The following is a 72,089-nucleotide window of genomic DNA, read 5'->3' on the forward strand; positions in this document are numbered from 1 at the left end:
CTGGAACACTATATTCGGTTATTACTTGTGTTGTGACAAAGTTATGAGTATTTTAAGTTTAAACGTACTTGTTTGTTCATCGATATTACCTTTTATTTTGTTTTGTTGAGAATCACTCATGCTTGCATAAATAAAAAAAAGACAACAATGTTTTTATTCTATCATCTTTTCTAATAATATTGAAGTTCAAATGCACAATTTATTCACAGACTATAAAGCAAAAATCACAATATATATATATATATATATATATATATATATATATATATATATTATCACAAATATACATAACTAACCTTTTGATGACAAGGCGATCGTGAATGCAAGCAAGGTTTAGTCCAACAAGCCACCTTTGAAATGCAAGATTCCGGTAAGATTATTTAGATAACGCAAAAGCTTTGTTAACTATGTGGGATAAGCATTTTGGAAAACCAGAAAAGCAATCCAAAGGTAGAAGGAAGAGAAATATTTAGTTGCATATAAATTTCTTTATGTAATGTATACATACTATCATATTCACGCAATATTCATAGTTAGTAATTCATGTTGTTCTGATACGTGGAAGTTTTAAAATATAATCTATATATGTCTATGCACATATATATATATATATATATATATAACTAACCTTTTGATGAAGAGGCGATCGTGAATGCAAGCAAAGTTTAGTCCCATATTCATATTGTCTTGTACAAATGGTTCAATGGATAGTGTTCTGCTTAAATTTAGTATTTTCAGAATCATAATTCTACAAATAAGAGAACCAACAAGATAAAATACATTTCAAATGATATTAGTGGAGCAATCTCATTTGTTACAAGCCCACAACTCGATGTTTATGTGGTTAGAATTATTTTATACAGTCAGTTATTATTTTCAAAATCATACTTATTGTGTTGATATACTCTCATTTGTACAATATTAATGCACAATAGGGACCATAATTTTAGGGACAAAATCTTTGGGATAGAATTCATCTTTGGAGTAGCATGCCCCCAACTCAGAGAGACCCAGGTCTCAAAGATTAATCTTTGGAGTAGCAATGCCACCAGAGGAGATTTCGCTGTCATTCTTGTCAGTGCTCTTATCTTATGTTTCACATAAGATATCTAAAACTCAGGTCTATTTTGTAAGATGTATAAATCTTTGGTTTCTCCTTTCTTTTAATTTTTTTTTTCTCTTCTTTTTAATTTCTTTTCAACTTTAAAACAGTGGACAATTATATTTCAAATATAAAAAAAAAGGTGTTATAACTTTGCAATCTAAGAACGTGAATTTGGAATTGACCAAACCCTTTCGGTACCAATGGTTCAATGGCTAGTGTTTTGCCTGAATCTAATATTTTCTTTGATGTTTAATTTGATCTTTTTTTGGCTAGTGTGTTTTTTTTTTTTTTTTTTTTTTGTGTTGTTGGAACTCATAGTTTTTGGCTTGTAATTTTTTGAACTTTTGTTTCTAAGCAGATTTTGAAGGCCTTTTTTTCTTGTCCTGCTTCTATAGGTTACTTGGTTTCTTATTATTTCTCCTCGTTTGATATTTTGGTAGTTTCTAACCTTTGGAAGACCGCAACTTTGTACTTATCAGCAAACCTGATTTAGTTCACCTAGATGAAGCTTTTATGCTTCCAGGAAAAGAAGAAAAAATAAAAAAACAAAAAAAAAATAACATGTTATCAAGTACTAAAATTTTGGCTTTCTATCTAAGCAAAATAAGTTGAAAAAATAGTGGGTAAACAGTGGCAGTGAGATACTCATGGCTGTTGCAATAAAATTATCACTCAGGTTTGTTGTCTTGTGTAAAAAAATTATTCTTTGTGCCTACATCTCTTAGGTTGTGACTTGCTTTTCCAGCCTTGTTTTGTCTGTTTTTTTTGTTCCAGTTATATGTTATTGACAAATTAGTAAGATAATTTCATTTTCTATTCCAATCATATGTTTTTTCTTCATGGTTTGCCCCATTTTGTTTTTCCTCTAGCTTGCTGGGTTTTTTTTTTTTTTTTTTGATGTTTCAAATGCACAAATCATTATTGAAAAATTCAACTATTCAAATTAAATTCATATCAGAACAACATAGCTCTTAGATTTCTTATTTCAAACAACAAAACAAATTCGAAGAAATTTTTGGGAGCTTGCCGACTGAAGTTTTCTAATGCAAACAATGGACTAATCAGGGGATGACATATGCTAAAATAAATGAAATCGCACAGCTGTAGATGATGAGAGCAGAAAAGTTTTATATATTTTTGGTGATATAAGAAAATTTTTGTATTTTACTTTTTTCTATTTTATGCAAACGTAATGGAAGGTTGATCATATACTTTACTCATTGTGACTTTTTGGGCTGACCTGTAATGTTTGTGATATTAAAGGTTGATTATCTTTGTTTGCAATCCTGTCCACCTATTAATTTTGGATGTCTTAGTAAGCTGGTGAATGGTTGTTACGTAGAGGGCAATGCAGTATGAGTGACAATTATATTGGAGGGGATTTGATATTTTATTTTGGATGATTGTTTTTATTCTCACAAGAAAACAAAGTACTACTTTAATTCAGATGCCTTTTCAGAAATGGATCATGAGTAGATCTTTTCTGGTTGCATTTCTCTTAAATGTTAATGCATCCGTCTTTTAGTCATTCTTGGAAATTGGATGCACGCTTACTTTGCTCTTCTTGTATATATAGATGTTATACTTCTTTTCACTATATTGTGGAGATGAGTTTGATTTCTTCTGGGGAGCTAACTTATAACAGAAATCATGTTTGCTTTGTAGTCATTTATATTTTCCTGATTTGGCTGGTATGCTGCTAAAAGTTGACAGGTTATTTTTTGACTCTCTTATGAGTCTTAAATTGCATTTATGTAGGTATTGAAACACATCTATGCCAAAACTATTATGTGGTCTTCATGTTGGGGTTTTGGATTGTTGAGATTAACAAAAAATTGGGATTGTCTACTCATTCACACATAAGAGAACCGGTGGACAATTTTGCCCAATCTGTTATAGACTTTTGCGCAATCTGTTATAGACCTTGAAGATTAGTCAAATACGACATCTAACTTACATATGAAATGTTTGTGTATTTTTGCCTTTTTGTATTATTTCAATTGGGTGTCCTCTTTTTTTTTTTTTCCTACTCTTTTTCTTGGTTTCTAATTTTTTTTCCCCCTAGTATGCTAGTTTTTTTTTTTTGTTTTTTTCTTCCTGGTTTGGTGTTTCAACTGCCCAAATCATTCTTGAAAAATTCAACAATTCAAATCAAATTCACATCAATGTCAAAATCACATGTAAACTGCATCTAAATTTTCACAATTCTGATTTTTGAAGTTCACCATGGTTTGGCTCAAGAATTCAACGACAAATGAATTCAAAAATAATACGAAGGAGGTGATGTAGGTGATGTACGCAATTTTTGTTTTTGTTTTTTTCTTCTTCTTTTCGTCAGTTATCAAGTACTAAAAGTTTGGGTTTCTATCTAAGCAATCTAAGTGGGACGTTTTACTTGGTGGATCGCAATTGATATTGTTTACACTAAGGTTAATTCATTTACATGCATTTGTTTTTTTTTTTTTTTTTTTTGGGGGGGGGGGGTTTCCCTGCTTTGATGCCCTTTTTTCTTGCTCTTTTTTCCTCTTTTGCCTTTTTTTTTCCTGCTCCTTTTTTTTTTTCTCAATAGCAAGGTGGCACGATTATATGCTCAAATGAGAAATTCATCAGAGTTTCACTTGCTGATGTCTCCATGCTTTTTATGCTTTCTTTTCTGTATTGGTTAATAGATGTGTTAGTTTTGATTGTATCAGGATATTTGTGAAATTGTTGCATTGTAGGAGCTACTTATATGAGACTTATTATTTATGTGTTTTAATTTGAGCAATACCAATCCATATATATGTTTGAGAAAAAAATTGAAAATTTGGGTTCTAACTTGAGCTGGGTTTTGAAAAGTATATTAAACACATACACAAACACATACACATTCAATTTCCAACCTCACTGAAAGAAAGATAATAATTCTCAAGTTATGAAATTTTCATAGCTAAAAAGATAGTTTCATTTCTCCAAAGTCCACATCCAGGAAGTTCACTGCCAAAACACATGCTAAACAATGTATAGAAGTCCAAACATCTCAATCTCTTAGTCAAACATATTTGCAAACACATGGTGGACAAATCATCCCATAACAAAACAAACACAGCATCAATAAAATAAGCCCAATTTATAGAAGCCAACACATCTCAATCTCTTAGTCAAACATATTGGCAAACACATGGTGAACAAATCATCCCATAACAAAACAAACATAGGCTCAATAAAATAAGCCCATCAATTTATAATCACACAACCAGACTGAGAGACAGAGAAGATGAGCATACCGGTTAGTTTGTTTGCTACAACTACAGATAGAACCAACAACAAAAGTAGAAGGTGTATATATAATCCTATACAGTAGGCCAGCTGATGCAAAGCACATGTAAGACAATCGGTGATTTGCAGATTGAAAAATTGAAGCCACATAATTCTCGACACCAATTTATTATTCAGCGTGACTCACCTGCTTGATTCTACACATCGGGAAAACAAGCATAACCGTTTGAGCAAGACAACAACACGCACCGTCTCACTTCCTTGGAACTCACAGGTGAAGCATAACAATCATCAACAGAAACTTCCACCACTTCCATGTGCAGGTGTTTTGTTTTTTTGTTGCGTTAGATGCAAAGGAGGCAAATCAGACAATTTCATGTGTTAGATGCAAAGGACCTGCTTGTTTTCACTCTTTTATATATAGGTTATAGATTATCCTCGATTCTGAAAATACTATTTTGCTCACATAATAGATAAAAATGTGTAAATAAATCGTAATTTTATAATTAAATCAATATAACAAATTAAATTTAAAGTGTAACGAACACCCTGTAACTTATGCGATTACCACTTCAAAAAGTTTATGGATTATTGACATCACCTTTTTTCTTAAAACATTTTCGTTCCACCTTTTTTAAAGCTAACAATCCCTTCAATGAAATTGTAACGCCCTCAAAATAATAACATTAAAACCCATCAACTTAGACATGCATTGGTATAAAAGATAAATATTTTTCTATTCATCAGAGTAGTTCTTTACAAAAGTATTACATGTTAACAACAAAAGCAAATGCCCTACGGGCTTACAGCTTTCCAAGTTAACACTTGGTTACAAAAAGAAGAGTGCTAACTCAATACATATTAAGCCCTAGGCTTGAATTTACATGTAATACATCTAAATGAAGCAAATAACAAAACAGTCTGTATGCCTCTAGCCTCCCAAGCTATGTCCTTGGATGTGGCATGCTACCTGTACCTGAAAATGATGTCCCATAAAGGGTGAGCCACAGCCCAGTAGAAATATGCTAAACACAGTATGAGCAATAACTAAGACATTAGCAATTGATAAGTGTTCAATTTCCATAAATCAATTCATAACCCATGTACATATCATGACCACTATGTTCATGTTTCATTTCAGTTTCCATTTCTTATCAATTTTACAATTTACATCAATGGCTCAGAACCTGGCCAACCACTTATATGAGACAGTGAGTCATATTTAACGTTTCCCCTTTTTACAATAGATAAACATACTAGTTGTATCAACATCTCAACAGATAAGCATACAAGCTGTATCCACATTTCAACAGATATGCATATTAGCTATATCAACACTTCCAAAGATAAGCATATGAGCTGTATCAACACTTCCATAGATAAACATATAAGCTATATCAACACATTATCTGACAAGCATATAAGCTGTATCAGTGGAGTCCATCCCCTATCTTCTCCCAAACAACATCCGGTTTAGAGGTCCATCCCCTATCTTCCCCTAAACCGTGGAGTACATCTCCTATCTCCTCTCACACACACAATGTATATACACAAAGGTCATATACACAATCAATCAATACGTAATGTTAATGTATTCTATCAACCGTCATATTCTATGACATATCCAATTGGTTAGTTTTAGTTTGCCTAATCATCATGCATTGTCTACAACAATCAAAACTAACCTCCACCGGTAGCCCAAGCAATTATTTCTAAACAGATAATAATAGCCCCAACAGATAAAATATCAATGTTTTCAAAAGTGAGCGATTAATAGATCTAACTCCACTATTCTACCATATAATGAACCAATTTCATCATTTCCAACTCAATTTCATAAAATCACAATTTTCCCAAAATTAGGGTTTTCCACCCGATCTCTCAATACTGACCCAATGGTCTAAATATCAACAACCAACAACGATATCATTATTTTAAACCCACAATACACATTTTAGACTCAAATAACAAAATCCTCTTTTAACATTTTGAAACCCTAAGTCCCAAAATTTACCCAACTTCAACACTTTATCAAAACAACCAAAAATCTATGTCAAAGACCATAAGAGTGAGTAGGAATCCCTACCTCAAAAATTGGAGCTCAAGGGAAGAAGATGAAGAAACTCAACGTGCTCCAAAACTCAATATTCTAGGATCAAAGTGTAGCCCTGGACGATCAACCCAACTTTTACAAAGGCCGAAGGGAAAGGAAACACTCTAATTAGATCAAACCCTAGAGAGAAGGGAGTTTCTAGAGAGAGGAACTCTCAAAATGTCTTTTTAGAAAGTAAGAGAGAGAGAGAGAATGTAAAAAGTGAATTTAAAACGCCCAGCTCCCAACTGATATACGACATTCCCGCTCGAGCGGAGAACACAACGCTCGAGCGTCAAGAACAAAAAACTAGGTACGCTTGAGCGCAAGAAGGCCCACTCGAGCACCAAGACACAAGAATAAAGTACATCCGCTCGAGCGCGAAAACCAGTCCGCTCGAGCGTGGATTTCCCCCTCCTAGAACTTACACCAAAAAGTACTACTTGCTCGAGCGCCAGAGTACCCGCTCGAGCGCCACCGCTCGAGCGTAAAGAAACCCGCTCGAGCGTGAAAAACATGCTTGCAGAAGTTCTGCAGAGCACTAAAATACTGGGAGCGTGTAATCTCCGCTCGAGCGCAAGAAGACCCGCTCGAGCGGACCTCCTAAAAACTGGGCAACAAAGAATTGAAACCAAAGCCTAACCAACCTGTAACAACTCTGCCCAATACATCCTAAAACTCAATCAAGCGGAATTAAAGGACAACAACAAGATAGATACAATTACCAACTTCACGGAACCGAGTCCGGAATACAACAGAACAGTAAAGGGATAACCGGGATCGCTATAACCTCCCCCCCTTAAAGAATTTTATCCCCAAAATTAAACACAAGCTTTTCAAAAATAGGTTTTCTCCATTCTCAACAATATTACAACATAATATTAAACAATCCGGCCCATTACCGGTCCATCCCATCTCTTTCAAGAGGCATTTCACATTACACACAACAGCCTGCATTATCAATAGGCATTCCTTTGAAAATTACCAGTTTCAACCTGTTTCCCACAATTTCTTAACACATGCAACATTAATATTATGCTTGCATTTTCACAATATACTTAACATACGCAATGTTAAAACAAACTTCCATTAACCAAAACATTCACAATGTTTTACAACTTAAGACATATATAATGCTCTTAAAGTTCAACAATATTACAAAATTACCAATGCATGGTTACACATCAACAAACAAGTCCGGATATTTCTCGCGGACTTCCAACTCACGTTTCCAAGTGGCTTCCTCCACTCCATGATGTTTCCACAAAACCTTTACCAAAGGAATGGTCTTGCTTCGCAAGACTTGATCCCGCCTATCCAAGACCCGAACTGGTCTCTCCTCATACGAGGCATCCTCATCTACTTCCAAGTCGGTCCAATCTAGCACATGGGACGGATCCGGCTCATACTTCCGAAGCATACTCACATGAAACACGTCATGCACTCCGGACAACTGCGGTGGTAAAGCTAAACGATAAGCGACCTCTCCAATCCTCTCAAGGATCTCAAAGGGACCGATAAATCGAGGGGATAACTTTCCACTCTTCCCAAACCTCATCAAACCTCGCCTAGGTGATATTTTCAAGAAGACATGATCACCTACCTCAAATGCCAAAGGCCTCCTCCTACGGTCGGCATAGCTTTTTTGGCAACTCTGGGCTGTAACAAGCCTCCTACGGATAAGCTCAACTTTCTCCGTCGTCTGCCTAACCAACTCCAGACCCAACAAAGGTGCATCACCCACCTCGACCCAACACACTGGAGACCTACACGGTCGGCCATACAAGGCCTTAAACGGTGTCATACCGATGCTAGACTGAAAACTGTTGTTGTAGGCAAACTCCACCAAGGGCAAGTGCCTCTCCCACGTCCCACTAAAGTTAAGGACACAACCTCGAAGCATATCCTCAAGGATCTGAATAGTACGCTCGGACTGCCCGTCAGTCTGAGGATGATAAGTTGTACTAAAGGTCAACTTAGTGCCCAAGGCACTCTGCAAACTTTGCCACAACCTAACAGTAAAACGAGGATCTCTATCTGAGATGATCGTCACTAAGACCCCGTGTAATCTCACTATGTCCCGAATATACAAGTCGGCGAGATGATCTACCGAATCTCTCACGCGCATAGGAATGAAATGCGCCGACTTAGTCAACCGGTCTACAACCACCCAAATGGCATCACTACCCCGCTGAGTCCTCGGAAGACCTGCAACGAAGTCCATAATGACATGCTCCCACTTCCACTCGGCAATAGGCAAGGGTTGCAACAAACCCGCTGGCCTCTGATGCTTGGCCTTCACTTGCTGGCAAGTAAGGCACTTCGATACGAAAATAGCCACATCTCTCTTCATACCGCGCCACCAAAACTGGCGACCCAAATCCCGATACATCTTAGTGCCACCCGGATGCACCGCAAGGCGTGAATGATAGAACTCTCGGAGTACTGCCTCTCGGCAAGACTCCGGCACAAACAAACGGTCTCGATATCTCACACTTTGGTCGGGATACGCCGTCAAACCCTTCTCAACTTTCTCACTGGAGATCTTCTCTCGGAAGGACTTTACCTCAAGGTCACCTCTCTGTGCCTCCAACACTCGAGTCACAAGTGTAGGCTGCGCAACAATAGAAAACAAGGCCGCTGCCTCAACAGATTTGCCTAGAAGTAAATCAAACTCGCCAAGTGTACCCAACATCTCCCATTCCCGGATGGCTATACAAGCTACATCACTAATGGATTTCCTACTAAAGGCATCGGCCACAACGTTGGCCTTTCCCGGGTGGTAATGCAACTCAAAATCATAGTCTTCAATGAACTCCATCCACCTTCTCTGCCTCAAATTCAAGTCTCTCTGTGTAAACAGATACTTCAAACTCTTGTGGTCTGAGAACACCTGGAACCTCTCACCATAAAGGTAGTGCCTCCAAATCTTCAAGGCAAAGATCACTGCTGCTAACTCTAGGTCGTGTGTAGGGTAATTCTTCTCGTGTATTTTCAACTGACGTGAGCCATAAGCTACTACTTTCCCCTCTTGCATCAACACACAATCCAAACCCTCTCGTGAGGCATCACAATAGACCGCATAACCTAACCCTCTCTCCGGAATAATCAAAACTGGAGCGGTGGTCAATCTATCCTTCAACTCTTGGAATGACTTTTCGCAAGTCTCACTCCACACAAACTTGACCCCTTTTCACGTCAATCTAGTCAACGGCAAAGCTAGCCTGGAGAAATCTTTCACAAACCGACTGTAATACCCAGCTAGTCCCAGAAAACTGCGGATCTCAAACACACTCTTAGGCTGTGCCCAATCTTGCACTGCTTCTACCTTGGATGTATCAACAGACACCCTTTTCCCGGATACCACATGGCCTAAGAATTTGACCTCTCCTAGCCAGAACTCACACTTCCCAAACTTGGCATACAGCCTATGGGCTCTAAGCAACTCAAGCACCACTCTCAAGTGTTCCTCGTGCTCCTCCTCAGAAGGCGAATAAATCAGAATGTCGTCCACAAAAACGACTACAAATCGATCCAAGAATTTTCGGAAGATCTGGTTCATCAAGTCCATAAAGACTGCCGGTGCATTGGTGAGCCCAAATGGCATCACCAAAAACTCATAGTGGCCATACCGCGTACGGAATGCCGTCTTCGGAATATCCTCCTCTCTGACCCTCAACTGGTGGTAACCCGATCTCAAGTCTATCGTAGAGAAACAACGGGAACCCTTCAACTAGTTAAACAAATCATCTATACGGGGCATAGGGTACTTATTCTTGACCGTAGCCCGATTCAACTTCCAGTAGTCTTTATACAATCTCAAGGCACCATCTTTCTTTTTAGCAAAGAGGGCCGGTGCTCCCCACGGCGAAACACTAGGGCGAACAAAACCCTTATCTAGCAATTCCTGGTGCTGAATCTTCAACTCACTCAACTTGGCTGGGGCAAAACGATAAGGTGCCATAGAAATCGGCGCTGTGCCGGGCACTAAATCAATAGAGAACTCTATCTCCCAATGAGGTGGCAAACTAACGAGATCCTCAGGAAAAACATCCGAATACTCACAAATCACCCTTGACAATACAATCTGGGTCTCATCACGCTCACCGCTCATAAAGCTAGCAAGTAAACCACTAAGCTTATTCCGCCCTCGCGGATCATACATCGGCGACAACACACTACCAACCCGATCCCCCAAGAAATGGAAACACTCCCCGCTCAAGGTACAAACCGTGACCTCTGGCGGTAGCAATCAATAACAGCCCGGTATGACGATAACCAGTCCATACCCAAAATAACATCAAAACCCTTCATAGGCATGACAACAAAAGGAAAAGGAAGCCTATGATCGGCGACCTCTATATCACGACCTCTAACACCTTGTTTCAAGATCAACTCACCACCAACAGGCGATACTACACAGATAGGAGATGCTAACTGTCCCAACTCCAATTCCAAAATAGATGCAAATGCAGCAGACACAAAAGAATGAGATGCACCCGTATCAATCAATACACTAGCAACCGAGTTGCAAAATAGAAAGGTACCTCTCACTACTGACGGAGTCGGTACTAGGTCCTGCATGGTAACAGCATACACGCGCCCTGTAGGCCCCTGATCCACCTGCTCACCTCTAGGAGCAAAAGACTGCTGCACTGACTGGGATGACGAAGCTCCCGGATTGGCCCTCGAGGCCTGCACAGACTGAGCTGGCTGATAACTTTACGTCTGCCTAGAACCAGACGCTCCTGAAGTAGCACTCAACTGTGGGCAATACCTCTTCAGGTGCCCAGGTTGACCACACTGATAGTAAGACAAAGGCTGGCCCCTGCCCTGACTCTGGCCCTGAGGTCTAGTTGAAGAAGAAGCAGCTTGCTGACCCCCTCCCTTCTGCCGGCAAACCGAAGGCTTGTGACCCAGCTGGCCACACGCAAAGCAAGTCAAGCCTCCCTGACTACCTCTCCCAGAGCCCGCACTCGGCACTGGAAAGGTCGGTCTAGCCAAACCACCCTAAGACTGCTGAGGGTTAGAACCCCTCTGTCTCCTGTCGTCACCCTGACCATCTTGGCTCCTCTTGGAGCCTCTCTGCCCTTTATCCTCTTCCTGCATTATAATCTCCATATGAGCAGCAGCATCAACCAAACGTCTGTACTCTCGGATAAAGGACCCTCCAACTCTCAACTTGAGTCCACGCCTCAACTTCCGCTCAAACTCTAAACAACGGCGTTCCTCGGACGCCACCAGTTCAGGTGCAAACCTGGACAGACTAGTAAAAGTAGCCTCAAATTCGGCCACTGACAAGCCCTGTTGTTTAAGCTGGCAAAACTGCTCCCTTAACTTCTCTCTTGCAGCTGAAGATAAAAATTTCTCCTGGAAAGCATTCACAAACGCCTCCCATGCACCACCAACATTGCCCTTCTCGTATTTCTACCACTGACCCGCATCTCCCTTCAGCTGGAAGGATGCCAAGGTCACCTTTAAAGCCCCGTCCTCGATACCAAGCATCTCAAACGTCTTCTCCATCTGTTCCAACCACTCGTCAGCCTTAAGTGGCTCATTCGGATCCCCTACAAACTCGTCCGGATTGGACCGGAAGAATTCCCTCTTCAAGAAGGAAGGCCCTGCCTCAGCTGCGTGGGCCTGTTCCTGATTCCCAGCTGAGAATACCCAAAGCTCCTGCTATCTCTTGGACCAAGGCACTCATAGCCTGCTGACCCGCTGGCTCGGCCATATTGGCCTGACCAACTCCCTCCTGCTGTGCCGGAATATCATCCGGTAAAGGCATCTCTTGCCTACCATGCCTGCCACGCCTACCACGTCCTCGTCCTGACATCCTAATAAAGGTAACCAAGACCATTAGCACATTTATAAATGTGCCGAAGCTATAACACTCACGTCCTAATGCATGGACAACTGTAATTTACTTCACGTAAGCACATAATCACATAAGCAATTAAGAATTTCATTTTCGGATAATGACAGTCCCAAGGCGTTACTAGAATTCCGGTTAGAAACAGCATTGATCAAGTGTTTTTCCAACGAGACTCCCAGAAACCCAAGGATCCAATCAACATCCTAGAAACTACATTCCATACCCACATAGCCACATAAGCATGTTATCAATTAAGCACATAGCATATGACACTACATCTAAGTCTCTATCAAGCGAGACAAACCCATTGTGAACCTAATCACTTCCCACGTACCCAAAGTATTCGAACCCGGTACGCTCTGATACCAAGTTGTAACGCCCTCAAAATAATAACATTAAAACCCATCAACTTAGACATGCATTGGTATAAAAGATAAATATTCTTCTATTCATCAGAGTAGTTCTTTACAAAAGTATTACATGTTAACAACAAAAGCAAATGCTTTACGGGCTTACAGCTTTCCAAGTTAACACTTGGTTACAAAAAGAAGAGTGCTAACTCAATACATATTGAGCCCTAGGCTTGAATTTAAATGTAATACATCTAAAGGAAGCAAATAACAAAACAGTCTGTATGCCTCTAGCCTCCCAAGCTATGTCCTTGGAGGTGGCATGCTACTTGTACCTGAAAATGATGTCCCATAAAGGGTGAGCCACAGCCCAGTGGAAATATGCTAAACACAGTATGAGCAATAACTAAGACATTAGCAATTGATAAGTGTTCATTTTCCATAAATCAATTCATAACCCATTTCCATATCATGACCACTATGTTCATGTTTCATTTCAGTTTCCATTTCTTTTAAAATGATGTCCCATAAAGGGTGAGCCATAGCCCAGTAGAAATATGCTAAACACAGTATGAGCAATAACTAAGACATTAGCAATTGATAAGTGTTCAATTTCCATAAATCAATTCATAACCCATTTCCATATCATGACCACTGTGTTCATGTTTCATTTCAGTTTCCATTTCTTATCAATTTTACAATTTACATCAACAGCTCAGAACCTGGCCAACCACTTATATGAGACAGTGACTCATATTAAATGCTTTCCCCTTTTTACAATAGATAAACATACTAGTTGTATCAACATCTCAACAGATAAGCATACAAGCTGTATCCACATTTCAACAGATATGCATATTAGCTATATCAACACTTCCAAAGATAAGCATATGAGCTGTATCAACACTTCCATAGATAAGCATATAAGCTATATTAACACATTATCTGACAAGCATATGAGCTGTATCAGTGGAGTCCATCCCCTATCTTCTCCCAAACAACATCCGGTTTAGAGGTCCATCCCCTATCTTCCCCTAAACCGTGGAATACATCCCCTATCTCCTCCCACACACACAACATATATACACAAAGGTCATATACACAATCAATCAATACATAACGTTAATGTATTCTATCAACCGTCATATTCTATGACATATCCAATTGATTAGTTTTAGTTTGCCTAATCATCATGCATTGTCTACAACAATCAAAACTACCCTCCACCGGTAGCCCAAGCAATTATTTCTAAACAGATAATAATAGCCCCAACAGATAAAATATCAATGTTTTCAAAAGTGAGCGATTAATAGATCTAACTCCATTATTCTACCATATAATGAACCAATTTCATCATTTCCAACTCAATTTCATAAAATCACAATTTTCCCAAAATTAGGGTTTTTCACCCAATCTCCCAATATTGACCCAATGGTCTAAATATCAACAACCAACAACGATATCATTATTTTGAACCCACAATACACATTTTAGACTCAAATAACAAAATCCTCTTTTAACATTTTGAAACCCTAAGTCCCAAAATTTACCCAACTTCAACACTTTATCAAAACAACCAAAAATCTATGTCAAAGACCATAAGAGTGAGTAGGAATCCCTACCTCAAAAATTGGAGCTCAAGGGAAGAAGATGAAGAAACTCAACGTGCTCCAAAACTCAATATTCTAGGATCAAAGTGTAGCCCTCGACGATCAACCCAACTTTTACAAAGACCGAAGGGAAAGGAAACACTCTAACTAGATCAAACCCTAGAGAGAAGGGAGTTTCTAGAGAGAGGAACTCTCAAAATGTCTTTTTAGAAAGTAAGAGAGAGAGAGAGAATGTAAAAAGTGAATTTAAAACGCTCAGCTGCCAACTGATATACGACATTCCCGTTCGAGCGGAGAACACAACGCTCGAGCGTCAAGAACAAAAAACTAGGTACGCTTGAGCGCAAGAAGGCCCGCTCGAGCACCAAGACACAAGAATAAAGTACATCCGCTCGAGCGCGAAAACCAGTCCGCTCGAGCGTGGATTTCCTCCTCCCAGAACTTACACAAAAAAGTACTACCCGCTCGAGCGCCAGAGTACCCGCTCGAGCGTAAAGAAACTCGCTCGAGCGTGAAAAACATGCTTACAGAAGTTCTGCAGAGCACCAAAATACTGGGAGCGTGTAATCTTCGCTCGAGCGCAAGAAGACCCGCTCGAGCAGACCACCTAAAAACTGGACAACAAAGAATTGAAACCAAAGCCTAACCAACCTGTAACAACTCTGCCCAATACATCCTAAAACTCAATCAAGCGGAATTAAAGGACGACAACAAGATAGATACAACTACCAATTTCACGAAATCGAGTCCGGAATACAACAGAACAGTAAAGGGATAACCGAGATCGCTATAACGGAGCTCATCTGGGACCATATTCTATTAGTACTATATTTTGAACTTCAAATCCAATCACAAAGAGGGAATTTTTAAACCTTCAAATTGCATCCCTTATTAAAGAAGCAATTTTTAATTCAAGATTTTAACTGTAGATTATAATCCAATTAAGAAATTAAACCACTTTTTATTTTTTTATTTTTTTAGGTCACATCGCTCCTTTATTTTTTTTTTCATTTTTTCATAAAAAATTAAAAAATATAATTATTTGTTTCTTCTCAAGCGACCCTCACTTCATTATAAAAATTACAATTATGTACCGTGTATGGGCAATAAGGATCAGTATAAAATAGTGATTAAGAACATTTCCAATCGTTCATCAAATTTAAATAAAGATTCAATAAAAAATTTGATCTGATATAATGCATTCTAATTTTTTTTCATCAATTCTGCAGGCTGTATAATAAATTTTGATCAAAATCCAGTCATCTACTCGATTGTTCACCTAATTATTCATTAACAATAAATTTCGAAATTTGAGAAATTTAATAAAAAGTTAAGGGTCTATTTGGTAACGTTTACGTTTTCAGTTTATATTTACAAAAATTTTATAAACTTGTTTTTGTTTATTTTAGAAAAACATAAACTACAAACGCGTTTGGTAATCGACAAAATGTTTAAAAAAATTTAAAAATATAAAAAAGAATGAGAAATGACAAGTGGTGGCAAGTGGCGGCGGAAGACGGTGGTGGAATAATGGTGACAGTGGATGGTGGGTAGCAGGTGGTGGTGGGTGGGTGGGTGACGGTAGCGGGTGATGGGTGGTAGCAAGTGGGTGGTGGTGGTGGTGGCGGTGGCAGGTGGTGGGTGGTAGCGAGTGGGTGGCGGTGGTGGCGGCGGGTGGTGGGTGGTGGTGGCAGGTGGGTGGCAGATGGCGGGTGATAGTGGTGGGTGGGTGGGTGACGGTGGCGGGTGGTGGGTGGTGGTGGTGGCGGCGGGTGGTGAGTGGTGGTGGCAGGTGGGTGACGAATGGCCGGTGGTCACGGGTGGGTAGCGGTGGCGGGTAGGTGACGGGTGGTGATGCTGGGTGGGTGGGTGACGGTGGCGGGTGGTAGCGAGTGGGTGGTGGTGGTAGTGGTGGTGGTGATGGGTGGCAAGTGGCTGCTGGTGGTGATGGTGGGTGGCTGGTGGTGATGGGTGGTGGCAGGTGAGTGGTGAGTGGTGGTGGTGGGTAGGTGGCGGTGGGTAGGTGGCGGGCGGTGGATGGTAGTGGCGGGTGGTGGGTGGTGGTGGTGGCAATGGCGGTGGCGGTAAGTGGGTGGTAGCTGGTGGGTGGCTGGTGGTGGTGGCAAGTGGGTGGTGAGTGGTGGTGGTGGCAAGTGGTGGTGGTGGTGGTGGCAAGTGGTGGTGGTGGGGGATAGGAGGTGGCGGCAGAAGATGGTGGTGGAAAATGGTGGCGAGTGGTGGCTAGTGTTGGGTGGTAAAAAAAAAAAATCCTCAAAACTCAAAACAGAAACACATTTTTTGAGTTTACATTTTTTGGCCAAATTTATAAACTGAGACTACTGATTTATAAATCAAAAATTTACCAAACAAATTTTTATTTGAGCTTTTTAAATTTTTGTAAATATAAACAAAAAATTGAAAACATAAGTGTTACCAAACAAATTTTTATTTGAGTTTTTAAAATTTTTGTAAATATAAACAAAAAATTAAAAACGCAAGTGTTACCAAATGGCACCTAAACGTTACCTCAATTTAATAAAAAAATTGTTAATTCTTCCATCATTTAATACTAATAACAGAATTGGAACACTATTTTTATCAAATTTAAATTTGATGAAAGTTATGAATAAACAAAGGACACAACAGTAAGTGAGTTATGAAGAAAAAAGTGAGTTCGAAAATGTAGTTCCCCAACGTCCAAATGCGCCACAAAAAGGAGGAACACTGGATAGCGAGAGGAACAATTCTCTAGCTTCACTTCAGGCAGTGCCAAACAAACATCAATAGAGTGTAAGCAACAATGTCACAAAGTGAAGCCACCGATTTCATTTTTTAAAACACAAAACATAAGCAGCAAAAAGAACCAAAATTTATTAAAAAAAAGTCAAGCTACGAAGTAGAATCATATAGGCAACTCAGTCCCTTAGATGTTCATAATGAATTTGCGATCATGTCCGTAGGTCATTACAGGTCTGTATTGGCTCATCACCGTTGCACAATTAGACTCCTTTTCAAAAAAAAAAAAAATTATACATGATATATAGTTGCCCTAGTGTGCTCCAATGTCAAAAATAAAAATACAGTGGAGACATATAGAAAGAGCAACACGATCGCTTTCGCTTCAAGGGAACGAGTCGAACAAGAACTGATCAATCTCACCGACCAGATTGCAAAGCTTTTTCATTCATATCTAATCTGAGAATTCAAAAAAAAAAAAAAAAATTGAAAATTGAAAGATTCAGAGGAAGACCGAGACTGAAAATTGAAACGAATACAAATCTGTATAAAAATAAATAATTGATGAGGAAATGGAGAAGAATCTCATGAAAGCATAAGAAGAGAAGAGAGGCGAAGCAGAGAAAACACCAAAACCCTAACCTCAATGCCCAAAACACCGAAAAGGATAAAACGAGCGCGAGGCTGACGCTTCGTTGAGAGGTTCTTTTTTATATGGGAAGGAGGGCTGCTGCGATCGGACGGTTTATGTAAAACTTGTGTGGATGAGTGGCTGAGATTATTCGGTGTGACCCTGATCACCCATATAACAATTTTCTCCCCCCACAATCTCGGTAAATGAGATGATCTGCAAGTTTTAAATTGAAGGATGGGTCAATTTTTTTAATTTTCCTTTATCATTTTATTTGTGGAGATTATGAGAAAGAAAATTGTGTAGATGTAATACTGGTGACGTAAATAATATACTCCCTCCGTCCCAAAATATTGGTCTCTTTTGGGGAATCTAAGACTCCGTTTGGTGGAGTTTTCAAAATCTAGTTCCACACTTACTTTTGAATGTGGTGTTTGTTTAGGGTTTTCAAATCATAACTCTACACTCATTTCTCAAAACTCAATTCAAAACATAATTATCACTTTTCAAAACTCATAACCAAACACATAATTCAAAACTCTTTTCAAAACTCCATTCAAATCAATATTTTAAAAATATTTTAATTTTGTTAAGATTTTAAATATTTTAATATTTAAATATGTTACGATTTTTTTAATTTTTTAATTTTTTTAATTTTTTGAATATTTTTAAATATTACGATTTTAATTTTTTAAATTTTAAAATATTTTATAAAAATAAATTCAAACTCTATTTTATAAAAATATTTTTAAATATTTTAATTTTTTTGTTATATATTTGGTTACGATTTGAGTGTAGAGTTGTGAAAGTAGTATGGAGTTTCGAGTTATGTGTTTGGTTATGAGTTTTAAAAATAATTTTTTAATTGAGTTTTGTTTTATGTGTTTGGTTACGATTTGAGTGTAGAGTTGTTTTTAAATTTAAAATATTAAAATTTTAAATTATTTTAATTTTTAAATATTTAAATTATTTAAATTTTTACGATTTAAAATTTTTGAATATTTATTTTAATTTTTTACTTATTAAATTTTTTAGATTATTTAAATTATTTAAATATTTATGATTTAAATTTTTTGAATATTTATTTTGAAAAAAAATTATTTCCTTTGTAGTATTTTCAATTAAAAAATTGATTAATGTTATTTTTTGTTAATAATAAATTTTTTTAATTGAATTTTAAAAAGAGTTTGGTTATGAGTGTTGATCAAAATTTTCAATAATGTGAAAGTAATGTGTTTTGTTATGAGTTATAACAATTTGAATTAAGTTTTGAAAACTCTTTTCAAAACTCATAACCAAACAAATTTTCTTACTTCGCATGTCAAATCAAACTTTCAAAACTCAATTCCACACTCAATTCAACACTTTATTCAAAAACTATAACCAAACAAATTTTCTACACTCAAATCATAATTCTAAAACACACAAACTCAAAATATAACTTATATTCTCAAATCATAGTTACAAAGCTCTACCAAACGGAGCCTAACTTTTTTTGGTAGTACACTTATTGCATTTGAAAAAAGTTGATTTTCCAAAATTACCCTTTTGATAGTACATTTTTTGGGAATATCAATGTCATAATTGTACTTTTTAAATTGTTTATTAATTTAAAAGAAGGGCAAAATAGGAAATTTACATTATTTTTGTACTTGATTTATAAAGAGGGACTAATATTTTGGGACAATGAAAAATGGAATAAGGGACTAATATTTTGGGACGGAGGGAGTATAAAATTCAAAATTTGATAATAATGTTAAATTTTGGACAAAATATCAAATTTTAACTACAAGTTTTCTCTTTAATTCATCATAATGGAAATTACAAATTCTATTTATATTTAAAAAATAATAAATAACATTTTAACAATGTAACATATAAGAAATTAATGAAAATTTTGTTTTGATATACAAATGTAACAATTGAAAATGCTCTTAGAGATACTAGTTTTTTAAGTAATTATGCTATGACCTAGAATTACATATCATTTTGAGGTGACATCCTATTTTGATTGAATATTTAAATAAAGTAAAACTCAAAATTTTAATTTTCTACCTTCTTAAGAATATGAGTTTTAAGTAAATATAAAATATTTACTTTATTCATTGTGACAAGCATCAGTAGATAGGATCAAATTAAATGTGATGATCCAAACATTTGGAGTAGGAAACTTGATAAAATTTATATTATTAACTAACATAAGAAATAATAGGAGATCATTTTATTATACATTGTGAAATAATATTAAAATATATTTATATTTATATTTATTTTATTTTTATTAGGAATAACCTTGTATGCATGTTGTAAAAAAATAATATGTAATACATTAACTTGTTCGAAATTTATTTGACATTGATTTTTTGAAGGGATTTTTGGTGAAAAGCGCCTCCTATTAGGCTTATTTTGTGTAAAATTCACGGAATTAAACAAGGAAAATATTTGGTAGCTCAAAATTTTGTGGTTCAAATGGCTCAAATCTGTCAAAACGACGTCGTTTTACACTCATTTACACTCAAAACGGCGTCGTTTTAAGTGATTTGAGCCATTTGAGCCACAAAATTTTGAGTTACCTAGCATTGTTGATTAAACAATAACTTCAAAAGCCCCTCAATTAAAAAATGTCATGAATTGACTGAAATATCCTTCTATATAAGTGGGGAAATATGAAACAATTAACAGTAAAAATTTACTATCAATCAAATTAAAATTTTACTGTCACTATCAAAGTAAAATTTTACTATCACTATCAAAGTAAAATTACTGTCACCACAAGTCCAAAAGTCAATTTGTGTTGATAAAATTTTACTGTGGTTTAGTGTAACATTGTACTATATTTTAGAGTTAATTTTTACTATTAGGTTTGCCAAAGATTGACCACTCATACAGTATGTCACCAGCACAACTTGAGACATGAATGTAAAAGTAAAATTTTACTCTACATAAAAATAAAATTTTACTTTTAAATAAGAATAAAATGTTACACTTTGAAACTAAGAATAAAATGTTACTCCCTGAATTTAAAAGTAAAATTTTACTCTGTATAAAAATAAAATTTTACTCTTAATAAGACTAAAATGTTACACTCTAAAATTAAAAGTAAAATTTTACTCTGTATAAAAGTGAAATTTTACTCTGAAAAACTAGTAAAATGTTAGACTCTACACAAAAGTAAAATTTTACTCTGTATAAAAGTAAAATTTTACTCTAAAAAATGAGTAAAATGTTAGACTCTGAAGATAAAAGTAAAATATTACTTTGCACAAAAGTAAAAAAGCGAAGGCAGTGTTTGTGGCGGCTGAAGTGTTCGGCAATGACCACCTCTTGATAGTAAAATTTTACTTTCATTCTAACACCAGAGTAAAATTTTACTCTAATTCTCTCAAATAAAAAACAGAGCAATAGAACCAGAATAAAATTTTACTCTCATTTTCTGAAACAAAAATCAGAGCAATAGAACTAGAGTAAAATTTTACTCTGGTTCTGTCAAATGAAATTAGATCAAAAACAATAAAAAAAAAAAAAAAAAACAAATTAATCAAGAAATCAGCATATCTAATTGAGAAGAAAAACTTCTAAAACTCAATCAACAATCACAAATCTCAATGAATCTGTCGTTTAATTGAGAGTGTTGATCGTCGGCGGCGAGATCATCTATTGTTGACCAAGTGAGAGATTTTTGGCTGCGAGATCTTTAGATTTGGAGATCGTATTCATCGATTTCATTCCTGATTTCGTTCCTGCGAGATTTTCAGCTCAAATTTCAAATATTTCAAATGTATGATACCTATATATAAAAGGGCAATATTGTGATAAAAAAAAATTAAAATTATAAAATGTCCTTATTAAGGTAGGCATTTCCTACTCAGGGGCTTTTTGAAAGAAAATTGATTGGGTTATCCTTTACCCTAATAAAAAGCCAAAAAATGAGGTTTCACCAAAAATCCTTTTTTTTTTTTAACATAATTTGAAATTTGTAGAATCAAAAAATTAAAAATTCACAGTACTGAAGTGTTTACAACCCTAAAAATAGAAGATAGGATAACGAATAACTTTGGAGGAAATTACATAAAAACCATTTACATTTTACCATTTTTGTTTCATTTTTTACCATTTATATATTTTTTTAGATAGGGAAACAATTACAAAACAGCGTTTATATTTTAACTGTTGTAAATGTATCAGGTAAGACAATATATGATATAAAAATATGATAATTATGGGAGGTAAAAATAAAGGGTTCATTCCGAGCAGAAAATGTCCACTAGCCGGATACACAATCCATATGTGTGGGTCTCACACCCATATGAGATATTTAGTAAAACTTTTGAAATATAATATTACTGTTAAAGTACTCAACAAACTCTACATATTAAACGATTTGAATTATCAAAATAGGACCTGTAGTGGACCACAGACCCAACAGCCTTGCCTAAAAAAAAACACCACACCTTGGGATAATTATTCAGTATTCCTAGAATAGAATCACGTGATATTCCATAGTATTGTGATTGGTGAAAAAAATAAGTAAGTGAAATATTATGTTAGATAATTGAAGAATATAAAAGAACATATTAAATGATTATTAATTAAAAAATATGATTGTTCCGAAAACATTCTATAATTTCCACATCTGGGGAGTTAGGCCACGCCAAATTGCTATAAATACGTGGCTCTTCAAAGTCTGGTTTCAAATGCACTCATTAATACGTGTTCTTCTCTCCAGTTATATTGCACCCTCCTCCTCCCTGCTCTCTCTCTCTCTCATCTGATAGTGTAATCTTTGTTTTTCTGCTTGTTATTTTCTTTTCTTCCAAGCTTTAGATAAAGAGATACATATATCATCTTCGTCATCATCTTGTAAGGTGTACCTCGTATAAAATCCAAAGAAAAAATAGGAGAGAAAGCATGTGTGGAATACTAGCAGTTTTGGGTTGTTCTGATGACTCTCAGGCCAAGAGGGTTCGCATCCTCGAACTCTCCCGCAGGCAATTTCCATCTTCTTCTTCTTCTTCTTTATATATACATCAATGACATTTCTGTTCATTTTCTACGTATGCGTCATCAATTAACTTTTCTTATCTTTTTTTTTTATTTATAAATTTTGAGCCCTCAAACTTTTATAATTAAGGATTTCAATTCGTTAATATCGTATTTGGTTAGAGGATTTAATGAGAGAAATGGGTAAGAAAATACAATCTCACTTTTGTTTGGTTATAATGGAAAGGAAAAAGAAAATGAGAGAGAAATGCAATCCCATTTTTGATTTTTTGTGTTTACTTAGATTCTTTTCTTTCTTCATTTCTCAACTCAACCAAACAAGCAATTTGAATCCTATCAATTCATTCTATTTTTCTTTTTATTTCTCTCTTCCTTTTCATTTTCCTCATCAAATTCTCCTATCAAACACAGCCTACGGGATGTAAAACCTTGATAGATTGATCCCTTTCAACCAAAATTTCGACCAAATGGTTGGGATTTATTATTCAATTTTTTTATTTTTCTTTTTAACCTTATGTATTAAAAAAAATAAAAATTAAAGTACGAATGTAGAATTAAACATGATGTACACTTGTGATGAATCTGATCTACACGATTCTACACATATTTGTGAATTTATTTATTTATGAGCACAAACATATGATGGAATTTCAGGTCTTGTTGTGCAAGAAACGAGTTGTGGGTGTATCAAACAAGTTGCTAAATTGACGATCCAAAAAAAAGAAAGTTGCACAATTTGCACATTTAAAAATTGAAGTTAATTATGTTGCTGTTGTTTGGAATTGGTGATTGTTGTTAGATTGAAGCATCGTGGGCCAGACTGGAGTGGGCTATATCATCACGGGGACTTCTACTTGGCACATCAACGTCTAGCAATCGTTGATCCAGCTTCCGGTGATCAACCTCTCTTCAATGAAGACAATAAGATTGTTGTCACGGTCTCTCTGCTACTTTCCTACTCTACTTTCAACTTATTTTGGAAATTTCAAATTTTTATTTTACTAGTGTTAAAAACTTCAATTAATCCGGGGCACCCTCAAGTTAGGGAGTTATCTGTTACTATATTGAGTTTTTCTTTTGAGTTGTCTAAAATTTAGGCAAATTTTGATTTGGAGGAGGATGTTTATTGAAAACAGGTGAATGGAGAGATATACAACCACGAGGAACTGCGCAAGTGTTTGCCTAAGCACAAGTTTCGGACTGGTAGTGATTGTGAGGTTATCTCACATTTGGTCCGTACTCTCTCATTACCATAGCAATTCTTCATACTGTTTACAACAATGCCAACTTACACAATCAAAAAATTCAAGAACTACCATAAAAAATGTCACACTGTGTTACTTTCTCATTTTCCTAGAAATTTTTTGTTCTGTTTCCTAGGAACCAAAAAGGGTTGAAAGTATTTCATTTAGTTCTTGATTTAACAGCTAGCTATCTGAGCTAACAGTGTCACATTCAATCTCATTTCATTAGTATGAAGAGTATGGAGAAGAGTTTGTGGACATGTTGGATGGAATGTTTTCATTTGTGTTACTAGATACCCGCAACAACAACTTCATCGCTGCCCGTGACGGCATTGGGATCACTTCCCTCTATATTGGATGGGGACTGGATGGTAATTTGTCATAATTCAATCATTAACTAATTTGAGACATTGAAATTGTCCTGTTTTTTTTTTTGATTTTTGTGTCCTTGTTTTCAGGATCAATTTGGATTTCCTCTGAACTGAAAGGCTTGAATGATGACTGTGAACATTTTGAGGCCTTTCCACCCGGTCACTTGTACTCGAGCAAAGAAGGCGCACTCCGAAGATGGTACAACCCTCCCTGGTTCTCTGAGGCCATTCCATCAACCCTATACGATCCAATTGCATTAAGGGTTGCTCTTGAAAATGTGAGACTTACAAATTATAGAAGGATAAATTACATGTCTTCTTTATGTTTGGTCACTTTTTCACTTCGGCCCTTAAAATTTTTTTTTTCTCATTTTGATCCTTCACATTTCAAGTTTTTTCCTAATTTATTCTTAAAGATAATTTTTGTTAAAAATTATACAGAAAATGATACATGAACAGTCACGTGGTATAAAAATATTTTATTATATATAATTCACATATCTAACATAAACTTAAGCTCCAATATGATATATTTTTTTTAAATTATGAGACAGTTATTATGGAATTTTCAGTCTAATTTTGAACAAAAATTAGTTTTAGGAGTAAACTGAAAAAATTTTGAAATATAAAAGGTCAAAGTGGAAACATAAAAGGGGTAAAGTGTAATTTACCCAATTATAGAACCTAATTAGACTAGAAATTAGTTTTAAAAGCAGGGTAGTTTGAAGAGAAAATGGCTTATGAGTTGGCTGCAAAATTTGCAGGCTGTGATTAAAAGGCTAATGACCGATGTACCCTTTGGAGTTCTGCTATCTGGAGGCCTAGATTCATCCTTGGTGGCTTCCATCACCTCCCGCCACTTGGCCGGCACCAAAGCTGCCAAGCAATGGGGACCCCAACTCCATTCCTTCTGTGTTGGCCTTGAGGTGACTACTGAGTTTCTATAAAAAAATATATATATATATATATATATATATGTACACAGAGCCCAATCACAGTACACTCACAATGCTAGAATTTCTGTGACCGATTCTATGATTGGTTCTGTGCAACTAGAAATGCTGTAGTTTTCATCTACATTACCCTCGAACCATTCTCTGTATTTGGTTTGCAGGGTTCACCAGATTTGAAGGCCGCAAAAGAAGTTGCAGACTATTTAGGTACCATTCACCATGAGTTTCACTTCACTGTACAGGTATATGGATACAAAAATTAAACTTCCCAATCTCAAAATAATAATAATAATGTGAGATATATAAGATATCTGAATTAATGTTGTAATTGTTATATCAGTTGGTTACAAGAGTGATGTTTATTTATAGAGCAAGCACCGAAAGGAGAAGACATAATAATGAAGGTGTGTAAGTGGTGTTTGACAGAATAATGAAAGTGTGTGAGTGGTGTTTATTCTTTACAACCGAAAGAAGAAGGGAATCCTATGCCCTATGCTTTCTATGTTTTATCTTATAATATACTATTACATTATACATTATACTATATACATTAGATATTACATTATATATTAACAACCCCCCTCAAACTCAAGGTGGAAAAACATCGACCAACTGGAGTTTGGAGACAAGTTCAATGAAGCGGCCAGGAGAATAAGCTTTGGTGAAGATATCAGCAGGTTGATCAACAGAAGAGATCGGATGGAGATGGACAGTACCACGAGTAACGTGTTGACGAATAAACTGACAGTCAATCTGAATGTGCTTGGTGCGATCATGAAAAATATCATTGTGAGCAATTTGAAGAGCACTGTGATTGTCACAAAAGAGGTCAGTAGCACCAGATGAGGTAACACCCAGATCAGCAAGAAGCCAACGAAGCCAGAGAAGCTCCTGAGTAGTATCAGCAAGAGCACGGTATTCGGCCTCAGTACTGAAACGAGCAGTAAGAGATTGTTTCTTGCTTCACCAAGAAATAAGAGAATCACCCAGAAAAAAGCAGAACCCAGTAGTTGTCACGACCCAAACCTGGCCCTATGGGTTTAGCACCGTAACCGGCCAGTAATCCGAGATTACCGAAGGCCTGCAGAACAGTAGAATAATAAAACAGAGTACAGGGCCTGGCGGAAGCCAATACAGTAAATAAATAATGTCCATTGAGCTGTGACAGTCTGCATGCCAAAAAGAATTTTCATGCATTCATACATACAAACAGTACAGTCTATACAATAATTTACAGTTACACAGTTTAGGGACCTAATCCCTTGATAACAGTACAGTAAACATTCAGTCTATACAGAACAGTAGACGGTACAGAAGGGGGAATTGTAAAACACCCCTAAGCCTTAACACGATAGGCTCGGAACCTCGCAGTGAGGCACATAGGCTGGCTTGACAAAACTGGAGTTTAACCCACGCTCCTAGCTCCGATCTGGTGGCTGAGCACCTACATATATATATAAACAGTGAGCTAAAGCCCAGTGAGCAACATAATGTGTAAGGAGGTTAAGAATGAAATGTCCTTATAGTAATGAAATCAGTTCATTAAACAGTACATCAGTCTTTCAGTCAGAACAGTTATTCAATCATATGTGGTACATCCATTAGCATAGTAGTAAACAGTAGGTCTTAAAGACCGAACAGTAATGATGGCCATCAATCAGTAAACAGTAGTGGTTCCACGAGGGAACCGACAGAGATCTCTGTAACAGTAACAGTCAGTAACAGTAGTTGCTAAGGATGCCACAATACAGTTCAGAATAGAGGACATACATTCATTCAATTAACAGTAACAGTTCAGAAAGCAGTGCAGTTCAATTGTTCAGAAGATAATCATTTTGAACATATCTTTACACAGTTGTTACTCACAGAGTTTGGGCTACAGTATGCTAGAGCGCGCCTCCCCAGTCGCCAACCCTACACAGTTAACAGATTGAACACACTAAGCTACACAGCTGGGAAAGATCATAATTTAATCCCTAATGCCTCGGTGTGCTCTACATCTATATCCTCAACAAGATACCCTAAACTAGGTCTAAGAATGCCTAGAATGGGATGAGGATGCAAAGATGTGATCAGAAAACAGTTTCAGAATTTTCAGAAAAATAGAGTCCCGCTCGAGCGCAGGTTTCCCCGCTCGAGCGGTCATGCGACAAAGGTACACGCTCGAGCGTCAACTTTCCCGCTCGAGCGTACTGTAAAAGTACTGGATGGGTGAAATCTCCGCTCGATGCCCGCTCGAGCTTGAGACATGACTCCGCTCGAGCGCCCAATCCTCCGCTCGAGCGGACTGTAAAACAGTGCAGAGATACTGAATGCTCGGATTCCACGCTCGAGCGGCACTTCCCCCGCTCGAGCGGAAGTGCAGAATCTGGGAATTCCAGATTGCACCTCCAAGCTCAAACTCACATTCAAATGCATCAAAATCGATCCTCTTGGGCCCATTTTCTGGAAAACATTTATAAACACATAGAATAACATGTTTCAAAGCTCAATTTTAAGAAATCAAAGCCCAAGGGTGTTTAATTCAAACTCAATTTAAACCATTTTTCAAGCACAAGATGAACATGCAAACATGCATGAATTCAAACCATTTTGAAGCTCCAATTTGATGCTCTAAGGAGCCAATTGATCCAAAAACAAGTTGAAAACATGGACCATTACAAAATTATGGACATGCATGCACCATTTTGCCATGAACTCAACTCCAAATTCAACCAAGAACACATGCAAGCATGAATTATGCTCTATATCAACATGTATGAACTAAAACATGACTTAGCTCTACAATTTAACATGGACCATGCAAGAATTAGTTCAAACACAAGAATGAGAAGGTGAAATTCATACCTAAGTTCCTTGAATGCAAGTCTAGGGGTTCAATTTAGCAATCCACACATCAATTAGCAAGCAATACACCAAGCAATTCAAGCCAATTCAACAAAATGAACTCAATTCTCTCCTCTAGTCTCTCTCTCTAGTCGGCAAGGCAAGGAAGAAGGCTGAGGTAAACGTTTTTGGCTCAAGTGTAACGAACTCAAAAGTGTATAGGTAGTGGCCCACTCAAGGGCAAGGTTGTAATTAAGGCCAACTCTGTATTTTATCAATATTTAATCTAATTTAATCATACCTAATCAGTTTTCAAATAATTATACCATAAAATCACATTAATTATGACGATCATAGGACACCAATCGGTTTCTAATTCGGCCGTCGATAAGGCCTTCAATTAGCGGTTTAAACACAAAGACATGAACAGATAATTAATCAATCAAACAGATAGAATATGCAACACAATAGATATACTCGGCTAATTCAGTTTCAATTTCAGTCAGTCGGTTCAGTACTTTTAATCAGTTCAATCATCAGTCATAATCAGTCCAGTTTAACGGTAATCGGCGGTTATTCGGTAAACAGTAACGAGGGTTATTACAGTCTCCCCTCCTTATAAAGAGTTTAGTCCTCTAAACTCGAGTTACCTTCATTCTGGAAGAAAACAGGATTCAGTGGAAACAGTTCAGGATATCTTTTGGCCATGTCATCTTCCCTTTCCCAAGTGGCATACACGCCACCATGGTTCTGCCAGTCAACTTTCACTAGCGGGATCTCTTTGTTTCTCAGTTTCTTGATCCGTCTGTTTACAATCTGTATACGCCGTTCCTCGTAAGTGTAGTCATCACTCAACACTACGTAGGTAGGCTCTATTACATGGAAGGGATCCCGGAGATAATCTCTTAACATCGAAATGTGGAAAATATTATGCATATGCTCCATTTCAGGAGGGAGCGCAACTTGATACGCCACCGGATTAATTTTCTCAATAATCTCATACGGTCCGACGTATCTCGGCGCTAACTTGCCCTTGACTCCAAAACGAGTCTGGCCCTTCATTGGTGTCACTTTCACAAAAACGTGATCACCTACTTCATACTCTCTGTCCCGTCTTCTGGCATCTGCATAACTTTTCTGTCTACTCTGTGCAGTTTTCAGTCTCTGCTGTATCAGTTTCACTTTCTCAGTGGTTTCATAAACAATCTCGGGCCCAAGCAAAGGCCCATCTCTAACTTCTGCCCAGTAAATCGGAGATCTACACTTTCTGCCATACAATGCCTCGAAAGGCGTCATACCAATACTCGAATGGTAGCTGTTGTTGTAGGCGAATTCAACTAATGGTAGATGACTCTCCCAATCTCCCTGAAAATCAAGGACACACATTCTCAGTAAATCCTCCAGAGTTTGGATGGTCCTTTCTGACTGTCCATCTGTCTGAGGATGGTAGGCACTACTCAGCCTCAATTCAGTACCCAATGCGATCTGTAGACTTTGCCAAAACCTCGATGTAAACTTCGAATCCCTGTCAGAAACAATAGACACAGGCACTCCATGCAGTCTCACAATTTCATCAATATAGATAATAGCCAATTTGTCCGCATTATAGATTGTCTTGACAGGTAAGAAGTGAGCAGATTTGGTTAGTCTATCAACAATAACCCAAATTGAATCCATACCTTTTCTGGAACGAGGTAACCCAACGATAAAATCCATCGTGATATGCTCCCATTTCCACTCTGGTATGGGTAGGGGTTGCAATAATCCGGCAGGTCGTTGATGTTCAGCTTTGACCTGTTGGCAATGAAGACATTTGGACACAAAGTCGGCAATTTCTTTCTTCATCCCCGGCCACCAGAAATTCTGTTTCAGATCTTGGTACATTTTCGTATTCCCCGGGTGGATAGACAATTTCGAATTGTGGCCTTCTTGCAGAACTCTTCTTTTCAGTTCAGTATCATTTGGTACACACAGTCTTTCATGAAATTTCAGTACATTGTTCTCAAATTTGAATCCCGGTCTCGGTTTAGATTCTCTTTCTTCGATGATCTTCTTCAAGAAGTCATCCAGTTGTTGTTTCTCTTTAAGCTCTTCAATCTGTGCCGGTTGGGCAGAAATAGCAGCTAAGGTTCCACCTTGTTCTCGCAAAACAATTTCGATTTCAGATTTTTCAAGGTCACCAAGCAACTCTTTCTGTCCGATAAGCAAACATGCTACGTTTCCAATTGATTTCCGACTCAATGCATCGGCAACGGTATTGGCTTTTCCCGGATGGTACAAAATCTGCAGGTCATAGTCTTTAATCAGTTCTAGCCATCTCCGCTGTCTCATATTTAGTTCTTTCTGTGTGAAGAAATATTTTAAACTCTTGTGGTCGGTATATACTTCACATGTCACCCCGTACAGATAGTGACGCCAGATTTTCAGTGCAAATACTACTGCAGCAAGTTCCAGATCATGGGTCGGGTAGTTCTTTTCATGCGGTCTCAACTGTCGGGAAGCATAAGCAATAACTCTCCCATTCTGCATTAAAACACATCCCAAACCCTTATGAGAAGCATCACTAAGTACAGTATAACCATCCGTACCTGAAGGTAAGGTAAGAACCGGTGCAGTCACTAATCGAGTTTTCAACTCCTGGAAAGCAGATTCTCTTTGGTCAGTCCAGTCAAATGATGTCCCCTTTTGTGTCAGTTGAGTCAACGGTAAAGAAATCTTGGAGAAATCTTTGACAAATCTTCTGTAATATCCAGCCAATCCCAAAAAGCTTCGGACTTCAGTCACGTTTGTTGGTCTAGGCCAGTTCACTACAGCTTCAATTTTCTGCGGATCAACAGAAATTCCATCTTTGCTAACAACATGCCCCAAAAACATAACATGGTCAAGCCAAAATTCACATTTAGACAGTTTAGCATACAGTTTCTGTTCTCTTAAGGTTTGTAGGGCAAGTTTCAGGTGATATTCATGTTCTTCTATGCTCTTGGAGTAAATCAATATGTCATCAATAAATACAACAATAAAATTGTCAAGGTATGGTTTAAAAATTCTGTTCATAAGGTCCATAAATGCAGCAGGGGCATTCGTGACTCCGAATGGCATAACTAAAAATTCATAATGGCCATACCTTGTTCTAAAAGCAGTTTTATCAATGTCTTCCGGTTTAACCTTCAGTTGATGATATCCCGATCTGAGATCGATCTTAGAAAACACTTGAGCACCCTGTAACTGATCAAATAAGCCATCAATGCGCGGTAATGGGTATTTATTTTTCACAGTTACCTTGTTCAGTTCACGGTAATCTATACACAATCTCAATGAGCCATCTTTCTTCTTTACAAACAAAACAGGAGCGCCCCACGGTGAAGTGCTAGGCCTGATAAACTTCTTATCCAGCAGTTCCTGCAGTTGCACTTTCAATTCTTTCAGTTCAGTTGGAGCCATTCTGTAAGGAGCTTTCGATATCGGCTGTGTACCCGGAATCACATTAACGGTAAATTCAATCTCCCTGTCAATCAAATCCCCTAGCAGATCATCTGGAAATACATCTGGCAATTCCCTGACTATAGGAATGCAATTCACATCAGTTTTAACACTATCGTCAGTAGACACAGTCAACACAGAACACAGATATCCTTTGCACCCCTTTCTAATTAATTTAACAGCTTTCACCGACGAAATCAAATACGGAGGAGGTACTACTCCACTCCCATTAAACACGAATTCAGGCAAACCAGGTGGACGGAAAACAACTTGCTTGGTCACACTATCAACAGTGGCATGATATTTTTGTAACCAATCCATCCCCAATATTACATCAAAATGATCAATGTTCAATGGTAGTAAATCAATAAACAGATGCATACCCCCAACAATGATTTCACATGCGGGGTACATATAAGCACATGTCATGGATCCTCCTATGGGTGATGATACGGCTAGCAGATAGTTCATGGGTTCTAAGGGTCTATTCAATTTCCGTGAGAAAGCATGCGATACATAAGAATGTGTAGACCCCGAATCAATCAATACATATGCGTTTTGTGTACAAATAGAGAGGATACCTGACACAACGGTTTCAGTATTTTGCACGTCTCCCGGTACTAGGGCGAACACTCTACCCTGCCTCATGGGCTCTTTCCCGGTAGCTTTGGGGTTAGGCTTTGGTGCTACAGTTGATGCTGCTGCGCTTGGTGCAGCTTTACTACTGGCTTGTGGCGCAGAGGGGCAGTCTTTAACCATGTGGCCCACCTTGCCACACCTGTAGCAGGCTCCAGATATTTTGTAGCAGACCCATTTGTGCTTCTTGCCACACTCAGAACAGGGTGGTATGAAACCACTCCCTTGGCTGGGGCTAGTTGTCGGCCCCGTATTCTGTTTCTTGTTGGCTGGGTTGTGCTTGCCTTTCTTGAATTTGAAACCCTGCCTCTTACTACGCCATTCCGACGTTGGTGTTTCAGTTTTCAGTGCTTCAATGTTTGATTCAGCCATCAAGGCTCGGTCAAGAACATTTACATAGTTCGGTAGCTTCAAAACATTGATTCTGTCGAGAATTGCAACATTAAGGCCGCCTTCAAACTTCCTGGCCTTCTTATATTCAGTATCCACCATATGCGGTGCATATCTAGCAAGCTCGGTGAATTTCGTCTCATATTCCGCAACGGACATTGTGCCCTGCTTCAGCTGTTCAAATTCAGTCACTTTTCTATCCCTAACACACTGAGGGAAATATTTTTCAAAGAAGGCTCCTTTGAACTGAGCCCAAGTCATAACTGTATTTTCATTACGGATAAGCATCCACCACCTTCTAGCTTCTTCTTGTAGGGTGAAGGTAGCTAACAATACTTTATTCGCTTCTGAGCACGGAAACACTTCAAATAGTTTTTCTGTTTCAATCACCCAAGCTTCAGCCTTTAGCGGTTCCAGTCCTCCCTGAAAGGATGGCGGTTTCATCTTGCTGAATTTATGGGTGAGAGCAATAATATCCCCATCATTCACATTCGCATTAGGTTCCGGCTGTACCGGAGGAGGAGGAGGAGGTGAGGGCTGTTGGTTCTGTTGTTGTTCAAGTCTAGCGGTTATCAGTTCCATCATTCTTTCCATTCTTGCCTCAGTAGATGAGGATTCAGGTTCATTTGCATTGTCCATTTCACTATAAGCAGTTATAACAGTTATAAATTGTAACATAAACAGTTGCATATTTAGACAGTTATCACATCAACATGTATTCAGTCATAACATAGCCACACACTTTTCAAGTTCATGAGATGCCCTAATTACTTTTCTAGGACACTCTATAGCTCATTTGGACACGTGTGTGCGGTATAACTCGTGGTAAGTATCGCTCTGATACCACTCTGTCACGACCCAAACCCGGCCCTATGGGTTTAGCACCGTAACCGGCCAGTAATCCGAGATTACCGAAGGCCTGCAGAACAGTAGAATAATAAAACAGAGTACAGGGCCTGGCGGAAGCCAATACAGTAAATAAATAATGTCCATTGAGCTGTGACAGTCTGCATGCCAAAAAGATTTTTCATGCATTCATACATATAAACAGTACAGTCTATACAATAATTTACAGTCACACAGTTCAGGGACCTAATCCCTTGATAACAGTACAGTAAACATTCAGTCTATACAGAACAGTAGACGGTACAGAAGGGGGAATTGTAAAACACCCCTAAGCCTTAACACGATAGGCTCGGAACCTCGCAGTGAGGCACATAGGCTGGCTTGACAAAACTGGAGTTTAACCCACGCTCCTAGCTCCGATCTGGTGGCTGAGCACCTACATATATGTATAAACAGTGAGCTAAAGCCCAGTGAACAACATAATGTGTAAGGAGGTTAAGAATGAAATGTCCTTATAGTAATGAAATCAGTTCATTAAACAGTACATCAGTCTTTCAGTCAGAACAGTTATTCAATCATATGTGGTACATCCATTAGCATAGTAGTAAACAGTAGGTCTTAAAGACCGAACAGTAATGATGGCCATCAATCAGTAAACAATAGTGGTTCTACGAGGGAACCGACAGAGATCTCTGTAACAGTAACAGTCAGTAACAGTAGTTGCTAAGGATGCCACAATACAGTTCAGAATAGAGGACATGCATTCATTCAATTAACAGTAACAGTTCAGAAAGCAGTGTAGTTCAATTGTTCAGAAGATAATCATTTTGAACATATCTTTACACAGTTGTTACTCACAGAGTTTGGGCTACAGTATGCTAGAGCGCGTCTCCCCAGTCGCCAACCCTACACAGTTAACAGATTGAACACACTAAGCTACACAGCTGGGAAAGATCATAATTTAATCCCTAATGCCTCGGTGTGCTCTACATCTATATCCTCAACAAGATACCCTAAACTAGGTCTAAGAATGCCTAGAATGGGATGAGGATGCAAAGATGTGATCAGAAAACAGTTTCAGAATTTTCAGAAAAACAGAGTCCCGCTCGAGCGCAGGTTTCCCCGCTCGAGCGGTCATGCGACAAAGGTACACGCTCGAGCGTTAACTTTCCCGCTCGAGCGTACTGTAAAAGTACTGAATGGGTGAAATCTCCGCTCGACGCCCGCTCGAGCTTGAGACATGACTCCGCTCGAGCGCCCAATCCTCCGCTCGAGCGGACTGTAAAACAGTGCAGAGATACTGGATGCTCGGATTCCACGCTCGAGCGGCACTTCCCCCGCTCGAGCGGAAGTGCAGAATCTGGGAATTCCAGATTGCACCTCCAAGCTCAAACTCACATTCAAATGCATCAAAACCGATCCTCTTGGGCCCATTTTCTGGAAAACATTTATAAACACATAGAATAACATGTTTCAAAGCTCAATTTTAAGAAATCAAAGCCCAAGGGCGTTTAATTCAAACTCAATTTAAACCATTTTTCAAGCACAAGATGAACATGCAAACATGCATGAATTCAAACCATTTTGAAGCTCCAATTTGATGCTCTAAGGAGCCAATTGATCCAAAAACAAGTTGAAAACATGGACCATTACAAAATTATGGACATGCATGCACCATTTTGCCATGAACTCAACTCCAAATTCAACCAAGAACACATGCAAGCATGAATTATGCTCTATATCAACATGTATGAACTAAAACATGACTTAGCTCTACAATTTAACATGGACCATGCAAGAATTAGTTCAAACACAAGAATGAGAAGGTGAAATTCATACCTAAGTTCCTTGAATGCAAGTCTAGGGGTTCAATTTAGCAATCCACACTTCAATTAGCAAGCAATACACCAAGCAATTCAAGCCAATTCAACAAAATGAACTCAATTCTCTCCTCTAGTCTCTCTCTCTAGTCGGCAAGGCAAGGAAGAAGGCTGAGGTAAACGTTTTTGGCTCAAGTGTAACGAACTCAAAAGTGTATAGGTAGTGGCCCACTCAAGGGCAAGGTTGTAATTAAGGCCAACTCTGTATTTTATCAATATTTAATCTAATTTAATCATACCTAATCAGTTTTCAAATAATTATACCATAAAATCACATTAATTATGACGATCATAGGACACCAATCGGTTTCTAATTCGGCCGTCGATAAGGCCTTCAATTAGCGGTTTAAACACAAAGACATGAACAGATAATTAATCAATCAAACAGATAGAATATGCAACACAATAGATATACTTGGCTAATTTAGTTTCAATTTCAGTCAGTCGGTTCAGTACTTTTAATCAGTTCAATCATCAGTCATAATCAGTCCAGTTTAACGGTAATCGACGGTTATTCGGTAAACAGTAACGAGGGTTGTTACAGTAGTAAACCGGCGGTCAGTAAGATCTCCAGCCCAATCAGCATCAGAAAAAGCACGAAGTTGGAGAGAGGAGCGGACGGAATAATGAAGACCATGAAACATGGTGCCTTTGAGATACTGAAGGATACGAACTAAGGCAGCATAATGAGGGGTACGAGGAGCCGACATAAACTGGCTGACAATATGAACGGCATAGGCAATATCAGGACGAGTAACAGTGAGATAGACAAGACTGCCAACCAGCTGACGATATAGGGTAGCATCAGAGAGAAGAGTGCCATCAAGGGGTGTAACATGACTCTGAGGCTCGAGGGGAGTGGAGGCAATCTTGCAATCCGTAAGACCAGCACGGGTGAGAAGATCAGAGGTATACTTAGCCTGAGAGATAAAAGAACCCGTAGAATCATGGAAGATTTCAAGACCCAAGAAATAGCTGAGAGGACCAAGGTCTTTCATCTCGAAATGATGGCTAAGAAACTGTTTAAGGCGAAGAATACCATCGATATCATCACCGGTGATAATCATGTCATCCACATAAAGTAAAAGCAGGGTGGTCCCTTGAGCTGTTTTCCGGATAAAAAGAGCAGTATTATAAGAGCTGGAGGTGAAACCACAGTCATGAATAGTAGAGCTGAACTTGGCAAACCAAGCGCGTGGAGCTTGTTTGAGACCGTATAAGGCACGCTGAAGTTTGCAGACTTTATGAGGTGGATAAGTAGACCCAGGGGGAGTTTGCATGTAGACCTCCTCGAGAAGAACACCATTAAGAAAAACATTGATTACGTCCAGTTGATAAAGATCCCATTGGCCGGAGGTAGAAACAGCAATCAAGCTGCGAACAGAGGTGAGACGAGCAACATGAGCAAAGGTCTCTTCATAGTTAATACCATATTCTTGGTTAAAGCCTTTGGCAACAAGGCGGGCTTTGTAGCGCTCAATATATCCATCAGAACAAGTCTTGATTTTGTATACCCATTTGCAGCCAATGGCAGACTTGCCAGGAGGAAAATCAACAATGTCCCAAGTATGAGTTTTGGCTAAAGCCTGCAATTCAGTAGTCATAGCTTGCTGCCAAAGAGGATTAGAGCGAGCCTCACGATAGGAGGTCGGTTCATAAGTAGAAAAAGTAGTAGAACCAACAATAAAGTCACGAAGACGAGTAGAAGGTTGGGTTACCCGGCGTGGTCGAGCAGGCGGAGGAGGAGCCAAGGGAAGAGACTCAGCAGGAGGGGAGGAGCCCGAGGAAGCAGGACCATCAAAGGGAGCAGGGGCATGGGATAAACCAACAGGCAAGGCGATCTCGAGAGAAGCGGGCAGGGGCGGTGGAGTAAGCGGATCAGAAAACTCGAGAGAGACTGGCTTGGGTGGTGGAGTAAGATCATCAGAAAACAGATCGGTGGAAGGATCAGTAAAAAACAGAGAGGGTGAGGGAACGGACAAACGGAAGAGAGAGAGAGAGGAAAACATTTTGTGTTCCCAAAAGACCACATGACGAGAGATACGAAGTCGTTGGGAGAGAGGATCCCAACAACGATACCCTTTATGTTCAATACCATAGCCCAAGAAGCAACAAAGGCGGGAACGAGGTTCAAGTTTGGTACGTTCATGAGGTTGGAGAAGAACAAAACAGGCAGAGCCAAAGACCCGAAGGTTGGTGTAAGGAGGACGGGTGCCATGCAGACGCTCATAAGGAGTGTGATTATGAATGATAGGTGTAGGGATACAATTGATAGTGTAAGCAGCAGTGAGAGCTGTGTAACGCCCTCAAAATAATAACAATAAACCCATCAGATAAGACATGCATTTACATTTAAACTAACTGCATTCCTTTCATTCATTAGAATTCCAAGTCATAAGTATTACATGTTAACCTCATAACAAAATGCCCTACGGGCTTACAGCTTTCCAAGTTAACACTTGGTTACAACAAAGAGTTCTAACTCGTTTACACATTAAGCCCTTGGCTTGAAATTACATGTAATACATCAAAAGTAAAACGACAAAACTATGCCCGCCACTAGCCTCCCAGCTATGTCCTTGGAGGTGGCATGCTTCCTGCACCTGAAAATGATATTCCCATATAGGGTGAGCCACAGCCCAGTAGAAATACACTAAACCAACCATGGACAATGACTAAAACATTAGCAATTGATAGTTGGTCAACACTGATACAATCACATAAATTACGTATTTATGTCAACGACTTACAAGTCCCAATTACATTTCATTTTCTCTTTTTCAACAGATAAGCATACTAGCTCTATCATCATTTCCACAGATATGTATAAAAACTATATCTCACATTCTCAACAGATATGTGTAACAACAATATCCACAGATAAGCATACAAGCTGTATCCACACTCTACAACAGATATGTATATCAACAATATCCACAGATAAGCATACAAGCTGTATCCACACTTCACAAAGATAAGCATATGAGCTCTATCTTCACTTCTCTAGACAAGCATATGAGCTCTGTCTACGGAGTTCATCCCCTATCTCCTCCCAATACCTATCCGGTTTAGAGGTACATCCCCTATCTTCCCCTAAACCGCGGAGTACATCCCCTATCTCCTCCTCTACACATAACGTATATAAACACATTGGTTCTATATACAATCACACAATACAAACAATTAATGTATTCTATCAACTGTCAAGTTCCATGACACATTCCATTGATTAGTTCCCGTTTACTTAATCATCATGCATTGTCTACAACAATCCCGACTATCCTCCACCGATAGCCCAAGGCAGTTATTTCTAAAACAGAAAATAAATGCACAAATGGATATTCAATCAACATTTCATTTCCTCATTTCTCACCAATTAATTATCCCAATTAATTAAACAATGTAATTAGGCCATTTTCCATAATTACCATTTCAACCCTTAGGTCCCATTTTCATCAATGATTCAACAATCATTCTATTTTTCTATGCCAAACTTGCATCTAGGTTTATTATGAATAAAACCCCAACTTTTGTAAAATTACACAAAAGTCCCAACCTTTCACAAAATTACCAAACCAAGCCCAACATCTCAAAATACCAAAATTTAAAGACAAAACCCATAGAGAGGAGTAGGATATCCCTACCTCAAACTCGGAGTCCCAAAGGAGAAGACGACAAAACCCAACGTGCTCCAAAACCCGAGATTTTCAGATTAAAATGAAGCCCTCGACGATCAACAACTTTTTTGTAAAGGCCAAAGGTGAGTAAATCACTCCTACTAGATCAAAACCTAGAGAGAAGGTAGTATCTAGAGAGAAAGACTCAACAATGGTGTTTTTGGAAAAGTAAGAGAGAGAAGAGAAAGTGAAAAAGTGATTTGAAAAGTCACAATTTCGGGACTTTAACCCAGGTCTCCGCTCGAGCGTAAAACACCCCGCTCGAGCGGCCACTCACAGACTTCCGCTCGAGCGGCCAACCTCCCGCTCGAGCGCAGAATGCACTCGCTCAGCACTTTGCAGAGCCAGACCCCCGCTCGAGCTCCCAACCCTACGCTCGAGCGTACAACGCTGCACAGGAAAATACTGAAAGGGTGTAATCTCCGCTCGAGCGCCAAAATCCCCGCTCGAGCGTACAGGCCAAAAATCTGGGCAACTAGTTTTGGTTTCTAAACTCAACCAACCTGTAACAAATCCGCCCAACACATCCTATAACTCAAATACGAAGTAAAAAGGATGCAAACAAGATAATAAACAACTACCAACATCCACGGACACATGTCCGGATCACGGTATAACAAGGGTAAACTCGGGATCGCTATAACCTCCCCCCCTTAAAGAATTTCGTCATCGAAATTAAACACAAGTTTTCAAAAACAAGTTCTCCTCCATTTTAAACAATGTTACATTTTAACATTCAACAATTCGACCCATTACCGGTCATCCCATCCCTTAAACAAGAGACATATCACAATATGTAAACAACATATGTACTTTCAACATGCATCAACATTATGCACTATCCTTCCAATTTCAACAATATATTCAACAGATATAATGTTACATTCAACTTCCATATGAGGCAAGTTCCAAAACATACTACCAATAGTCAAAACATTCTCAATGTTTCACAACTTAAGACATATATAAAAGCTCTTAAGTTCAACAAAATGTAAAATTCAAATACAAGATTACATATCAATAAACAAGTCCGGATATTTCTCACGGACTTCCAACTCACGTTCCCAAGTGGCTTCCTCCACTCCGTGATGTTTCCACAAGACTTTCACCAAAGGAATGGTCTTGCCACGCAGGACCTGATCCCGCCTATCCAAGACCCGTACCGGTCTCTCCTCATACGAGGCATCCTCACCTACCTCTAAATCAGTCCAATCCAGCACATGTGATGGATCTGGCTCATACTTCCGAAGCATACTCACATGAAACACGTCATGCACTCCGGACAACTGCGGTGGTAAGGCCAATCGATAAGCAACCTCACCAATCCTCTCAAGGATCTCAAAAGGACCAATAAACCGAGGGGATAACTTCCCACTCTTCCCAAACCTCATCAGGCCTCGCCTAGGTGATATCTTCAGAAAGACATGATCACCTACCTCAAACGCCAAAGGCCTCCTCCTACGGTCGGCATAACTCCTTTGTCGACTCTGGGCTGTAACAAGCCTCCTACGGATAAGCTCGACTTTCTCCGTCGTCTCCCTAACCAACTCCGGACCCAACAAAGGTGCATCACCCACCTCGGCCCAACAAACTGGAGACCTACACGGTCGGCCATACAAGGCCTCAAACGGTGCCATACCGATGCTAGACTGAAAACTGTTGTTGTAGGCAAACTCTACCAATGGCAAGTGCCTCTCCCACGTCCCACTGAAGTCCAGGACACAACCCCGAAGCATATCCTCGAGGATCTGAATAGTACGCTCGGACTGCCCATCAGTCTGAGGATGATAGGCCGTACTAAAGGTCAACTTAGTGCCCAAGGCACTCTGCAAACTCTGCCACAACCTGGCAGTAAAACGAGGATCTCTATCTGAGACGATCGTCACTGGGACCCTGTGCAATCTCACTACGTCCCGAATATACAAGTCGGCAAGATGATCTACCGAATCTCTCACGCGCATAGGAATAAAGTGCGCCGACTTAGTCAACCGGTCTACAACCACCCAAATAGCATCACTACCCCGTTGAGTCCTCGGAAGACCTACAACGAAGTCCATAGTGACATGCTCCCACTTCCACTCGGCAATAGGCAAGGGTTGCAACAAACCCGCTGGCCTCTGATGCTCGGCCTTCACTTGCTGGCAAGTAAGGCACTTCGATACGAAAACAGCCACATCTCTCTTTATACCCCGCCACCAAAATTGGCGACCCAAATCCTGATACATCTTAGTACCTCCCGGATGCACCGCAAGGCGCGAATGATGAAACTCTCGGAGTACTTCCTCTCGGCAAGACTCCGGTACAAACAAACGGTCTCGGTATCTCACACTCAGGTTGGGATACACCGTCAAACCCTTCTCAACTTTCCCACTGGAGATCTTCTCTCGGAGGGATTCTACCTCAAGGTCACCTCTCTGTGCCTCTAACACTCTAGTCACAAGTGTAGGCTGCGCAACAACAGAAAACAAGGCCGCAGCCTCAACAGATTCGCCCAGTAGCAAATCAAACTCGCCAAGTGCTCCCAACATCTCCCATTCCCGGATGGCTATACAAGCTACATCACTAATGGTTTTCCTACTAAGGGCATCGGCCACAACATTGGCCTTTCCCGGATGATAATGCAACTCAAAATCATAATCCTCGATGAACTCCATCCATCTCCTCTGCCTCAGATTCAAGTCTCTCTGTGTAAACAGATACTTCAAACTCTTGTGATCCGAGAATACCTCGAACCTCTCACCATAAAGGTAGTGCCTCCAGATTTTCAAGGCAAAGATCACTGCTGCTAACTCTAGGTCGTGTGTGGGGTAATTCTTCTCGTGTATTTTCAACTGACGTGAGCCATAAGCTACCACTTTCCCCTCTTGCATCAACACACAACCCACACCCTCTCGTGAGGCATCACAATAAACCGCATAACCCAACCCTCTCTCCGGAATAATCAACACCGGAGCGGTGGTCAATCTAACTTTCAACTCTTGGAACGACTTTTCACAAGTCTCACTCCACACAAACTTGACTCCCTTCTGAGTCAGTCTAGTCAACGGTGACGCTAACCTGGAGAAATCTTTCACAAACCGACGGTAATACCCAGCTAATCCCAGAAAACTGCGGATCTCAAACACACTCTTAGGCTGTGCCCAATCTTGCACTGCCTCAACCTTGGATGTATCAACAGACACCCCTTCCTCGGATATCACGTGGCCTAAGAATTTGACTTCCCTCAGCCAGAACTCACACTTCCCAAACTTGGCATACAGCCTATGGGCTCTAAGTAACTCAAGCACCACTCTCAAGTGTGCCTCGTGCTCCTCCTCAGAAGACGAATAGATAAGGATGTCGTCCACAAAGACAACCACAAATCGATCTAAGAACTCCCGGAAAATCCGGTTCATCAAGTCCATAAAGACTGCCGGTGCATTGGTAAGTCCGAATGGCATCACTAGAAACTCATAATGGCCATACCGCGTACGGAATGCTGTCTTAGGAATATCTTCCTCCCTGACCCTCAACTGATGGTAACCCGATCTCAAGTCTATCTTAGAGAAACAACGGGAACCCTTCAACTGGTCAAACAAATCATCTATACGGGGCATAGGATACTTATTCTTAACCGTAGCCCGATTCAACTTCCGGTAGTCTATACACAATCTCAAGGCACCATCTTTCTTTTTAACAAAGAGGGCCGGTGCTCCCCACGGTGAAACACTAGGGCGAACAAAGCCCTTATCTAGCAATTCCTGGAGCTGAACTTTCAACTCAACCAACTCTGCTGGAGCAAAACGGTAAGGTGCCATAGAAATCGGCGCCGTACCAGGCACTAAATCAATAGAGAACTCTATCTCTCGGTGAGGTGGCAAACTAACAAGATCTTCGGGAAAAACATCCGAATACTCACAAACCACCCTCGGCAACACAATCAGTGTCTCATCACACTTACTACTCTCAAAGCTAGCAAGTAGACCACTAAGCTCACTTCGCCCTCGCGAATCATACCCCGGTGGCAAAACACTACCAACCCGGTCTCCCAAGAAATGGAACCACTCCCCGCTCAAGGTACATAATGTAACCCTCTGGCGGTAGCAATCAATAACAGCCCGGTATGACGATAACCAGTCCATACCCAAAATAACATCAAAACCCTTCATGGGCATGACAACAAACGGAAAAGGAAGCCTATAGTCGGCGACCTCTATATCACATCCTCTAACACCCTGTTTCAGAATCAACTCACCACCCAAAGGTGATACCACACAAATAGGAGATGCTAACTGTGCTAACTCCAATTCCAAAACAGATGCAAATGCAGCAGATACAAAAGAATGAGATGCACCCGTGTCTATCAACACATTAGCAACTGAGTTGCAAAACAGAAAAGTACCTCTCACTACTGATGGAGCCGGTACTAAATCCTGCGCGGTAACAGCATACACGCGCCCCGTAGGCCCCTGGTCTACCTGCTCACCTCTCGGAGCAAAAGACTGCTGCACAGACTGGGATGACGAAGCTCCCGGATTGGCCCTCGAGGCCTGCACAGACTGAGCTGGCTGAAAACCCTGCGTCTGCCTAGAACCAGACGCTCCCGAAGTGGCACTCAACTGTGGGCAAAACCTCTTCATGTGCCCAGGTTGTCCACACTGATAACAAGTCAGGAGCTGCCCCCTGCCCAAACTCTGACTCTGCGGTCTAGCTGAAGAAGAAGCAGCTTTCTGACCCCCACCCTTCTGCGGGCAAACCCAAACCTTGTGACCCAGCTGGCCACACTTGTAACAAGTGAATTCCCCCTGACTGCCTCTCCCCGAGCCTACACTCGGCACTGGAAAGGTCGATCTAGAGGTTGCACCCTGAGACTGCTGAGGGTTATAACCCTTCTGTCTCCTGCCATCACCCTGACTATCCTGGCTCCTCTTGGAGCCTCTCTGCCCCTCATCCTCCTCCTGCATCATGAGCTCCATATGAGCTGCAGCGTCCACTAGGTGTCTATACTCTCGAATATAAGACCCACCAATTCTCAACTTGAGGCCCCGCCTCAACTTCCGCTCAAACTCATAGCAACGGCGTTCCTCAGACGCCACCAGTTCAGGTGCAAACCTAGACAGACTGGTAAAAGTAGCCTCAAACTCGGCCACTGACAAGCCCTGCTGATTAAGCCGGCTAAACTGATCCCTCAGCTTCTCCCTAGCTACTGCAGACAAAAACCTCTCCTGAAAAGCATTCACAAATGCCTCCCAAGTACCACCAACACGAGCCTTCTCGTACTTCCACCATTGACCCGCATCTCCCTTCAGTTGGAAGGATGCCAAGGTCACTTTCAGTGCTCCGTCCTCGATGCCAAGCATCTCAAACGTCTTCGTTGTCTGTTCGAGCCATTCATCTGCCTTAAGCGGCTCTTTAGGATCCCCGATAAACTCGTCCGGATTACACCGGAAGAACTCCCTCTTCAAGAAAGAAGGCCCTGCCTCAGCTGCCTGATTCCCAGCTCTAAGAATACCCAAAGCTCCTACTATCTCTCTGGCCAGGGCACCCATAGCCTGCTGACCTACTGGCTCGGCCACATTGGCCTGCCCAACTCCCTCCTGCACTGCCGGAATCTCACCCTGTAACGGTACTTCCTGCCTCGCAGGTCTACCACGCCTAGCACCTCTTCCTCGTCCTGACATCCTAATAAAGGCAACACAGAACGTTAGCACATTCACGAATGTGCCGAAACTAAACACTCACGTCCTAATGCATGGACAACTGTAATTCACTCCACATAAGCACATAAACACATAAGCACTTACGAACTTCATTTCCGGATAATGATAGTCCCGAGGCGTTACTAGAGTTCCGGTTAGAAACAGCATTGATCAAGTGCTTTTCCAACAAGACTCCCAGAAACTCAAGGATCCAATCAACATCCTAGAAATTAAATCCCATACCCACATAGTCACATAAGCATGTTATCAAATAAACACATAGCATATGGTACTACATCTACGTCTCAATCAAGCGAGACAAACCCATTGTGATCCTAATCACTTCCCACGTACCCAAAGTATTCGAACCCGGTACGCTCTGATACCAAGTTGTAACGCCCTCAAAATAATAACAATAAACCCATCAGATAAGACATGCATTTACATTTAAACTAACTGCATTCCTTTCATTCATTAGAATTCCAAGTCATAAGTATTACATGTTAACCTCATAACAAAATGCCCTACGGGCTTACAGCTTTCCAAGTTAACACTTGGTTACAACAAAGAGTTCTAACTCGTTTACACATTAAGCCCTTGGCTTGAAATTACATGTAATACATCAAAAGTAAAACGACAAAACTATGCCCGCCACTAGCCTCCCAGCTATGTCCTTGGAGGTGGCATGCTTCCTGCACCTGAAAATGATATTCCCATATAGGGTGAGCCACAGCCCAGTAGAAATACACTAAACCAACCATGGACAATGACTAAAACATTAGCAATTGATAGTTGGTCAACACTGATACAATCACATAAATTACGTATTTATGTCAACGACTTACAAGTCCCAATTACATTTCATTTTCCCTTTTTCAACAGATAAGCATACTAGCTCTATCATCATTTCCACAGATATGTATAAAAACTATATCTCACATTCTCAACAGATATGTGTAACAACAATATCCACAGATAAGCATACAAGCTGTATCCACACTCTACAACAGATATGTATATCAACAATATCCACAGATAAGCATACAAGCTGTATCCACACTTCACAAAGATAAGCATATGAGCTCTATCTTCACTTCTCTAGACAAGCATATGAGCTCTGTCTACGGAGTTCATCCCCTATCTCCTCCCAATACCTATCCGGTTTAGAGGTACATCCCCTATCTTCCCCTAAACCGCGGAGTACATCCCCTATCTCCTCCTCTACACATAACGTATATAAACACATTGGTTCTATATACAATCACACAATACAAACAATTAATGTATTCTATCAACTGTCAAGTTCCATGACACATTCCATTGATTAGTTCCCGTTTACTTAATCATCATGCATTGTCTACAACAATCCCGACTATCCTCCACCGATAGCCCAAGGCAGTTATTTCTAAAACAGAAAATAAATGCACAAATGGATATTCAATCAACATTTCATTTCCTCATTTCTCACCAATTAATTATCCCAATTAATTAAACAATGTAATTAGGCCATTTTCCATAATTACCATTTCAACCCTTAGGTCCCATTTTCATCAATGATTCAACAATCATTCTATTTTTCTATGCCAAACTTGCATCTAGGTTTATTATGAATAAAACCCCAACTTTTGTAAAATTACACAAAAGTCCCAACCTTTCACAAAATTACCAAACCAAGCCCAACATCTCAAAATACCAAAATTTAAAGACAAAACCCATAGAGAGGAGTAGGATATCCCTACCTCAAACTCGGAGTCCCAAAGGAGAAGACGACAAAACCCAACGTGCTCCAAAACCCGAGATTTTCAGATTAAAATGAAGCCCTCGACGATCAACAACTTTTTTGTAAAGGCCAAAGGTGAGTAAATCACTCCTACTAGATCAAAACCTAAAGAGAAGGTAGTATCTAGAGAGAAAGACTCAACAATGGTGTTTTTGGAAAAGTAAGAGAGAGAAGAGAAAGTGAAAAAGTGATTTGAAAAGTCACAATTTCGGGACTTTAACCCAGGTCTCCGCTCGAGCGTAAAACACCCCGCTCGAGCGGCCACTCACAGACTTCCGCTCGAGCGGCCAACCTCCCGCTCGAGCGCAGAATGCACTCGCTCAGCACTTTGCAGAGCCAGACCCCCGCTCGAGCTCCCAACCCTACGCTCGAGCGTACAACGCTGCACAGGAAAATACTGAAAGGGTGTAATCTCCGCTCGAGCGCCAAAATCCCCGCTCGAGCGTACAGGCCAAAAATCTGGGCAACTAGTTTTGGTTTCTAAACTCAACCAACCTGTAACAAATCCGCCCAACACATCCTATAACTCAAATACGAAGTAAAAAGGATGCAAACAAGATAATAAACAACTACCAACATCCACGGACACATGTCCGGATCACGGTATAACAAGGGTAAACCCGAGATCGCTATAAGCTGCCTCTCCCTAAAAATGTTCCGGACAAGAAGAAGATAGAAGAAGAGCACGAGTAGTGTCGAGAATATGCCGATGTTTTCGTTCAGCACGTCCATTTTGTTGAGACGTACCGGGACAGGAACGATGAGGTTGAGTACCATGACTCTGAAGGAAGGAAAGAAAGTCAAAATCTTTATATTCCATGGCATTGTCGGAGCGAAAAAGCTTAATAGTTTTAGAAAATTGTGTGTTAACCATTGCAGCAAAATTGTAATAAAGTTGTTTGAGCTCAGAGCGAGTTTTCATAAGGAACAACCATGTAAAACGGGAAAAATCATCAATAAAAACAACAAAATAGCGGGCTCCGCCCATAGTGGGAGTAGGAGAGGGTCCCCAAATATCAGAATGGATGAGGTCAAATGGTGCAAGAGAAACAGAGTCACTTTTATTAAACGATAAAGCAGGTTGTTTAGCAAGTTGACAGGACACACAATCTAAAGCATCAGAACTGACAGGACCTAAATGACCACTAAAAATTAAAGTTTTGAAACGACCAACAGAAAGATGGCCTAAACGACAGTGCTAAAGCTGAAAAGGAGATAAACGAGGAGCAGTGGTAGCAGTGGTAGGAGCTGTGATCTGAGAGGAATCCGGAACATGAAGATGGATAAGTTCGTAGAGGCGTCCGTGCTTACGGTCTATCCCAAGGGTTTGCCCCGTCCGAGGGTTCTGCACCAAACAACCAGTATGAGAAAAGGTAACAGTTAGACCATGCTCACATAATTGACTAATGGAGATAAGATTTAAAGTGAGAGCAGGCATAAGATAGACATGGGATAAAGATAAGTGAGAGGAGGAAACAGAACCAACATGACTTACAGACAGAAGAGACCCATCAGCAGTATGGATAGAAGGAACATGAGGAGTAAAAGAGATAGGAGTAAAAATAGTAGAGTCAAAGGTCATGTGATTACAACAAGCGGAGTCAAAGTACCAGGAAGTGTTACCTGCGGTGACAGACAAGGCAGTAGAGGAAGGGGTACCGGATTTTTGCCAAAAATGTTGAAACATGGCTTCAACATCTGTGTGAGAGAAGACTGGAGTGGAAGGATCTATAGGGACAGGGAAAGGTAAATCTTCTGAGGCAACAGCAGCAGCAGCAGTGCATTGAGCAGGGAGTGGTTTAAACGGAGTCCCAGAACGATGTGAGGTGCTGCGGGAAAAATGCCCGGGGGAAGGACCATTGCGAGAAGCACGGGCGGGATTGCGGAAGCAATCTTGCTGGAGATGACCAGGACTAGTCATGTTGCAAAACCGACAGAGACGAACAGGACAATTAACCAGAAGATGAGTCGACGGAAGACTGCGATTTTGACAGTAGTTGCAGAAAGTTGACTTCTGTGGGGAAGGTGGGGAAGGAGAACTCCGAGTCTGGGGAGTAGCAAGAACAGAGTCCACAGGGTGCGGATGGAGAGTACCAAACTGAGTTTCCTCTGACAGGAGTTCAGAAATTGCTTGCTCAAGAGTGGGTAAAGGAGTGCGATGAAGGAGAGATGCGCGTACTGGCTCAAAACGGGAAGTAAGAGCCATGAGAAACTGAACCAAGCGATGTTGGTCACGGTAAGTAGTAAACAAGGCAGCATCCTTAGTACAATCCCATGGAGGTTCAGAAAGAGCGAGCTGATCCCAAACAGAATACATTTGGGAGAGGAAATCATTAATGGTCTGAGTTGTTTCTTGGCGCATACGGTGAAGAGAACTCAGAAGCTGATATTGGTGAGCAAGGCCAGTAGTCTGATAGCGTTCTTGTAAAAAATCCCATATGTCCTTGGCGGGAGAGGAAGCAGAGTCAAGTTGGAACCGACTAAACTGAAGGCTGATAGATGTAATAGAAGTATTGCGAAACCAGGTAATGATCTGATAGTTTTTACTATCCCAATCCTCCAGACGATCGACATATTTGGCAGCGGAGTCCGTGGTGGCAGCGGATTCGGTGGTTGCTTGGATGGGTTTGCACACATCCCCAGTGATAATGCGCCAAAGTTTCTTTCCTTTGAGAAATCCAGACATAGCTTGTGCCCATAAGATATAGTTAGTCCCGTCAAGAACAACGGAAATAGAGTGGTTAGAGGAGTTGAGGCGATCCATGAGGGCAAAATCGTACTTTCGAGGTAGAATTTAAAAAATCCGAGGGTACCAGTGAATTCAAAGGGTCGAAATCAGTGAGAAAGGAGTGAACTGACCAAAAAATAGGACCAGAAAGGCACTAAATTGGCTTGTCAAAGTGAGTGGAGTGGTCTGGTCAACAAATCCGGTCAAACAGATGATGTCACGAGCGACAGGGCTGATGTCACAAGCGCGGCGCACGTTAGCAGAGAGGTGCGCGGCGCACAATAACAGAGGACAGCAGGCGGCGCACGAAAGCAGCTAGGGCTGACGTCGGCTGACGTCAGAAACACGCGGCTCACGTTAGCAGAGGAGGCCGCGGCGCACAGTAGCGCGGGACAGTGTAAGAGGCGCGTAGAGCGCGTCGGAGAACGAGGATGCGCGTGGCCGTAAGTTCTGGCGGCGCGTGGAGGCGCGTGGAGCGTCGGCTAGTGATGAATTTGGTGGGGGAGGATTCGTCGTGAGGAGACGAAGGGACTGGTGTGGTCCAATAAGGAAGACAGAGAAGGTCGAGATATGCAACAATCTGTCAAAATGTGATGCAGACGAGAGACACAGCAGTCTACGAAGAAGAGAAAAAAAAATGTAGAGACTAGGCAAAACACCTGTGCTCTGATACCATGTGAGATATGTAAGATATTTGAATTAATGTTGTAATTGTTATATCAGTTGGTTACAAGAGTGATACTTATTTATAGAGCAAGCACCGAAAGGAGAAGACATAATAATGAAGGTGTGTGAGTGGTGTTTGACAGAATAATGAAAGTGTGTGAGTGGTGTTTTTTCTTTACAACCGAAAGAAGAAGGGAATCCTATGCCCTATGCTTTCTATGTTTTATCTTATAATATACTATTACATTATACATTATACTATATACATTATATATTACATTATATATTAACAAATAATATTAAGGTTCTGCACTTTAGCTTCCGTTTGGGAAGTGGGTTGGCTTTTTGACTTTTTGGCTTTTTTGGCTATTTTAGCCTGGGCTTAAAAGCTTGATTTGGGAAGGGCTTTTTGATTTTTTGGTTTTTTTGAGTTTTTTTGTGAGAGAAGAATGTAATGATTATGGGTTGGATGTGATGTTTTGTTTGTTATGGTTAAAATAGCCTATTTTGTTTTTTTGGGGCTAAAATAGCCAAAAAAACTTGCAAACCCATTTGTCAAACACAGGCTAACTAGCTAACAAAAGAATTGTCTTTGGCATGGGACAGGATGGGATTGATGCCATTGAGGATGTCATTTACCACATTGAAACATACGATGTGACGACAGTCAGGGCAAGCACACCTATGTTCCTCATGTCTCGTAAAATCAAGTCGTTGGGAGTGAAGATGGTCTTGTCCGGTGAAGGCGCTGATGAGATTTTCGGTGGGTATCTGTACTTCCACAAGGCACCCAACAAGGAAGCGTTCCACCACGAGACTTGTCACAAGGTAATAATAATAAGTCTTTATATGTCAAAAACTGCCTCGACATAACAGTACTTATGTTATGGTTTCTGGTTTGTATTCTCTTGTTTTGCAGATAAAAGCTCTCCATCAATATGATTGCTTGAGGGCTAACAAAGCAACATGTGCGTGGGGGCTGGAAGCTCGGGTCCCCTTCTTGGATAAAGAATTCATTAATGTCGCAATGAGCATTGACCCCAAGTGGAAGATGGTGACACACTTAGCTTAACCGATAATTTGGTAGAACTTTTAAATTTGATCAAGTGGGATTATCTAATTTTGCCTTGGACCTTTCAGATTAAGCGGGATGAAGGGCGAATTGAGAAATGGGCTCTGAGGAGGGCCTTTGACGATGAAGAGAAACCCTATTTGCCCAAGGTCCAGAACGATAAATTTGATGCTTAATTATAGTATCCGTTGCTTATGCTAATTACTTGTGACTAATATGTCCTGTTTGATGCCCTGCAGCATATTCTCTACAGGCAGAAAGAGCAGTTCAGTGATGGTGTTGGCTACAGCTGGATCGATGGGCTCAAAGACCACGCCACTCAACATGTAGGCATAGATAATTATTTTTATTTTTATGCTTTTACTTTCATAGATGTCCATGTGATGCAGTGGATGTTAGGAAAAATATGTGATTCTCACAAGTAAATCAATTAATAGGAATAAAAATTAATGCGAAAAAATTAAATCAAAAGCAATGTAAGAATTTTTACGTGGTTCCCTCAATGTAAGGTACGTTCACGGGATCGAAATTCAATTCCACTATCAACCAAATAAGTTTTCAAATAATTACAAACGAGACACGAATGGTCTCACAAAACCACCCTTACGTGAATTTCAAATAATCATAAATAAACAAAGAAGAAAGACCTCACCAAATAGATGAATCAAAATCTTCAAAACCAGAGTTGTAAAAGATCCAAAATAACGAATCAAATCAACTTAATCAAAATGCACACGCATAATGCTTCACAAGATCAAAAAACCTAAGCAACAAACTTCCACACAGGAGCAGAAAAGTAGCACTTCTCGCTCACCCAAGTTTGACTCCGCCGAATTGATTCAATCAATATCAAATTAAGCCACTGCTTCGGCTTCACTTTTGGAACGCACAAAACAATATATATATATATATATATATATATATATATATATATATATGGGTTATGCTACAGACCCCCAGTGAGGTGGCAGCCCCTGATTCGTCCAAAACACAAAAAAAAAAAAAAAAAAAAAATAGTTTTTTCTTTTAACCAATGAGAAGCCGTCATTCATGACCCCCAGTGACCCCCACTGGGGGTCTGAGGCATTTTTCATATATATATATATATTGAATCTTGGATTTTGAAATCAAATCTTAATTGTCACCAAATTAAATTAGATCTCTAAAAATTAGATATAATATATTAAAATATATTATACCTAAATCAAATCAAATTAAAAGTCTTTAATAAATCAATTAGGTTTCAAACTCTAATAAGGAGATATATCCCAACAGTAGAAACATGTAAGAGCAATGACTCTAGTAGCAAGAACACCATAACTTTTCTACAAATTTGTTTAATTCCAAGATTATCAAAATTTGAGTTGAGCTAGCTCAAATTTGGATACTAGAAAGAAGAATAAATATTCTAGAAAAGAATCTAGACTAAATCGGATTCATATAGACCAAGTAATTGACGACAGAGAACCTTATAAAAAAAGCAAAATTGTATAATTGAAATCCTAAATAATGGAATTCACCCCACCAAATCCACCGAGGTCCATTCCAAAGCTATGAATCGTAATCCTTGCCATCTTTTAATGCCCGAATTTTAATTTCAGGTGACCGACAAAATGATGCTCAATGCTGCACATATCTTCCCTCATAATACCCCAACCACAAAGGAAGCCTACTACTACAGAATGATCTTCGAGAGGTTCTTCCCACAGGTGAATTCAATCAAAACCAATTCTATCACTATACTAGTTATGTCAATCAATGTCATTGAAGATATTAACTCGATTTACGTATATTCTCTGCAATGAATGCCTCTCAGAACCCGGCCAGGCTGACAGTCCCTGGAGGAGCAAGTGTAGCTTGCAGCACAGCGCAAGCTGTTGAGTGGGACGCTTCTTGGTCAAACAATCTAGATCCTTCCGGAAGGGCTGCACTCGGAGTCCATCTTTTAGCTTATGATCCCCCCTCACCCTCTGCCACTACCGGCGACTTGGCAACTGAGGTTATTGTTGTCGTGCCTAAGGTTATGAGTGTTCCCGGAGTCGCCATCCAAAGCTAGTAAAAATTATCATACCACCACTGTTTTCATGTGTGTGTGTGATGGTAGAATTTGTATCCTATATTATGTGAAAGTGAAATAATATTTGCTAAGGTGGTCTATTAGCCTTGACCTTTTGTATTTGATGTACAAGGTTTTTGAAACTTGATGTATCTTGTAATTTGTTTACAAAGGAGTTCTAATTGGTGCTAGACTATCCTTCTCATGATGTAGGAGGCTTCGGTTTGGTTATTTCTGTTGCCTTTTTTGGTGTTTCTTTTCCCATTTTTTTTCTTTCAAATACTACGTAGGCATTTTTCTGATTTTTTTTTTTTCTGTGCACGTAATATTACTATTCCTCAAACCCCCCCCCCCCAAAAAAAAAAAATAAAGCATCAACACGGAAATAAGTTTACCTTAATTTCTCACAAAAAAAATACAAATCCTAATTCCCAAGTGCACTATTTTACAACAGAGATACCTAAAGGTGCAATTTCCACCCCCAGTAGATGTACATCAATAGGCTATATAAATCAGTAAAACTATAGATCAAAGTCTAAATAAAAAAGCAGAAAGTGAAAAAACATATTTTTAAAAACAATTAGAAGAACAAAGCGTTGTAGAACAATTGGTTCCAAGTATCAGGCAAGCCAGGAAGGCACCAATGGCTACAATCAGCGGAGTGGTCAGGGTTAGCTCGTTGCTCGGGGCTCAGATCACCGCTGTAGATAGAGGGGTGCGCGTCTTTTCTCATTGCAGACAATGTTGTTATGTCGAGGAGGTATGTTGGACCGATCATGTCCTTTATTACTGCCTCAATTACCTTCATTTGATCAGGGTACGCCCCCGGGTAGGCTGTGCCACTCGTTGGCACGGTTTCGCCATAACAGCTCTTTGTTGCTGCCCCTGCATTCCATTCTGCTGGGCTGCAATTGTGGTATTTATTAACAATGTTTTAATTTTCAATTTAAATTACCAACAGATTAAAGCCCAGGAGGGAAAGTTAATGTAAAACCAATAATACCGAGGAATTTGGTCAAAATCTTTTTATAATATAATTTTAATGCATTAAGAACAAGTATAAATTTTTTTTTTTGAAAAATTTAATACATATCATTATTATCAAAATATTAAATTTTAAAATAATATAACTTTTGATGTAAATGTCGGTTTTTAATAAAATTCAGTGTGTTTGGTTTAATTTTTCTACATTTAAGTTTTTTGAAAATTGATTTTTTTTTATTTTCGTGTTTTTTTTTGTTTTAATTGAATATTTTTAAAATTTTAAACTTTTTTTTTTACTTTTTTAGATGCACATTACATAGATGTATCTAAAAAGTAAAAAATTTGTAAAAAAATATTTCAAAAAATGTATTAAATTCTTGTATTTTTTTGTATTTTTGGTATTTAGTGAATTTTTAAAAGATTTTTTTTACAATTTTTTTACGTTTTAGGTGTATTTATGTTAGGTATGTCTAAAAAGTAAAAAAATTGCTTACAATATTAAAAAAATTCAGTAAAAACAAAAAAAACACGAAAAATAAGAAAGTAAAATTTTCTGAAAAATATTTTTGAAAAAATGGAACCAAGCAAGCTGTATTTTTAGAATTCTCTCATTAAGATCTATCAAATAAGATTCATGTTAACTATGAAATTAAAAATATATATATATATATATATATATATATATTATCGTCGAAATTGATATAAATAGTAAGAGTAACATGTTACTCTGTTTAATAGTAACATGTTATTCTGTTTAACAATTGCTCTGTTTGATAGTAACATGTTACTCTATTTCATAGTAACATATTACTCTAACAATATTGTTTCTTAATGTACTTAACTTAAATGTATTTAAAAAATAAATTATTTATAAAAAATATAAAATAAATTCAATAAATACACAAGAATGAAAAATTATATTAAATTTTTGCAATTTTTTTTTAATAATTTTTGTATTTAGTTAATCATTTAAAGATTGTTTTTATGAATATTATACTTTTTAGTGTATCTAAATTAGGTCCATTTAAAAAATAAAAAATTGCTTAAAATATTGAAAAAATAGAAATTTATTAAAAAGCCTTCTTTCAAATACTTGTATCCCACTCAGTTCATAAGATATTCTTGTATTGCAATAAGTCCTATTATTTTGGATATTTGATTCACCAAATCTTAATCCTCATATTTAATTTATTTTATGTACAATTTCACCTTTATAAATATTTTTTAAACCCTTAACAATTTGGTGATGTGAACATTCACATTAAATAAATTAAATAAATTTGACAGTATAAATATTCATATTGACAATGTGAATGTTTACATTTTTTGTGTAAATGTTCACATCATGAAATATTCTCATTGTTAATGTGAACATTAATGGATGCTTCACTCTATTATTATTAGGAGTATTTTGATAACTATGCCATTCATAAAACTTATTAGAAAATAAGAAAATAAATTGGATTAAGTAGAATATAAATAAGTGAAGAGAGATTTATGAATAAATATTACTAAAAAAATATAAAAAATTAAAAAATTATTTTTTTAAAAATCAGTCTCAAACAATAATTGAGAGAGAGAGAGAGAGAGTTACTTGTAGTGAGTGGGAGAGATGGATTGGAAGAAGACTCTAGTAGTAGTTGGGCTAACATTGGAGTCAACCCACTGGGCCCAAGTTCTCAGCCCTTTATCTAAAGCAACCAAACGATCCATATCTTCATACAATGTCCCTCCTGATTCCATGTAGTCCCACCTACACATTACATACAACCGTATAATTTATTTTTCCTTTTATTTATTTATTTTTTAAATTTAATTTAATAAAATCAGAGTCAAATTGCTAACCCTTGGAGAGATCCTTTGTGACTCCACCAGTGACCGGTGTTAAATGACAGCACATCCACACCCGTCCACGCCTTCCCATTCCCTGATATATCATCCAATCTCAGAACTCTCTTCCCTTCCACTGCTTTGATGTCCACCAGATACGGTGCTCTGTAGAACGACACGGCCACACCGTACTCCTGCATTTTACCATAACATAAACCACAATTTTAGGCTCTTAAAAAATGCTTGAGAATTAACAATAGCCGTCTGATTAAGATCACAGGCTCACCAAGAATTTGAAGGTTGAGAGGGGATCTCCTCTGGTCAATTGGGTGGGCGATCGTGGCGCCGCAGCTGAAATCATACAAATCAACGACTCCCATTGGTTCTTCCCCAACGAGTCTCCCACGAACATCACGGTCTTCCCTTGCATTTTCAACAGAAAATCAAGCCCGTTGAACCTACGTAGTACCATAAAAAAACATATGTTATGACTAGAAGATTATGATAACATCTAATGTACAAAACCAGCATATGGCAACATATGAGAATTAAGCGTGAAAAATGGCAACAACTCCACTTACTCCAATAAATAAATAAGGAAAATGCTAGAGGTCCCAAATTTTCTACCAAATAAATGATCAAATGTCTCACATGGGTGTGGGGTCCGCAATTATGGCAACATATGAGAATTAAGCGTGAAAAATGGCAACAACTCCACTTACTCTAATAAATAAATAAGGAAAATGCTTAGAGGTCCTAAATTTTCTACCAAATAAATGACCAAATGTCTCACATGGGTGTGGGGCCCACAAAATTGCGGACCCCACACCCATGTGAGACATTTGGTCATTTGTTTGGTAGAAAATTTGATGTCCCTAGCATTACTCAATAAATAAATAGAGTTTGGAATACAAAATTGGTATCCTATAGAATTTTTATATAAAATTCATGACCATAATGGTAAGACAGTGATATTTTTTTAAAATATAAGCCATCTTGATGTATATTTTGATTTAAAATTATAAAATCAAAACTTGTCTCGTCATTTTATATAGTTCTTTTATTTGTATAGCACTAATTTTTAAGGGAAATTATTATTATTTTTTAGATTGATTTTAAGAGAAATTATTGAGTATTCTGAAACAAATCTATATAATACTCCAATTAGATAGTTATTAGTCAATAAAGTTGGATTCATAACAACAGCATGAGAAGTGATCATTGATTAACATTACTTTAAAATTCAATTTATACATAAGTTTAAATTATGAATAATTTTCTAGGCATATCATGTGTGTGAGAAAAATTTGAAGTGTAGATAATCCTATACAAGTGAAAGAATTGTATACAATTTTGTGATTAGATTTTGTACCGTATATGAGAGGATTGTGATCAATTTTATAATCAAATTCTGTGCACGTGAAAAAACCGTTTGTGAAATGGTAAGGTACCTGGGGAGGTCACAATTAGCAGGTTTCCAACGATATTTGAGGTAATCAGAGTCGGGTCGACCATACATTTGGCAGTTGAATTGTGGGTCAATGATTGGACAGGCAGAGAATTGATACTGAGGATACGTGTCATCCCGGATCCAAGTGCCCATAAACACATCACACGACGTTTGATTGGCTTGGATCATAGGTCCTCTGTTGTGATGGTGGTCGCGACTGTGGTGGTGGTTCTTCAAACCACCTAGCAAAACTGGTGAAGCTTCATGGCTTTCCACCAAAACAAGACACAGAATTGCAATGCAATACCCAAAAGCATAGCAAGAAGATTGCAAAAGAGGAAGAGCCATTGCCAGACGAGAGAGAGCGAGAGAGAGAGAGAGAGAGAGAGGTGTGTTAGGGGCTTGTAATGGAGTGGGGCTTTTGTTGTGTCGTGTTGTGTTGTGTGCATGTGAAGTATGGTTTGGTGAAGGTGGCCCTGTTCTGTGACTCTTTTTTGACTTGTGAGGTTTGATTCGAACCAATAATTGAGATGAGCAGTTGAGTTGAACATATGAATTATGAGTTCCCATTAGCTTATTTTTTATTAAAAACTTTGTGACTAAGGGGCGACGCTACCTTACCATAAGTGCTGTCACTCAAACCTCGAGTTTTTTTAAAAAAATTTCTATAAAAATAAAAAAAAAAAAATGTCGCCCCACCTTACCATAAATGCTGTCACTCAAACCTCGAGTTTTTTTAAAAAAATATTCTATAAAAAAAAATAATAATTTAGAGAATTGACTCACCTTTCAAACTATTTGAGAAATTAACTTATTTTTTAAAATCGCATTTTGAAAATGTAATTTTAAATTGAAATTACATTTTCAACCTGCAATTTTACTTTGAAATCGCACTTTGAAAATGCAATTTATGATGACATGGACTTTACTTTTTGAAATTACATTTTTAACATGTGATTTCAAGGTAAAATTGAATGTTGAAAATGCAATTTCAATTTGAAAATCGCATTTTCAAAATGCGAGTTAAAAAAGCAGGTTAGTTTCCTACGTAGTTTGAAAAGTGAGTCAATTCTCTAATTTTTTTTTTTAGAATATTAAAAAAAAATTAAAAAAATATTTTATTAGGTTGTTATTATATTATTTTTAGTAAAGAAAACAACAACTTGAACCCACTAAAATATAATTTTGAACTCTCAATTTTCAAAACCATTACTTTGATCCCACTAGCTAGTAATAAATCTATTAATATTAATATAAGACAAATTATATTTATATGTGTGTTAGTTTGTTTGTATTAGTTGATTAGGATTAAATTTATAAATTTATTTCAATATATAAAATTATTATTATTTTTATAAAATGGATGTAAACTGATATTTTTATCTCCTATATCATGAGATTGGATTATGAATCCCAACGGTCAAGTGGATTCGTAATTCCATAGCATTTTTGCAAAATGAACATGATTTATGTGATATATACTGAATTGTTAATCCAATAGCACTACTTATGGAGTAAAACAAACATGCCTTTCATCTTGATGTATGATTATTTAGTTACATATATTGAAAAAGATGTACTTCGTAGTGTTGATAATAATATTATTATACAACAATTTTAAAATATCAAATCTTATCAAAATGAATTGTAAAAGCTCATATATTAACTTGTGTTTTTTTTATTTAGAAAATAGTATTAATTTATTGAAATTTTCTTTTATTTATAATTTGATAATTTAAATTAATTTGTTGATTTTTTAAAAGTGATAGATATAATTGATGCAAAATTTTATAAAATATATTGACACTACTGAAAAATTTCTAAAGTCAATAGACAAAACATATTTTTGTCCCACACATTGTTATTCCGTTCACGTTGTGCTTGTGAGTTTTGTGTTGTGTGTTGTCAATTGATGTTCGCTTTTTTGGTTGATGTCTTTATGCCCCGTTTGTTGGGAATTATGGAAAGGGAATTGAAATTGATAGTGAAGTGAGATTTATAATTTTTTGTGTTTATTTAAGAGATAGAGAGGTGATTCGTAATTCTTTTCGGATTATGAATCTCCTTTGAGAGGGGATTCGAATGGGCCTCTAGCACTTGGTATTAGAAAAATAGTCCATCAGATTATTTTTTTATTTTTATTTTTTACATGTTGGGCATTTTTTTTGAACATTAATGTTTAATTTTTTTCTATTTTTTGTTAAGTAAAAATTATTTTTTTTATTTGTTTTATTTTTTTCTAAAATTATTTTATTTTATTTTATTTTTTACATGTTGGGCATTTTTTTTGAACATTAATGATTAATATTTTTATATATTTTTAATTAGTTTTATTATTTTATATTTACTTTATATAAAAATAATTTAACAGTCCCTACACTGACAACTGTCATCAAAATAAATATAATTTTGCCTCCATTATTAATCTCCTCACTATAAATCTTTTTCATTCTATCTCTGAAAACAAACCGGCCTATGTTTGTTTGGTCCACGCCCTTTCCAGCGTGTTTAATTTTAGAATAAAGCTTGAGACCCCTACTCCCAGTGACCCCCAATGACCCCCCAGTGTCATGTGGCACCGCGTGATTGGAAAGAAAAGGAAAAAAAAATTGTTTTTGGCCTACTGGGGGTGCTGGGGTCCCTCGCACCACTGTTAATTTTATGGTTCTTAGAGACTGACGACATTCAATTGCTTTATTCATTTTGTAAGCTATTATTTGGTAACTATTACGTTTTTAATTTTTAATTTATATTAATAAAAATTTAAAAAATTATCATAAAAACTTATTTAATAAAATTTTTTTTTGTTTATAAATGGTTGAATCAGTTTGTCAATTTGAGAAAAAAATATAAACTCAAAAAATGAGTTTACGTTGATTTTTAAATAGAAATTTAAAATTTTGAAACAAAATTATTTTTTTCAAATTATTTTTTTTTCAATTAATTTTTTTTTTCAATTATTATGAGTATGATCCCATTGTCATAAATAATAAAAAATAAATATAAATATTTTAGGTCTAAACAAACATATTTTTTAATTTTTATTTTAAAATTTTTTCAAACATTTTGTTCAAACCAAACACGTTTGTAATTTATATTTTTCTAAAAATAAACAAAAATCAGTTTATAAAATTTTTGTAAATATAAACAAAAAACGTAAACGTTACCAAACGCTACAATATTTAGTCAACTATTTTAATTGATTTTTTAATTTTTTAATTATTTTAATTTGACTAATAAAGTTATTTTAGATTGATAGTTAGCTTATTCTTTTTCTTTTTCTTTTTTTTATAGTTATTTTGATGGCGATAAGAAAAAAATAATAATTATTATAATTTTGATATAATATTTTATCTTATTAATTATTTTATTTTATTTTTATTAATTATTTTAATCAAACCTTGACATCCTAAATGGAGTCTCAATAATTGTAACAACATTATTTTATAATATTTTTTATCATAAAATGAATGATAAGTTTCAAAATAGGTGGTCAATATTTTTTAAACAATTATTATGTAATAAAGGTGCTATAAATAACGGATTAATCTTTCCTTTTCTTTTCTTTTTTTTTCGGTGAAAAATCTATATACACTACAAAAGAATCAATCAAAACAGATCCCTTAGTGAGGAACAATACCCAATCCTGAGGATGCTCCAGAAGTGAGCCCCACCGTTTAGATCGTAAACAATTTTGGTGCATAAATTTGTCATTCTAGCATTACTTTTATTACAATGTTTTTGAATGCATGCCACAAGGTTTTTAAAGCTACATCAAGAAAGTAATATTAATGTTAAATTTACTATTTTTTATTTTTTATTTTTAGTACCAAAATTGAAAGTTAAATCATAAACAATTTTGACACGAAAATTTAGTCATCCTAACATTACTATTTTCAAAATGCAATGTGGCACCTCCATAATTTAAAGGTATTAAGTTAGGAAGCACGGATACGGATACGGGATACGGTACGATACGATACGGATACGACGATACAGCAAAATTCGAAAAAGTAGGATACGGATATGGCGGGGATACGTTTATAAAAAATATTTTTTTCACAATTTTTAGTAATGTAACATACACAAAAATAAAACTTCAAATTCAATTAATGTAGCATCACCCATAACAACCATAATGCATCACCCATAACAAAAAATTCATCAATTCAATTAAATTCAACAATTTTAACAATATAGTATTACCCATAACAACCATAATGCAATTCAATCCCAAATTAAGGGGGAAAAAATTTACAAAGTTCATTTATTTATCAATAAGTTTATTTATTTATTTATTAATAAGTTTTTTTTACCTTATTTGATTTATTAATAAGTTTACAAAGTTTATAATTTTATAAGTTGACAAATTTTATTTTTAATAAGTTTATTTATTTATTTATTTATTAATAAATCTTTTTACCTTATTTTATTTATTTATTTATTAATAATTTTATTTATTTATTTGCTTTATCAGATTCAAGTAAACTGAATAATACATATAAGTTTTTTTTTTTTTTTAATATCTTATTTGATTTGCAGAGTATACATACAACAAATTAAAAAATAATAATAATAAAAATAAATAGTCAAAACAGACATAGATAAGGGAGAGGGACAGACAGATCGACCAAGAGAGGGAGAGATGAGATTGAGATCTCCAACCAGACAGATCGAGCGGGAGCGAGAGCGAGAGGGAGAGGGAGAGGGAGAGAGAGAGAGTTCGTGGGATCAAGTGAGAGGCTGACAGAGGGAGCGAAAGGGAGAGAGAGAGGGACAAACCTGATCGACGATCGTGGAGCTCCTGTTCGCGAACCAGATCGACGATCGGCAAGTTGCTGTTCGAGACGACGACGAACTCTTTCTCCTCCTCCTTCGCGGCTGCTGTTCGACCTAGGTAAGAGAGAGTTTGGTTTTTTATTATTTTTCTTTTTTTTGTGTTTTATTTCATCTTTTTTTCATATTTTACAATTTGACCCATTTTTAAGTTTTTTAAATTATTTTTTTGCCCCGCCGTATCCTGACCGTATCCTCGCGTATCCTACCCGTATCTGAAATTCAAAAATTAAAAAAAAAATTGGATACTTCATTTCCTGTATCTGATACGTATCCCACCGTATCGAGCGCGTATCCGTATCCGATACGCATACGGAGGCTATTTCAGAGTATCCGTGCTTCATAGGTGTTAAGTCTCTAATACAACCCATGTTATGCATGCAATTAACTTCCAAAACAGCTAGAGCTGTGCCATTACTGTTGTTGCATGTGGACAATAGGGTCCAACTGATTTTTAAACAATAAATTAATTGATTGATTTTCTGGAGCAAAAAGTAGAGAACAGTACTGAAAATTTTATAAAAATAAAGGAAAAAGATATATAAATGTGTGTGAATTATGTATATATATATATATATATATATATGAAGAGGAAGGCCAATTGGGAGGATGGGTCCAAATATTTCCAGAGCCATTGTTATCAATGCTTCACTGTCGGTAGAGAGTGAGCTCACCCCTCACCCCAACTTGGTTGGTATGGGATGTGTTTGGATTGGTATTTGCAGCAGCCCCTCCAAGTTTAATTCTCTCTCTAAAAAAAAAATTATTAAAAATATTTTATTTTTTTATAACCGAGAACCGATTTTAGCTAGTTAGGATTTTTAGACCTGTTATGGGAATGCAAATTCAGGGTATGTATGATCACCAACTAGCTTCTTACAAATAAGATATCAAAATTTAAATATAGGACTACTCGAATAAAATTTGGGTGATTTACCATTTGAACTGATCTTCACAAGTTCTGTAAACAAATTATTGGATGCTGGTAGAGTATTAGTATTGGCACGTGATATCTTTCACTAATATTGTCACGTAATATCCCAATTCTTGTCAAAGTATATATTGGCAAATTTTTGGAAACAAGTTATTTGCTTTGCCTCAACTACATATTCATAGGACACCATTCTATTCTTCAAATGTAGAATTACTGTAATCATAGAGGATCATCCTCCATCATCAATCATCTAGTTATACTATGGTGAAATTTATCAAACACTTTAAGAAGGAAAAAAAAATCCCAAACTTAATTTTAAGAAATTAAGGCTCTGTTTGGTTGTGTTCTGGAAATGTGATTCCAGGTGTGTTTTGAGTTGCGTGTTTATTTACGGTTTTTAAAAATCAATTTCACGCTTTGCTTTGAAAACTCTGTCACCCGAATGTCCCCCGGTCGACCCCCCAGATGTCCCCGCAAGTGAATTTTTTTTTTTTTTTGGAATTGACACATGTTATGTTTTATATATTAAATAAAAATATTTTCTGAATTAAATTTTTTTTTTATGAGTTTTGTATAGAATTTTGACTTGTGTGTTTGGTTATAAGTTGTTAGTTTTTGTATCAAATATCACATGTCACATCAAAAATTTTCCACTTAATTTAAAATTCTTTTCAAAACTCTTTAAAACTCATAACCAAACAAATTTTTTACACTCAAATCATAATTTCAAAACTCACAAACTCAAAATACAACTCATATTCTCAAATTATATTTACAAAACTCTACCAAACGCAACCTAAAGTTTTGTTAAACTACAAAAGATGATGAAAGAAAGAAACAATATATATATATACCAAGCATGTGGTGTCTACACAATACTGAATTTCAATTATGGAAGCAACTCTTAAATAATGAAGTAATACTGAATTCCATTCTTCTTTGTTGCAACATTACAGATCATTTCTTATCTGTTATTATTTATTTTTAAAGTCAACACCAACATTACAGGTCCTGGAGTTATAGTTCATGTAATACAACAAAATGCATTACACACACAAATAAAATAAAAAAAATGCCAACTAATGAAGTCGAAAAGAGAGAAGATAGAGACCATGAAAGAAACAAAGTGCAACAATAGTGAAAATTCTTATTTATGGTAAACTCATTATAAGAAGCTAACCGAGTTAGCCTAGTTGACTACTATTATAGCCTCTTAATTAAGAGATTAAACGGTCAATTTTTGTTCAAGAGAAAGATTGATTATTTCTTTCAATTTTATTTTTTTTTGTAATTATAATGGGCTTATTTATGTTCATTGTGAGCTCTTTATTGTGTTTGTTGTTGATGATTATTGAGCTTATAGATATATATTGTTAAATTATGATAGTCTAATTTGATATAATTATATTCAATGTCCATAAAATAAACGTAGGAATATCGTTGTCCATCAAAATAACAAGCCATTGGGTAATATGATTTCCAATAAAACCTACTTTTCCAGTAGGAAGGCATAGATGACTAGTTAGGTGCCTACAAAGGCTTATCTGTAAGGAGAGGAGGGCAAAAAAACAAAGGGTAGCCAAAAAAAAAAATGAGGCAATTGAGGGGAAGAAGGAATGGGCTATTGGGCTATCTAGAAGATGGGAAACAGAACTGTAAGGCTGTGTTTGGTTAAAAAATTTGGAGAGAAATTTGAAAAAAAAAAAAAAAATATGTAAAATTAAATAAAATATAAATATATTTTATTTACATTTTACTTATCTTTTTTATTTATTTTTTTTAAATTTTTTAACCAAACACAACATAAACGAACAGACACAGAAAGACCCCTCAATTCAGTGACCCACTTGATAAATCAGGCATCTGTTGCTGTTGACCGCAAGACCAAGGTCCCCTTAATCAGAGATTGCGCTCTCTCTCTCTCTCTCTCTCTCTCTCTCCACGTAAAACATCTTACATCTCCATCCAATTAAAGGAACTGGGGCCCCCCATGATACATAATCATTTATTCATAATATTTTTATATGTATATTTTTTTATTTTGATGACAAAACTCTAAAGCCGTATGAATTGTCTAAAAACATAGCATCACTTATAAATCATGCAATCACTTACGAATCATGCTTATCAAATTAAATACTAATGCTAATATTCACTGGATGTCGCAATTCTTCTTCTTTGTCTCTGCCTTTACTTTTCAATCGCAAATCCATATCAACACAAATCAATCTTTAAGTTTGTGTACTTTAAACCAAATAAATCAATTTGCAATTTTAAAATTATTGAGATTTAATGCTGAAAAAATAACTTTCAAAAGCGGGTCCAAAAGGGTACCGCCAGAGTCCCGATCCATTGCCATACCATCCGTACAAGGTCACCCAAAAGAAGAAAAACACATACCAGCAAAACAGGCCCTATTAGGCAAATGAAACTTTAAACAGATTGGACAAATTGTAAAGGGAAGGGAGACAGTACAAAGTGCCAAAAGTGGAATTATTTACGAGTCGGTAAAAAAAATTATTTCTCTATTTCACATATGAATTCAAACAAGAGTTTTAAAATATGTGAAGCTAAATTTACCAAAAGTAACCTCCAGAAGTAAAAAGATCCAAAAATGTAAAAGAAAGCCGAAGGACGATCAAAGGTACATACCAGAAGAACACGAGGAATGAATAAAGCCAGAGACACTGCAAAGTTTTTTTTTGCTTTTTAGAAAAATTCACAAAAAATAAAATAGACTAAAATAGCTAATAAGACAAAATGTCACATCAAACCTATAATTATTTCATTTTTTCTCACAAACATTACATCCAACTACAAAAAAATCTAATTATATTTCTAAACACAAATATTTTAACATACTAAAATAAGCCAAAAACTAAAATAGCTAATTTTCCAGAGGAGGCCCTCTTTTGTATCCTCTCTCAACCCTTGCTGATATAGGTAAAAATTTATTTCCAATAATGCCCTTTCTGCCCCCAGAAAAGTAATGCATATGATATGACCAGTTTAAAAAGTACCAACTAAAATGGTGTCTTATAAATAATTCACATTATAATACATTAGAAGCAATAAACATAAAAACAGCCATATCTTCCATTGCAACCATCATAGGGAAATCCAAAAATAAGCTCTATGCATAATTACAGCTAGCTATATATATATATATATATATATATTACTTCCCTATATACATGAATAAACATGAGCCCGATACCAAACTCCTGCAAATTCCTCCCACTATATATTTCACAAAACGAGGAAATTCTAGACTGACCTTCATTAAAGCAAAATTTAAACTCCCGGAGGGGCAAAAACAGATATTCTCATGACTCACTGGCAGCATGTGAAAGGTCTCGGCTTCAGCAAGCTGAAATCCTCCTCCGCTTGTAACACTTGAAAAGGCCATTGTTGTTCTCGCATTCACTGTGGTCAGCACCTTCAACTGAACACTCTTCGCAGATCCCATTTTGGAAAGGTATGCATTCAAGTGTTTGTTGGTTTGTCTATGACCATGGAACGGGAATTGAAAAAATAAAAAATAAAAATCTGACTGGATAAAAGTAAAATGTAAAGGAATAAAAATGATGCAATGCGAACAGAAAGGTAAAAGAAAATTGAAGTACCAAGAAACCCGGAGGTCCTGTGCCACTACCACCATCGCTACCATCAACTCCAGCTATACTGGCAAAACCACATAAATAAACCAACACTTTCTAATATACACAAATCAATATATGTATCTATAAATATATATGTAGGGTGTATTTGCAAAGCATGATTGTAATATCGGAAAAATTCTTCAATTCGGCCCTCAGAATATGGTTGCCTTTGTAGTCTTCATCACATTAACAATCAAAATCTCTCTTTGAAGCATGGATTTAAAGATTAGAAGAGGTATTATCCAAAGAATTAACATGACATGATATGCATTAGAGTATGAACCATTTTTCTCCCAGATGAAGAATGTGGCCCATACATCGTAACTTTTTCAAGTAAATGAATAAACAGCTCATCTTTGTGATATGATATGTTTCATAAATTGGCAAATGAGGGTATGATGTCAATACACTACTCATCTTTGTGATATGATATGCTTTTTAATTCATAAACGAACTTTAAAATTAAAGTTTCTTTTTTTTTTTTTTTTTATAACTATTCTCTATTTTAAATACTTTTTAGTTACTCACTCTGTTATCAGAATCTTACGATTCGCGATTCGATTCACGATTCGATACGAAATTTTTGCAAAATCGATATGAATCTATGAGTGAATCTATTTCGGAAGTGAATCTCTAGTGAATCGCACGATTCACAATCGATTCACGATTCGATTCAGTTTTTACGATTCATGCAATTTTTGAAATTACTGTGTTCGACATATTTTCGACTTATTTTTTCCATCTTTTTAGTGAAAATGACATAATACAACCTCTAATAGTATTTAATACCAAAATAACCAACATATATATATGATTTGTTATTATTTTAGTGATCATAGAATTTTTTATAGGATCCAATCAGATTCAGTCTGACCTAACATATTTTTAACATTTCTTCTCATTTTTGTCCCCTTCAAAAAATTGTAATATATCTTCTAAAGATGTTTAAAATTAGAGTTACACTATGAATTATCTATTACTATTTTATTAAATTGAATACTATATGTGTGAGGTCAGTTGTACCTGTTAAAATGTTTTAGGCTTTAAAATAAAATATCCTAAATAATTCTTTCTTATTATTTGCTCACTCTTACTTAGAAAAGTATATATGCTTATTGTCCAAATATCAATATCGTTGTTAACTATTGTTACTTTATAAATTAATAGTTTCTATTTGGTTATTACCTTTATTAAGAATGGTTGATAAAAAAATCTAAAAAAAAAAAAAAAAAAAAAAAAAAAAGGTAAGATGGTGATTTTACATAGAAACCTTTGTTAACTTCTCACCTATTAAATTACGTGATTATCATTCAAAATAATATTTTTGTTGATTTAAGTCTAAATATTTTATATTTATAAGATACATTTAACATCTAAATGTGCAGATATATGTTTTTAAGTGATTTAGAAAAAGTGATCGAATCTTTACGATTCGCGATTCGATTCGATTCGCGATTTGGTACGAGACCATTTCGATTCACGATACGAATCCCGATTTGACAACTATGGTTACTCATAATATTGGAAGGTATGCACATAAAAGAAGTAACATTCTAGGTCCATTATTTTCATTTTAAAAATATTCCATCATTTCTAACATGCAAAGATGATCAGGTGTATGTTAATTTTTCTCAATTATGATCATGATTATGTAAAATAAATAAATAAATGTATGTTGTCCTGACAAAATTAGAGCTTGCTTGACTGATTTACCATTTAATATATAATCCATTTCATGCCACTAGAAATCAAGTTTCAGACTATAATTTTTTTTTTTTTTTTTGGGGATAAATCAGGTTTCCGTCTATAATTTATACTAAGTTGCATCCTGTTCTTAGGCTTTTCGTGGAAAATGAACAAAAAATGAAGTGATTTTCCTCTTTCATGTTGCTTGCCACTACTATATTTCAATTATTAGATGCATCCAGCAAATCATATAGTCAACATAATTACAACATTTAAACTAACCAGTCAGAGCAATTTCCATAAGAAAGTCCTATCTTTCTAGCCTGAGTCAAATACAAGTCACTTGGTAAAGATCTCTTGATTGTCATTTTTTGGACAAATATTTTTGCTTATCATAACAGATGAGTGTTCAAGCTTTTGTATTTTTTATCTCTTGTTTAAGTATATTATAGGAAATGAGACCGGAGACATACTCTGCAGGTCCTTGGTCCATGATTTCACTCTCCTCGACCTGGTCTGTTTGGAAGGCTTCAGAAATAGCACTATTCCCATCAAAATCTACATTATCACTTCCACTCACAGCATCACAAATGTTTTGCTCAGTTCCTGCATAAATCATACAACAGAACATGGATGTTAGTTCGTACAATTTTTTATAATCTTCAATAACGTAGTCGAGGGAGGAAATGCCACATACTTGTTAATGGGCTCAAGTCTGTGGAGTGGATCTTATTTAAGAGTTTCTGGCACATGACAGTACCCTGGAAATCAAGGAAAGTGTAATCCAGAAAGTTCAATCTCTCCAGTTCTGCCATTTTTGAAAACCCAAACGAGGTCGTCCAAGTGTTTAGCACACTGGGAACCGCAGGCAAAACTAGTCTCTCCACTCCTAATTCCATCAGCTTCTGTAAAACAATATTGAGAAATCAAATTACCTTATTAAGCCATCCAACTTGTAAATTTTTTTAGAAGATTTACTATATTTCTTTCAATGCTCAAGTTGAATTGCAACTGTGAACAATAAGCATTCCCCGAGGCCCCACCCCAAATTCACAGAAATCAGATTTTACCTTTTCAAGCTCATTCATCAAGATGCGACACATTCCAAGTCGGCGATATTTAAACCGTGTACCAACAAGAGGTACTTCTGCCACCTTTTCTCCATGAACCCTTTAAACAAAAAGAGAAGGAAAAGAAAAGAAAATAAATGAAATCCCTTCAGATTACCATGATCAAACAAAAAAGTAAGCAACTCAACCCAAGTTTGTAGTTTGTATAATACCTTACAGTAGCTACCGTAATCAATTCATCATTTTTCTCCAAAAGCACTGTGTAAAACCCTTGAAAATTCAACCGATTCAGCTCTGACCTGCAAAAGCAATAATTACCACTAGACTTGGTGCAATAGAAAGTGATGTCCAGTAACCAAAAATAAATGAATTATCTTAAGAGATAAACACTCATGAAAAACTTTATATAACAACATTGTTTTGAAAAATATCACAGGCGGTTAAAATGAGATGGCCCTATTATAAACCCAATTAAACTGAAACAGTTCACTAAATGCCTATTGACCAAAAGTTTTTCACTTAATTCAAAACCTAACATAAAATAGGCAGTTTTATCCCATCATCCATCCTAAAATTTCTTCTTTTGCTTATGCCATACCCAAAGCAAAACCCCAAGAAAGGCACATAAAATCTCCCACCAAAACTTGCTTACCAGTCAAAGGTCCAGTGAGAGAGAAGGACCTAGTTGTTGATCACAAGAGCAAGAATACTTTTGTTATCACAGGTAACATTGCATGTCTGTAAGCCTTCCAGATGTAATATGATGCTGTTTAATGAAACTTATCTTGATGGGTAGTGAGACGGAGGGGTCATAACTAAGAGGAAGGAGAAATGAAAATTAGGCTTGAGGGTTCCTCCAATATAAACAAGAATTAAAAGGAGAAAAAATAAGGTAAACTGCAGTAGATATAAAAAAAATAGTAAGACAACTAATAGAGACGGTGACTAATACAGACGGTGAAAGTTTTGTGGTGAAATCACCAAAACTGGGCAAACAGGTAAACATTAAAGCTTAATTGTCTTGCCCCAGTGGTATTCAAGCTACTACTGAGCAGACAAAGTAGGCTCTGCTCTACCAATAAAAAACTGAAAGAAGAAGAAAAAAAATTCCCGAGTTGAGTTGATACAACATGTATTAGCAATCAAACTCCTCTAATGTGCTAATATTAATTCCAGAATACATAACATGTTCCCCAATCGAGGAAAAAAATAAAACCATGAAAAAAAACATTTAAGAAAAATAAAATTTAGTGACAAACCACTGGAACAATGAAAACCATAATTGTAAGAAAATGAACAGAAGCACAGGTACAAAATAACACAATTACAAGATATGACTAGTATTTCAATAGCACAGTTTGAAATGAAATCATAAAACAAAAATACAAAATCATGTTGTCTATATGACACAACAAAAATGGAAATATAACTGGACTAGCAATGAAATTAACTCACCATCTACTGAAAATAACATCTTCAACAAGATCTCTCCTGGTTCGAGCTTCTTTAACAGGCTCAAAACATTCGTGCATCACAGAAAGAGCAACATTAAGCTTGCTGTAGTTCTCCGTCACAGCTGCCATATCAGAGACATCATGATCCCCATCATCACATTTCTTGTATTTCAACAAAGTCCAGGATAAATTATCTTTGCCAACCAGAACTGACTTTCCCAGAAATTTGTGGAGACCCAAAAAGATCTGCAATAATGACCCAGGTGTATTAAAACCCACATTCAACTGTGTCCAACAGGTGCATCAAATAGATAATCCACCAATTATGCATACCAATTATCATATTTAATTCAGCACTTCACATGTTAGACAAGAACAATTAAACAAACTTGTGTATTGTATTGTTCTTCAATTTAGAAAGTCTAATTTGTGAAACCAGAAATAACATCATGTCAGGACTGAACTTTGAGCAAAGATGTGAAAAAGCAGCTGCTAATATTCCACTTTCTAATTCTTGTATTTGCCTCCTTAAACCTATATCTGAGAGTTTTGCCCATAAAATTACACTAGTTAACAAGAAAGTTAATGCAATTCTCACAATTTGAAACCAATACCAGCCAGCCAAACTGCAAAACATGTAACATGGTTCCCATGAGAAGAAAACTGGTTATGAAATGTAATGTTTACAAAAGCAACCTTATTAGTTAATTTCTCGTCTTCATATATGTACATCAAATGCTGGAGGCCACGTTCAGATGCAGGGTTTATTCTTCAAAGAACCATGGAAAAAAAAAAAAAAAAAACAAAACAAAACAAAACAAAGGTGCATACAAGAGCAAAAAATAGAAGAAACAAGCTCATTTTATTACTTTTAGCGTAAACGGAGACCTTATCAGTTCATATAAAACTAAGACAGGAGCAAATGAAGAATATGTTCATCACAAGGTTCTAATGCTTTTATTTGATGAACATTAATTATCATGCTTTTGGAGAAGACAACTTGCAAATTAGATAGGTGTTAGTGCATGCTAAAACCAATATATTCTTGATATTGATCCAAAATGTAATATTGAGAAGGAAGGCAGTTATGAAATACCTGTTCGCATCTTTTATTGCAAAACCAACTTCCTTCGGGATAATTGTCTACATTCATAACACCCTTTTTCCTTAGGCACCCAACATGATCTACATCAGAAACATATTAAGTGTGGATGTGTATCTGTTAATAAGTATAATACATATATG

General features: G+C 37.3%; 4 protein-coding genes, 1 long non-coding RNA gene and 2 other non-coding genes across 8 annotated transcripts in view; 2 read left to right on the forward strand and 5 right to left on the reverse strand.

Moving 5' to 3' along the window:
• Positions 1-16,965: 16,965 nt before the first annotated feature.
• LOC114320643 (small nucleolar RNA snoR136) lies at positions 16,966-17,107 on the reverse strand. The gene has a single exon (XR_003649966.2). It is a non-coding gene; the product is annotated as a small nucleolar RNA snoR136 (small nucleolar RNA).
• A 27-nt stretch (positions 17,108-17,134) lies between these two features.
• Positions 17,135-17,849, reverse strand: LOC114320602 (uncharacterized). Its single transcript, XR_003649954.2, has 2 exons — positions 17,666-17,849; positions 17,135-17,482 (listed from the first exon to the last, which is right to left on the reverse strand). It is a non-coding gene; the product is annotated as an uncharacterized LOC114320602 (long non-coding RNA).
• On the reverse strand, positions 17,197-17,283 carry LOC114320642 (small nucleolar RNA SNORD25). The gene has a single exon (XR_003649965.1). It is a non-coding gene; the product is annotated as a small nucleolar RNA SNORD25 (small nucleolar RNA).
• A 5,570-nt stretch (positions 17,850-23,419) lies between the features above and the next one.
• LOC145808016 (asparagine synthetase [glutamine-hydrolyzing] 1-like) lies at positions 23,420-25,604 on the forward strand (the record flags this gene model as incomplete). Its single annotated transcript, XM_082907337.1, has 6 exons — positions 23,420-23,593; positions 23,792-23,887; positions 24,129-24,270; positions 24,358-24,548; positions 25,035-25,196; positions 25,385-25,604. Coding segments are annotated over 6 exons (867 nt in total), but the record flags the coding sequence as incomplete, so codon positions are not given.
• Positions 25,605-50,358: 24,754 nt separating this feature from the next.
• LOC114320620 (asparagine synthetase [glutamine-hydrolyzing]) lies at positions 50,359-53,177 on the forward strand. Its single transcript, XM_028267689.2, has 6 exons — positions 50,359-50,638; positions 50,730-50,864; positions 50,951-51,031; positions 51,122-51,208; positions 52,484-52,591; positions 52,699-53,177. Exons 1-6 carry the CDS (start codon positions 50,408-50,410, stop codon positions 52,936-52,938), a joined length of 882 nt encoding a protein of 293 aa, XP_028123490.2. The 5' UTR covers positions 50,359-50,407; the 3' UTR covers positions 52,939-53,177.
• Positions 53,178-53,320: 143 nt separating this feature from the next.
• On the reverse strand, positions 53,321-57,717 carry LOC114320621 (protein PMR5). The gene is made up of 5 exons (XM_028267690.2): positions 57,204-57,717; positions 56,039-56,210; positions 55,768-55,946; positions 55,517-55,675; positions 53,321-53,843 (listed from the first exon to the last, which is right to left on the reverse strand). The coding sequence occupies exons 1-5, from the start codon at positions 57,548-57,550 to the stop codon at positions 53,519-53,521; spliced, it is 1,182 nt and encodes a 393-aa protein (XP_028123491.2). The 5' UTR covers positions 57,551-57,717; the 3' UTR covers positions 53,321-53,518.
• Positions 57,718-66,044: 8,327 nt separating this feature from the next.
• The window catches only part of LOC114320619 (PHD finger transcription factor), a 9,804-nt gene continuing 3,759 nt past the window's right edge, over positions 66,045-72,089 (reverse strand). Inside the window, exons 4-11 of one of the 2 annotated variants that reach the window (XM_028267687.2) lie at positions 71,941-72,029; positions 70,846-71,090; positions 69,603-69,689; positions 69,391-69,490; positions 69,018-69,225; positions 68,794-68,926; positions 66,599-66,656; positions 66,045-66,478 (exon numbers count right to left, since the gene is read on the reverse strand). In XM_028267687.2, coding sequence (XP_028123488.2) covers positions 66,335-66,478; positions 66,599-66,656; positions 68,794-68,926; positions 69,018-69,225; positions 69,391-69,490; positions 69,603-69,689; positions 70,846-71,090; positions 71,941-72,029 — 1,064 coding nt within the window. In that variant the 3' untranslated portion in view covers positions 66,045-66,334. The remainder of the gene's footprint in view (positions 66,479-66,598; positions 66,657-68,793; positions 68,927-69,017; positions 69,226-69,390; positions 69,491-69,602; positions 69,690-70,845; positions 71,091-71,940; positions 72,030-72,089) is intronic. The other variant, XM_028267688.2, reaches the window with a different exon arrangement.

Source organism: Camellia sinensis, chromosome 14 (genome assembly GCF_055761805.1).
Source record: "Camellia sinensis isolate YWXY chromosome 14, ASM5576180v1, whole genome shotgun sequence".
In the NCBI taxonomy this organism is placed as follows: domain Eukaryota; kingdom Viridiplantae; phylum Streptophyta; class Magnoliopsida; order Ericales; family Theaceae; genus Camellia; species Camellia sinensis.

Coding starts and splice junctions, on each gene's coding strand:
- LOC114320620 (XM_028267689.2), top strand. CDS start 50,408: ATGGGACAGGATGGGATTGATGCCATTGAGGATGTCATTTACCACATT. Junction 50,865..50,950: donor TTGACCCCAAGTGGAAGATG/GTGACACACTTA, acceptor TGGACCTTTCAG/ATTAAGCGGGATGAAGGGCG. Junction 51,032..51,121: donor AGAAACCCTATTTGCCCAAG/GTCCAGAACGAT, acceptor GATGCCCTGCAG/CATATTCTCTACAGGCAGAA.
- LOC114320621 (XM_028267690.2), bottom strand. CDS start 57,550: ATGGCTCTTCCTCTTTTGCAATCTTCTTGCTATGCTTTTGGGTATTGC. Junction 56,211..57,203: donor GCTAATTGTGACCTCCCCAG/GTACCTTACCAT, acceptor GGTACTACGTAG/GTTCAACGGGCTTGATTTTC. Junction 53,844..55,516: donor ATCTCTCCCACTCACTACAA/GTAACTCTCTCT, acceptor CCACAATTGCAG/CCCAGCAGAATGGAATGCAG.